Below are 64,750 nucleotides of genomic sequence, written 5' to 3'. Positions count from 1 at the left end.
AGTAAATTCAGTACATGTTATATCAGTTGGAAAATGTTAAAAAACTGAAGGAGAGCCAGGAGGTAATCTGGTGGAGTGCCTGTAGACATGCTAGAGATAAGATAAGATAGACATCAAGAGATTTGGCAACTGTCGACAAATATCTTTTTACCTTAAAACATCCTTTGAAATGTTTAACTTGCAGTGGGAAATTTGGGACCTAACATTAGCAGTGTCAATGTAAACATAAATATGACGATTATTACTGAGAAATCTTTGACTATTAAACAAAGGCACATTTCCAGCCAAGTTATTGCTAAGTGGAGGTGTGACTCCCCCAGAATATATCTCAGTGAGTATCAAGCTTCTTCATGTAATGAAGGGATGACAGACATCCTGGTAGTACTCCGTGGACAGGTGCTGCCTGGCTCTTGGTACTGCACAGAGTTGGTTATTTGTCAACTATGATGCTGAACATGTAACCTAACCTTTAACCTAAGAAGATGTTGAAATCCTGAAGCCTGTCTGTCAAACTTTTAAACTAAGAACAATGCATATTTTCAGATTATACAAGGCATGTGGCTTTGGGAAGGCGTTTGGCCCTAAGTGCCACGTGGGCGACCGCATTGGCTGTGGCATCAAGTACAGCATCAGCGACATAGAGTCAGGGAGTCCACTCACCGCCAAGGTGTTCTTCACACGCAATGGGAAGGAGGTGAGCCTGTGAGGTGTCAGCCTCCTTGTGATGTCATTGTTGGGATTGTCTTAGTGTCTATGTAGTGTTGCTGTTAGCATCAGCATGTATAGTTTTGTTGTGGGGTTAGTGCATTTGTAATTTTTGCATTTTGTAGCATTAGTGTCCTTGAAGTGTAAGCATCCTTGTAGTGTTAGTGTCCTTGTAGTGTTGGCATCTTTGTTGTGTTAGTGTTGTAGTGATAGTATCATTGTGGTGTTAGTGTCCGTGGAGTGTAAGCTTCCTTGTAGTGTTAGTGTCCTTGTAGTGTTGGCATCTTTGTTGTGTTAGTGTTGTAGTGATAGTATCATTGTGATGTTAGTGTCCTTGGAGTGTAAGCGTCCTTGTAGTGTTAGTGTCCTTTTAGTGTAAGCATCTTTGTTGTGTTAGTGTTGTAGTGATAGTATCATTGTGGTGTTAGTGTCCTTGTAGTGTAAGCATCTTTGTAGTGTTAAAATCTTTGTAGTGTTTGTGTTTTTGTTGTTACTGTCCTTGTAGTGTTAGAATCTTTATAGTATTAGTGTCCTTATGTGTTAGGATCTATGTAGTATTAGTGTCCTTGTAGTGTAAGTATCTTTGTAGTGTTAGCCTCTTTGTAGTGTTAGCCTCTTTGTAGTGTTAGTGTCACAGTGATTGTGCTTTGTAGTGTTAGCCTCTTTGTAGTGTTAGTGTCACAGTGATTGTGCTTTGTAGTGTTAGCCTCTTTGTAGTGTTAGTGTCACAGTGATTGTGCTTTGTAGTGTTAGCCTCTTTGTAGTGTTAGTGTCATAGTGATTGTGCTTTGTGGTGTTAGCCTCTGTAGTGTTAGTGTCACAGTGATTGTGCCTTGTAGTGTTAGCCTCTTTGTAGTATTAGTTTCCTTGTAGAGTTAGCATCTATGTAGTGTTAGCCTCTATGTATTGTTAGCCTCTTTGTAGTGTTAGTGTCACAGTGATTGTGCCTTGTAGTGTTATCATATTTGTGGTGTTAGTGTCCTTGTAGAGTTAGCATCTATGAAGTGTTAGCCTCTTTGTAGTGTTAGTGTCATAGTGATTGTGCCTTGTAGTGTTACACTAGTGCGCACTATACTCAAGAAAACATGGTAGCATCTTTGTAGTATAACTGTGTTTGTTATGTTATTGTCTTCATAGTGTATCTCTCTTTGTATTGTTAGCATCTTTCTAGAGTTAGTGTCCTTTTAATGTTAGCATCTTTGTAGTGTTAGTGTCCTTTTGATGTTAGTACCTCTGTAAATTTGGTGATGTTGTAGTGTTACTATCATCACTGTTACTGTTAGTGTCTTTGTGGTCTATTGGCATCTTTGTGGTTTATTGGCATGTTTGCAGTGTTAGTGTCTTTGTAGTGTTACTGTTAGTGTCTATGTTGTGTTGGATGCCTCCCTTGTGTATTACATATGTCTGTGTGTCCCTCTGCAGCTGGGCACAGTGTCGGTGCCCGTACCCCCAGGGGGCTTATACCCAGCCATAGGGCTGCACTCGGAGGGGGAGGAGGTCAAGCTGACACTGGACTCGGAGTGGACATCAGAGGAGTGCATGTTGATGGCAGTGGACAGTGGGGAGGAGGAGTGGACGCGCCTACACGACATCAAGTTGAATGGCACGGTCAGTCTTCCGCTGCAACATATTATTACCATGAATACTTCAAATGTTATCAAACCTCTGTTAGTGAGGACTAGTGGACTAAAAATGTTAGCTGTACAAAATCCTTGACATCGTTCTGCGCAATAATGCGAAACAAACCCTGACCATTCTGTATTATCAGCCAATCAGGATACAGTGCTCTGTTTGTGTAAGTGGCCTCATTTTTCAGTTTATGGAAACATTGGGCGGTCGGGTAGCCTAGTGGTTAAAGGGTTCGCCTTGTCACGCCGAAGACCCGGGTTCGATTCCCGACATGGGTACAATGTGTGAAGCCCATTTCTGGTGTCCCCCGCCGTGATATTGCTGGAATATTGCTAAAAGCGGCGTAAAATCAAACTCACTCACTCACTTATGGAAACATTAATACTGAAAAAGTAGGTTGTTTAATAAATCAAATGCCACAGAATTGCTTGAAATATATTTATTTGTTGATGGCTTCTCACTATCGTGCAGAGGGTGGGTTTGACTCAAGGAATAGGTGAAGTTTGGGAGAACCATTGTTGGCGTCATCTTCAGCAACCATGTTGTAGTTACCTTGACACGTTCACCAACTCACTGGCAGCATGGATCTGGAAGTTTATTCTCCTGTTGCAGATCCTGGAGTATGGTGGTCGGGGGAAGAGCATCCATGACGTTGGGCTGGCCCAGGCGAGATGTCCACTTGACACCACCTTCCACTACTTTGAGCTTGAGATCGTAGACCCAGGGGAGAACTGCTACATTGCTATTGGGGTGGCCAGGAGGGTAGGCAGCCTTTCACAACCACTCGAGTCACATAACCTCACAGTATCTAAGAGACTTCACTCTTTTAGTGAAGTATAGGGCACCACATTTGTATCTGTGGCAGTTTCATTACTGAAACTGACAAATTGCTGCTTCATTTATAGGTTCAGGGGTTAGATTTGCCTATGAGTTGTGTCACTGTAAAGACTGTAATGAAACACTTTGTCGTATTAAGAAACGTCCCTGGAAACGATATTTGAACCTGATAAACGTGACATTTGGGAGTTGTTCTCTATCATGATCAAGGGGAATAAGGGAATGCCTGTGGCCCTTCCAACTTTGGAATAATTTTGGAAACTTCAATTGTACTTTACTTATGTTTTGTACTTATATCCCTGTATCTTTTTTCTATCAGTACATCATCTAATTTTTTGCAGAATATCATATTGCCATAACTATATTTGAAAAGTAATGATGTGTCATTATGTTTCAGAACTATCCACGTCATCGACATCCAGGCTGGAACCGTGGGTCTATAGCATACCATGCAGGTGAGTAGCGGGAACCATAGGTCTATAGCATACCTGGCAGGTGAGTAGCTGGAACCATAGGTCTATAGCATACCTGGCAGGTGAGTAGCTGGAACCATAGGTCTATAGCATACCATGCAGGTGAGTAGCGGGAACCATAGGTCTGTAGCATACCTTGCAGATGATTAGCTGGAACCATAGGTCTGTAGCATACCTGGCAGGTGAGTAGCTGGAACCATAGGTCTGTAGCATACCTGGCAGGTGAGTAGCTGGAACCATAGGTCTATAGCATACCTGGCAGGTGAGTAGCTGGAACCATAGGTCTATAGCATACCTGGCAGGTGAGTAGCTGGAACCATAGGTCTATAGCATACCTTGCAGGTGAGTAGCTGGAACCATAGGTCTGTAGCATACCTGGCAGGTGAGTAGCTGGAACCATAGGTCTGTAGCATACCATGCAGGTGAGTAGCTAGAACCATAGGTCTGTAGCATACCTGGCAGGTGAGTAGCTGGAACCATAGGTCTGTAGCATACCATGCAGGTGAGTAGCTGGAACCATAGGTCTGTATCATACCTGGCAGGTGAGTAGCTGGAACCATAGGTCTGTAGCATACCTGGCAGGTGAGTAGCTGGAACCATAGGTCTGTAGCATACCTGGCAGGTGAGTAGCTGGAACCATAGGTCTGTAGCATACCTGGCAGGTGAGTAGCTGGAACCATAGGTCTGTAGCATACCTGGCAGGTGAGTAGCTGGAACCATAGGTCTGTAGCATACCTGGCAGGTAAGTAGCTGGAACCATAGGTCTGTAGCATACCTGGCAGGTGAGTAGCTGGAACCATAGGTCTGTAGCATACCTGGCAGGTGAGTAGCTGGAACCATAGGTCTGTATCATACCTGGCAGGCGAGTAGCTGGAACCATAGGTCTGTAGCATACCTGGCAGGTGAGTATGTGGGTCCTGGGTCTATAAAATACCATATAATATATGTGCTTGTTTGTAGCATCATATCTTTCAAACTGGACTGAAACTGGGATTAACTAACTTAATGTGTACTTTCAGATGATGGGAAAATCTTCGTTGGATCTGGAATTGGAGATCCATTTGGCCCAAGATGTCACAAAGGTATGTTGTATACCCCATTTGTCTCCCAGCCTGCATTGGGGTATTGCCCAAGTGTAACAAAGGTCCTATTGAATAATGGATAGAGTATGACTCTATGTTCAGGACAGCAAGGCTTTTCTGCTACAAACATTAGTCTGCGATGCATGTCTATCATGTCATGGTATCATTGTGCAGGTGACATTATGGGCTGTGGAATCTACTTCCCCAATGACTATGACAGTGAGGCAGACAGTGACCTATCACCAGAAGATCCAGAGGATGATGTGTCTCTTGAGAATGACGAGTTGTCCTCAGACTCGGAGGAAGAGGAGGAGGAGGGCTGGGCCCGCCACCCAGAGGATGTGGGGACTAAAGTTCAGGTAGATACATACCAGAGAGGACAGTATGGGTGGATACTTACCAGAGAGGACAATATGTGTAAATACTTTCCAGAGAGGACAATATTGGTAGATGGATACCAGAGAGTACAATATGGGTAGATGTATACCAGAGAGTACAATATGGGTAGATTTATACCAGAGAGGACAATATGGGTAGATGTATACCAGAGATTACAGTATGGGGGGTGCTTGTATACCAGAGAGGACAATATTGGTAGATGGATACCAGAGAGTACAATATTGGTAGATGTATACCAGAGAGTACAATATGGGTAGATGGATACCAGAGAGTACAATATGGGTACATGTATACCAGAGAGTACAATATGGGTAGATGTATACCAGAGAGGACAATATTGGTAGATGGATACCAGAGAGTACAATATGGGTAGATGTATACCAGAGAGTACAATATGGGTAGATGTATACCAGAGAGGACAATATTGGTAGATGTATACCAGAGAGTACAATATGGGTAGATGGATACCAGAGAGTACAATATGGGTACATGTATACCAGAGAGTACAATATGGGTAGATGTATACCAGAGAGGACAATATGGGTAGATGTATACCAAAGAGGACAATATGGGTAGATGTATACCAGAGATTACAGTATGGGTGCTTGTATACCAGAGAGGACAATATTGGTAGATGGATACCAGAGAGGACAATATGGGTACATGTATACCAGAGATTAAAATATGGGTAGATGTAAACCAGAGATTACAATATGGGTAGATGTATACCAGAGAATACAATATGGGTAGATGTATACCAGAGAGGACAATATGGGTAGATTTATACCAGAGAGGACAATATGGGTAGATGTATACCAGAGATTACAATATGGGTAGATGTAAACCAGAGATTACAATATGGTTAGATGTATACCAGAGATTACAGTATTGGTAGATGTATACCAGAGAGAACAATATGGGTAGATGTGTAACATGGATAACAGTATGGATAGAGGTGTAACATGGAGAACAGTATGGGTAGAGGTGTAACATGGAGAACAGTATGGGTAGAGGTGTAACATGGAGAACAGTATGGGTAGAGGTGTAACATGGAGAACAGTATGGGTAGAGGTGTAACATGGAGAACAGTATGGGTAGAGGTGTAACATGGAGAACAGTATGGGTAGATGTGTAACATGGAGAACAGTATGGGTAGATGTGTAACATGAAGAACAGTTTGGGTAGATGTGTAACATAGAGAACAGTATGGGTAGAGGTGTAACATGGAGAACAGTATGGGTAGATGTGTAACATGGAGAACAGTATGGGTAGAGGTGTAACATGAAGAACAGTTTGGGTAGATGTGTAACATAGAGAACAGTTTGGGTAGATGTGTAACATGAAGAACAGTTTGGGTAGATGTGTAACATGGAGAACAGTATGGGTAGAGGTGTAACATGGAGAACAGTATGGGTAGAGGTGTAACATGGATAACAGTATGGGTAGAGGTGTAACATGGAGAACAGTATGGGTAGAGGTGTAACATGGAGAACAGTATGGATAGATGTGTAACATGGAGAACAGTATTGGTAGATGTGTAACATAGAGAACAGTATTGGTAGATGTGTAACATAGAGAATAGTATGGGTAGAGGTGTAACATGGAGAACAGTATGGGTAGAGGTGTAACATGGAGAACAGTATGGGTAGAGGTGTAACATGGAGAACAGTATGGATAGATGTGTAACATGGAGAACAGTATTGGTAGATGTGTAACATAGAGAACAGTATGGGTAGAGGTGTAACATGGAGAACAGTATGGGTAGAGGTGTAACATGGAGAACAGTATGGGTAGAGGTGTAACATGGATAACAGTATGGGTAGAGGTGTAACATGGATAACAGTATGGGTAGATGTGTAACATGGTGAACAGTATGGGTAGATGTGTAACATAGAGAACAGTATGGGTAGAGGTGTAACATGAAGAACAGTTTTGGTAGATGTGTATCATGGATAACAGTATTGGTAGAAGTGTAACATGGAGAACAGTATGGGTAGATGTGTAACATGGAGAACAGTATGGGTAGAGGTGTAACATGGATAACAGTATGGGTAGAGGTGTAACATGGAGAACAGTATGGGTAGAGGTGTAACATGGATAACAGTATGGGTAGAGGTGTAACATGGATAACAGTATGGGTAGATGTGTAACATGGTGAACAGTATGGGTAGATGTGTAACATAGAGAACAGTATGGGTAGAGGTGTAACATGAAGAACAGTTTTGGTAGATGTGTAACATGGATAACAGTATTGGTAGATGTGTAACATGGAGAACAGTATGGGTAGATGTGTAACATGGAGAACAGTATGGGTAGATGTGTAACATGGAGAACAGTATGGGTAGATGTGTAACATGGAGAACAGTATGGGTAGATGTGTAACATGGTGAACAGTATGGGTAGATGTGTAACATGGAGAACAGTATGGGTAGATGTGTAACATGGTGAACAGTATGGGTAGAGGTGTAACATGGATAACAGTATGGGTAGAGGTGTAACATGGATAACAGTATGGGTAGATGTGTAACATGGTGAACAGTATGGGTAGATGTGTAACATAGAGAACAGTATGGGTAGAGGTGTAACATGAAGAACAGTTTTGGTAGATGTGTATCATGGATAACAGTATTGGTAGAAGTGTAACATGGAGAACAGTATGGGTAGATGTGTAACATGGAGAACAGTATGGGTAGAGGTGTAACATGGATAACAGTATGGGTAGAGGTGTAACATGGAGAACAGTATGGGTAGAGGTGTAACATGGATAACAGTATGGGTAGAGGTGTAACATGGATAACAGTATGGGTAGATGTGTAACATGGTGAACAGTATGGGTAGATGTGTAACATAGAGAACAGTATGGGTAGAGGTGTAACATGAAGAACAGTTTTGGTAGATGTGTAACATGGATAACAGTATTGGTAGATGTGTAACATGGAGAACAGTATGGGTAGATGTGTAACATGGAGAACAGTATGGGTAGATGTGTAACATGGTGAACAGTATGGGTAGATGTGTAACATGGAGAACAGTATGGGTAGATGTGTAACATGGTGAACAGTATGGGTAGAGGCCAGGAAGGTCGATGTGGGAAGATATTTCTATTTCTGCCATGAATTCGATTATTTCACAAGTTTATTCTATGATATATTATTAATGAATAACCCTCAATACATGTTAAAGTCTTTGTTGGCACAGAGATATAGAGTTATCTCCCTTGTATTCTTACCTGCAGGTTTTCTTCACAAGGAATGGCAAGATGGTTGGAAAGAGACAGGTGGCAATACCACGAGGGGGGTTCTACCCAACAATAGGAATGCTGAGTAGCTGTGAGAAAGTGCGGGTTGACCTTCGACCTCTCACCGGTTGACCTTCACCTAACATAGATGTACAAAGTATGCGAGATTTGATGGTTGTTTGAGAGCCAAAGTTGTGAAAAAATCTGGTTTTCCTGTGGTTTGTCTTTGGTTAACCAAGATAAAGTAATTTGCAGGGGTGATGCATATCAGTGTGAATGTCTTTCAGTCAAACCTAGATAGGGTCAGCACAAAGCTGATGTTGCCATTACATTGACCTGTGTCTGCTGCGATACTGATTGTGTCTGCTGCTACACTGACTGTGTCTGCTGCTACACTTACCTGTGTCTGCTACAATACTGATAGTGCCTGCTGCTACACTGACTGTGTCTGCTGCTACACTTACCTGTGTCTGCTGCAATACTGATATTGCCTGCTGCTACACTGACCTGTGTCTGCTGCAATACTGATGGTGTCTGCTGTTACACTTACCTGTGTCTGCTGCAATACTAACTGTGTCTGCTGCTACACTTACCTGTGTCTGCTGCAATACTGATAGTGTCTGCTGCTACACTGACTGTGTCTGCTGCTACACTGACTGTGTCTGCTGCTACACTGACTGCTACAATACTGAAAGTGTCTGCTGCTACGCTGACTGTGTCTGCTGCTACACTGATAGTGTTTGCTGCTACACTGACTGTCTGCTGCTACACTTACCTGTGTCTGCTGCAATACTGATAGTGCCTGCTGCTACACTGACTGTGTCTGCTGCTACACTGACTGTGTCTGCTACAATACTGACTGTGTCTGCTGCTACACTTACCTGTGTCTGCTGCTACACTGACTGTGTCTGCTACTACACTGACTGTGTCTGCTGCTACACTGACTGTGTCTGCTGCTACACTGACTGTGTCTGCTACAATACTGATAGTGTCTGCTGCTACACTGACTGTGTCTGCTGCTACACTTATAGTAGTGTATAGGCTACACTGACTGCTACAATATTGAAAGTGTCTGCTGCTACGCTGACTGTGTCTGCTGCTACAATGATAGTGTCTGCTGCTACACTGACTGTGTCTGCTGCTACACTTACTTGTGTCTGCTGCAATACTGATAGTGTTTGCTGCTACACTGACTGTGTCTTGCTGCTACACTGATAGTGTCTGCTGCTACAATGATAGTGTCTGCTGCTACACTGACTGTGTCTGCTGCTACACTGATAGTGTCTGCTGCTACACTGACTGTGTCTGCTGCTACACTGATAGTGTCTGCTGCTACACTGACTGTGTCTGCTGCTACACTAATAGTGTCTGCTGCTACACTGATAGTGTCTGCTGCTACACTGACTGTGTCTGCTGCTACACTGACTGTGTCTGCTGCTACACTGATAGTGTCTGCTGCTACACTGACTGTGTCTGCTGCTACACTGATAGTGTCTGCTGCTACACTGACTGTGTCTGCTGCTACACTGACTGTGTCTACTGCTACACTTACCTGTGTCCAGTAGGTGTCAGTATCAGTTACCCTTTTCTTCTACCCACTACCAAGTAAAAGATGTCTAATCACTGTTGTCAATTTTAACAGTGGAGAGCATGGTCAGTCTGTACAGGGATGTAGAATCTGGTTTTGTGGATCTGTTATCCATACAGGGACATAAGAATCTGTCCACATGGATCAGCCATGTACAGGGACAGAGTCTGTCCACATGGACAAGCCATGTACAGGGACAGAGTCTGTCCATATGGATCAGCCGTGTACAGTGACATTGGGTCTGCCCACATGGATCAGCCTTGTACGAGTCAGAATCTGTCCATATGGATCAGCCGTGTACAGTGACATTGAGTCTGTCCACATGGATCAGCCGTTTACAGTGACATTGAATCTGTCCACATGGATCAGCCATGTACAGGGACAGAGTCTGTCCATATGGATCAGCCTTGTACAGTGACATTGGGTCTGCCCACATGGATCAGCCTTGTACGAGTCAGAATCTGTCCATATGGATCAGCCGTGTACAGTGACATTGAGTCTGTCCACATGGATCAGTTAAGAGTCAGTTGATGGCCTGATGTATGCATCCTGAACAGGGTGAATCCTGGCTGTAGAAGTGATAACTAATTCTTGATTAAGTCCCAGCCACTCTGTTACATATTAGAAAGACATGTTCCTTACTACAGTGTTCCATCTATCTAATGGTAAAAGTAGCAGCACCAGGAAATGTCACTAGTCCTCCCTGAATGTTACCAGTGTCGGACTAGCAGACTTATGTTAGTCTCAGACCCTGTTCCAAGCTACATGTTGAAACGAGTTGTTATCAGTCTAGGTTTGACAAATGTCTTGTACAGTGATGTATGTATTCCCCCTACATTGGCCATTATGCTGCTCAAAATGTTTTGTGTTCTAATGATTTTGTTCTGTTAGTTTTTCGGTTCCAGTGGTGACGGTATTATTTGTGTTGCCGAGCGACAGGATGATGGCAATGTTTAAGTTTTCCCCTTAGTCCGGTGCTCATCTTCCCAATAACACTGCATAAACTGTTATATAACCTGCAGTTTCTGCCTCACCTTTCTGTGATTTATGTCTGTGTTACAATGGTTACTTATTTATTGTAGTGTATAAACATAGTTTAACATTACTAATACTTACTTAGTTTATTTGTGTGTTATGTATTCGTTTGAGATGAGTTATTATGTTTGAATAATGTTTTTGTTGTTTATGATTATTGTGTTTATTAAGGCATAGAAAACAATGTTGTTGTTCACAGTGAGTTGGGTTTAAGGCTGCTTTGAACAGCATTCCAGTTTTATCGCTGCGTGTCAGCTTAAAGTGGGAGGAAAGCCCGAAGTGATGCAGGTCTCAGACGTTTACCACGTCGGTGAAATCCATGAGCACAGGTATGGTGTTGGCAAACCCCAAAACGCAATCGGGCGAACCAGGATTGAAACCCACAATCATAGGTCCTGGCGTGCCCAGCGAATTGTGGCGCCTTAGACAACTGGGCCACCCATGCCCCCTTTTGTTCAGAACCGGACTTTAGTGTATTGGTTATGTACTTACGACCTGATCTTTCAACTATGAATAATGATCAGCTTCAGTGTTAAAAGCAAAATCTGCCAATGAACCCAAGACAATGACAGCAGATTTGGCCCAATCGTCTATCTTAGCGTACAGAATCACCAAGACCTTTTGATGTTTGTTTGAATCCCAGAAGTACCCTCTTCATCCACCTTGCCTGGGAGCATCTTACCCATGAGTGTGGGGTCACCCAGTTGGTAAACATCACTGACCTGCAGCATGACTGAAATATTCTTAAACTTTACGGTTGAGTCCTAGTCCCGAGTCCTATGACTTTGAGCCACAACATTCTGTTTTCATGCCTTTCTCACTGAATTATGGGTAGTCAGAATGATGGACATGTCTTTTATTATGATGTGTTTTTATGTAACAAATGGCTCGTAGCTGAAACAGCCATTGACCGAAACCCTTGACTTAAGATGAACAATGTTAGCATAAATATATTTGTTATGGTGCTTTGATACCCCAAATATTCCAGTTTTAGTGAAATATCTACATTTATCATTGTTCAGTTGCAGTGGCACAGATATTTTAATTTTTGTCAGGTGAATATTTTGAAAGACTTTCCAGTCAATGTCTTATTTCCCTTGAATAAGACAACATTTTTAACTATAATTCCTATACCTTTGAGATAACAGAACCTTTATTTACCTGGTAGATCATGGTATTTAGCCATGCTACATGCATTAATCATAGTCTTCAGTGTACGTTAGAGGCAAGGGCAAATACTTGTATATAAATATGTTCATTTTCTTGGTACACAACCAAGTGCTCCACAACTAAGGCCTGTTTTGTTTTTTAAGTCACTTGGTTTATGGACTCACTTACCCTAAGGTTCACAAGTGTGGACTACAGTTTGTAAACCAATCTTTTTTCCCCACTGAGTTTCATAATCAATTTCAGTCTTGAAGAATCAGATTAACAAAGGTAGCAAAGTAGACCTGTGACATTTATTTTTCACCCTCCCTTCAATGTCTTTTGGAGTTTGTTTTTCTTTTTCTTTCAACCATCGACCCTGTGGTTTGGTATGTTAGCCAAGTGATGAAGAAAGAAGAAAGGATGCAGGTGATTGATATTTCCTACACAAACGTAACCTAAATTACAGTACTATACTTGTCTCAGTGAGCTGCCCCCCTAGATGAAGCCTTTTGCTGACTGGCCCCTCTGTCTACATGCATTCCGTGTGGTACTAGGTAGGCTAGCACTGAAACAGTGGGTTTTCTCAGTATGCAACACAAACATATGCACTACTCCCGGGACCTTCACCTTCATGTGTGATGCATGAATGAGGCTTGCAGCTGTGTGTGGAATAACTGGGTGCATCTTCTGGTTGTGACATCTAATGTCATGTTTCTTTTGACTGGTCACATGATTGTTGACATGTGACTCATGTGGTCTGCACTTTCATGTGATTCTTTATATGTTACTTGTCATCTCATTTTTGTTTGTCATGTGATCGTTAATCCTTGATTGTCATTACGGCTATATAAAAGATGCTCTGATTGCTGTCATGTGACAATCACCTATATTTCAAGATGGCTTCCAGGGCAGCCATAGTGATTCTTGATTCTTTGGTCACTAAGTCATCAAGGGTAAGAAACGTCTGATATAGAAGAAAGACACTTCCTCTAACTCATCCTACTGAGGCAAGGGAGTTAACTGACTATAAAAGTCTAGTTTCCACCTTTGCCGAACTAAGCTGGAATTATGGAGTTACATGTTGGCTGGACTAACGAGTCTATGCATAGTCCAATCAAAATCGCGTAACGAAACTGACATCCGGTTAATAAACTGCCATACAGATTTCGGTTGATTGCAGGATGTTCAGTCAACTTAAGGTCAACAGATATTTTCCAAATGTTTTCATGTTTTTAATCAAGGTGCTCATGTGATTTGATGCTAGGTAAGACCCATTTATTACAATATAGTTCTTGATTATCGATCAGATTGCCTTCAATGGGTGCCGCCATTTTGTTTTGAAGCAAATGCAAGTGAAATGAGAGGTGCAATTGGATTGTCAATAGAAGAGACATAACTCGTAATAACCTCTGGCGGTGTTACGGTCGTGTCTGAAAATTCCAGCCTAGTTGAAAATTGGACTATTACAGTCAGTTAACTCCCTTGCCTCGGGAAGATGCCTCTAAGTAGCACACAGAGAAGCTTTCCGCCACATGTCTTCTGTTAATCACTCCTCGTTATTCCATCATGTGGAGTTTGGTTGTGGTCTGGTCAGCATTACCTTTCTGTGTGTATTTACAGTTATCCAAGGTGTGCAACACATAACTAGTTTGGCCATTTATTACTGAATATTTGTGTTGTGATCCCAAACCATTTATAAAGGAACTACAAATATGTCAAAGATCTCTCGTAAAGTAACAATCGTGAATTTTCATTAACTAAACCAAAATAACTAAAATTTCACAGAACTAACAATTAATATTTAAACATTATAGCCATTATGTTTGTTAAGAATCATCATTATTGTCATGGCGATCATGTATCATTCATTCTTTCATGAATATATATATGTATGTTAATACATAGGCGATGGAATGAAGGTAAAGACAGCATTGCCCGTTACAAGTTCATTGCGTTTGACTGAGCATAGTACTTCACTGTTATTAATGCACATAGAACCTGCTAATTTACAATGTGCAAATAAATTGTCTGGTTAAATCAACTCCTGGGCCTTGTATTAAAGCTACAGTGGTCTTAATGCTAAGATGGTGTTGTGGAAATAGGGACTAAGAACTACTTTACCATTCTTCCCGGTGAGTCCAAGTAAGGTTTTTCATATTTATTTTTTTTATCTGATGTTTTTCCTTTTTTATTAGTCGTATTGAAGTCCAGTTCAAATTGATACCTTCTTCTCTAGGCGACACCCAAAGGGCTTGTGTATGATCCCTTCTCAAGATGGTGGGTTGAGAAGCACATGTATCTGAGTGTATATAAATGCATGTGCTGTGTGACTGTTGTCTGTCTGGGAGGGGACAAGGAGATGTTGTTGTTCATTCACTGTTGTCATGCATGATTCACATCTCACAATAAGTATTATCATTGACTATGTTCATGTTGCCATTACCTGAGAATGATTGTAAACTACTTACTTTATAGGTGGAATCAGATAAAAACAATTTCAAAGAAAACGTAACATTTCTTCAAGATACTGACAATGTTGAAGTGGTGTTTGGCAATAGTCTGGCTGAATACAAGAATAAGTCTCTGATATCACTGTAAATTCATCTACATCTTGGACTTCAAATGTTTTTCATGTATCAGTTATTTTGTGGATCATGAATGAGAGAGACCAAAAGATTAGTGGTGATATGTTCGGTTCTGAATAATGTTGCATGTTCTACCAAATCATCATCTGTTAATACATGTTGTTACTGAGTTATGTATATATCTTGTACATATATGCTTATTTTGAGCTGAGTTGTGCATAATTACATTCTGTTGCTGATCTTGTGCTTGACATTGATATTGTTTGGGGAAAGGGGGATAACTGTTTGCAGTGGTTTTAAGGTGGGGATAACTCTTGTACTTCCTGCTATTCATGAAATGGTTATGTGTGCCTCGTGAGTCTTGAGCTACTGACTGACAGGCCTTCTCACACTTCCATCACAACCACAACAAACCCGTTCCCTGTCCTTTGTCTGGTCAACATCATGTACAATTTCGGTCTATTAAATCTGATCTAAGTTTCTTAAATTTGAGTAAAAAAGATGAAGTACAATTTTATCCACATATGTTTTTAAGTTCCAGCTTTGTTTGGAACAGTGAAAGGTTTTGATAATTTGTCCCGCTGTATGGCATTATGAGGACCTGTCAATTGTCTGCCTTCTCATTGTCCTGAACAATGGTAATCTTAATAGATGGAAACATTTCCGTGGCAGTGAATTATTTATTTAATATTTATATTAATATATTTGATAATCACAATATACAACGACATCCCAAGTCAACACCTCTCTTGCAATCAATATCTGTTAAAGTGATCATGCCAGTAACCAAGGAAACACAAGCACTTTTGTTTGGCGGCATCAATTTTTGTTCTTGTGGTTTCACTTGTGATCATTGTTTGAAAGCCTCTTTGACCACGAGCAGTATGGCCAGACTGTGTACATCAGTGTTTCCATATTAAGCATGGAAGTGAGGGCATCCTTGTCATGACCCTAATGTTGATTATTTGACATTTAGGGGCCGTTGGATTCAAGTGCACCAAGGGCTTCTTAGCTTCTTTACACTGTATGTTTACAGGCTTTTTTGTGGAATGATTAAGGAATTAACAGAGAAAACACCACCAAAACAAGTTGGTTCCAAAGAACATGAAATAAGTTTATTGTGGTCTGTGCTGATCATGTTGGAGGACTTTCTCAGCAGTGTCCTTGTATGTAAACATATCAAAATGAAGGCCTCTATGACATTGTTCAAGCCATGGCCATTTCTAGTTGGAGTTATTTTGACAAAATAGGGCTTGGTGTATGAGACAAGAGATGTTGGTTACAGGACTTATTAATGCCCTATATAGTGTTTCTCTTTAGGGTCTAATGTTACACTTACATCATCAAGATACAACAAATACTTATAGATAATGACCTACTGCTATATATTTTATGAGTCATTTAATAGCATTACTGATGGTAGAGTCATTGTTCTGATTTGACGTGTCTGTATGTCATGTGGCTCTCGACAACTCCTGCTGCTGTGGTACACCAACACGGGGGTCAGATGTTGTCATGGAGATGCTCTGCTACTCCTGCTGCTGTGGTACACCAACACAGGGGTCAGATGTTGTCATGGAGATGCTCTGCTACTCCTGCTGCTGTGGTACACCAACAAGGGGGTCAGATGTTGTCATGGAGATGCTCTGCTGCTCCTGCTGCTGTGGTACACCAACACAGGGGTCAGATGTTGTCATGGAGATGCTCTGCTGCTCCTGCTGCTGTGGTACACCAACACAGGGGTCAGATGTTGTCATGGAGATGCTCTGCTACTTCTGCTGCTGTGGTACACCAACCCAGGGGTCAGAAGTTGTCATGGAGATGCTCTGCTACTCCTGCTGCTGTGGTACACCAACAAGGGGGTCAGATGTTGTCATGGAGATGCTCTGCTACTCCTGCTGCTGTGGTACACCAACAAGGGGGTCAGATGTTGTCATGGAGATGCTCTGCTACTCCTGCTGCTGTGGTACACCAACACAGGGGTCAGATGTTGTCATGGAGATGCTCTGCTGCTCCTGCTGCTGTGGTACACCAACACAGGGGTCAGATGTTGTCATGGAGATGCTCTGCTACTCCTGCTGCTGTGGTACACCAACAAGGGGGTCAGATGTTGTCATGGAGATGCTCTGCTACTCCTGCGGCTGTGGTACACCAACAAGGGGGTCAGATGTTGTCGTGGAGATGCTCTGCTACTCCTGCTGCTGTGGTACACCAACACAGGGGTCAGATGTTGTCATGGAGATGCTCTGCTACTCCTGCTGCTGTGGTACACCAACACAGGGGTCAGATGTTGTTATGTCTGTCCTCCCTGAGTGTCAGGGCACGTTGTTATGAATTGGAATGCCAGCACATACTATATGAGTACAAGAGATTTAATAAAGCTGCTTTCTAAGAAAATAAATGTTTTGTGTGTGTTTTTTCAAGAGTAACCTAATAGTGAGAAGGAACCTGACAGAACGCATATTGGTCTGTGCAGCTAGTCACTGCACATAGTTGCATCTCCTAGTCAAGCCAGATTCCTACGGTTGTGGGTTTGAATAGTCTAAGACAAGCATCCCTTTGTACCCTTCGCCAACATGAAGCTCACATGCCCTGATTTATCTGAAGTACTGTTCACATCTGTGATAAGACTCAAGTCCCTCACTCATTCATTATCCCACACCTGCTCATGTCCTTGTACATGTGTCCCTCACATTCTGTTTCTAGATTATGATTTAGGAAGTCAAATGCATTTGTTGTGACACATTGTGGGTCCATCCAGAACTTTGGTAGGACCTATGTTGCGGAAATGTATGAATGATCCCTTTGTTGTGTCTCTAAGAAGTGTTAACAGATTTCAAATCCAATATTAAATATGGCTGCCATTTCTTCAAAACATAAGTGAGCTACAGAGCTTTGTGGCTATATTTGATATTCAAACATGCTCAAATACTATTTAGTTTTGCTTATTTCTTGAGCAAAACTCGTAGAACCCTTCAAGCTTCATCATCAAGCCAGGTACAGTTGTTACTAGATGATGCTTTTATTATCCCCTGCAATGCTTTTTTGTGGGGGTATTAAAATGGACACTGTCAGGCTATCTCTTCCATCCACAAAAATGTTTTTCGAGTTTCCATGGCAACTACTTTGGCTGAGACTGAAAATGGGGGTAGTGTTTGTTTCATGAACAGGACTTGAAAACCATACAATATTTCTTAACTAAACTTGGCACACAGATAGGTCTAGTGGTGAACTGGTTTGGGAATTTTAAAAATATATTTTTTCGAGTTTCCAAGGCAACAATATAAATACAACACAGTGTCGTAAACATAGTATGATATGAACATGAATATAATGTTCTATTTATTACCGAAGACGATTTTAGTGTTTACCTATAAGGACAGCAAGTTGCAACAGCAGCGGAACTACAATTTGTCGAATGACATCAACAATCTTCAGCTATGATGTCGTTTCTAGTGACGTCATTCCCACCTCACGCCACAATAAGATTCAAATGATGTTGGATGATGGAAATAATACACTCTTGTCTCGTGAAGTGATATGACCCTAGGGCACATATGATTTTTATGAACCCCGATATGTTTGCTCTTGTAGGTAATAAATAGAGGATATTATATGAGTGTTTATGTCATACTATGTTTATGATATGAATGTCTCAAAACAGGAATTTAGACATGACTTTAGACATGTTTATACTGTTCTATTTGTTACCCAAGATATCATGACAAGTATTTGCCATTTTGGAAAGCGATGACTTTGTCCTCTTGTTTATTTCACTTTGAACTACGTATTGACCTTTCATCCGTTGGAAGGAAATGGAGTGTCACCAGAGATAAGGATAAATAGTACCAGAAGGCTCTGTAGCTCACCTCAATGAATATTTTCAACATTGTAAAATCCAATTTTTTTAAAACTTATCATCATAAAGGGCCTCAACTAAAATATGCTGAAAACTGAAAGTGTTTTACACAGACATATGCATGGTTAAATTGCAGGTTGATAATGATTACCCAACTAATCAGACTGTATAACTTATTCAGCAGTAAGACCATGTTTAAATTTAATTTCTGATTAATTTTGTTAAGTTATGGCGTTGTGCATGTCCCTCATAAACTGTTACGTGTTCGTCATCTCTGAAGCCAGACATTTGAAGCTGAAACTTTGCATAGATGATCCCAGCAATGGTGTAACTAAATAATCAGCTTCATTGTGAAAAGCAAAAACTACCAACTAACTGCTAAAACATTCCCCAGTGGCAGCCATATTGAAAATGTCAGTTTATTCCAGTATTAATGCATGGATTTGATTTGCTGAATGTGGTATTAGGATTTACAGATACTACATTCAGCATATTTTGAATATATTATTTTTGGCCTATCATAATGAAACATTCATATTTTTTGTATCAAAGTGGTGGTTGGGTAGCCTTGTGGTTAAAGCATTCCCTCTCGATTCCTGATATGGGTACAATGTGTCAAGCCCATTTCTGGTGACCCCCATGGTTATATTGCTGTAATATTGCTAAAAGCAGAGTAAAACCATACTCACTCTCTCATTTTTGTATCAAAACTTATTTTTGTGTTATCTAGGTTTGCTTATTCTTGGGGTTTTTTTTGTTAAAGAGAAATATTCCCCCAAAATTTGTGTGCACTACAGTCATATTGCTCTTGTGGCATCATTGCCAGAACCATGCCTGTTTTAGTAATATTGTGCTTGTTACACTTGATACAAAGCCTACACAGATAGTTCATGCCATTTTTAGTGATAAAGTGCTTGTTACACTTGATACAAAGCCTACACAGATAGTTCATGCCAGTTTTAGTGATATTGTGCTTGTTACACTTGATACAAAGCCTACACAGATAGTTCATGCCAGTTTTAGTGATATTGTGCTTGTTACACTTGATACAAAGCCTACACAGATAGTTCATGCCAGAACCTTCCACACAGTAGACTTAATGAATGATGTAAAAGTTACATGATGTAAAAGTCTTTAGTGTCTAAAGACATGGCAACTAATATGTATTCTCAATTCTAGCCTATTAACCCGATTAATAAAAACCGAGTATGAACAAATATCTAGGATAAAAGGTCAAATGTAAAAGGTCAAATGTCAAATGTAACAGGGCCAATATTTAAACTAAGGGTGTGACCTAGGGTCCCGGTCTCTCTCATACTGCGTATGTACGTACTGACATTCTGATTGGACAATATAAACAAAGAATATTATACAATTTCATTTGAATGGACATGAATCAATGGACTTCTCCTGATTGACATTTATGCTTATCTATCTAAGATGAAGTTGGGACTTCACATGCATGAGGGGTGCCATGTCGCTTGGAGCGTCAGTCAGCAGTCCTTAATGACAATGACGGACAGGCCAAACTGTGACACTTAATTATCTTGTAGTACTTTTATTGTGTGACCTCAGTGCGCCCACTGTGCTAGACGATAAGGTTTTACTTTTATGATATAACTTCTAACTTGCATTGTGCTTATAAAGTATGTAAATCTGTAAGTACATTTTGTAAACGTTTCACGCTGCTTGTGGGATTTCTGAAGGAGGAAACTCTAAAGAGATGCTGGTCCGAAAGGTGTACCACGAGGGAGTAACCCACGAGCACGGGTATCCTAACGAAGGTTCATAAGATGAATTTACATTCGCACTGCGAATACCGGCGACCACGTTGCCCCGCAGGCTCATAAAGAGGGCGGAAAACATAGATCTTCCTACTTCTCACAACTGTTTCATTTCACTTACAGGGGGTGACACTTTGAATGTAAGATCCAGTCTAGGTCTTCATGTTGTTATTCTGGCCAGTAAGAGTGAGTTTTGTTTTACACCGCTTTTAGCAATATTCGAGGAATGTCAAAGCGGGGCACATCAAGAATGCCCTTCCCGAACTGTATACAGACATGTATAGGGGAATGAATACAATTCCCCTCCCCTCGCCCCTCCTCCGTGTCAGTGTGACCTTGACCCCTTAGGTGCGACGTGAAACCGAAACAAGACCAAACAAACACTATTAACTGAAGTCAGGGACAAGTTAACTGCAAGTATTGTACCATGAACCTGCCTTGACTGTGACCTTATTGGAGCCTTGTCGTGATTGTCAATATGCGTGCTCATTGCTTAAATTCAGTCGTTTTCTGGGAAGTGACCGCTCCTGTTGGTGCCGAATCCTGGAGATGATGTGAAGGTGTGACGGCACCATGAAACTGATGATGGCGACAAAGTAGTGTGATGGTTTGAGTCTGTGAACTGTAAAGTGAGGTCAAGGAGGGGTTTTATTTGACTTCTTGTTTGTTTCACGCAGCACTCAGCAATATTCTAGCAATATGACTGGGGCCTGTTGTACCTGGTCCATTGAGTTCCCTCACCAACCAGTTGCTGGGGACTCACCTGAATCCAGGCAGTCAATAAGTACTGGCATGTCGATTGTATTCACTCACAGTCCCACATAACAAGGCTATGATTTCACTTGTAGGCTTCCCTCTCTGACGTTGATGCACGCGACTGTCGTTTTATTGTTGTTTTAATACTCAGGAGATAGCCACTCCCCTCTCACTCGACAACGGGTTCCGACAACTGAGTGAATGATTGGGTGAGTGAGTGAGGGTTTTTGTGTCTTTGTTGTTTAACGTCGCACTCATCAACATTCCATTTATATAACGGCGGTCTGTAAATAATCAAGTCTGGACCCGACAATCAAGTGATTGACATCGTGTGAATCGTGGGATACGATGTCATCAACCAGATCAGCGAGCCTGACCGCCCAATCCCGGCAGTGCTAAGTTATATCACGGCGTGTCAGCTTAATAGGTAACAAAACCGAGAGTGACGTTGATGACATTGGTAAAATCCATTACCTGGGTCATATTACTGAGGTACCATAGAGCATTATCTGAACGAATTTGGGATTCGAACCCACTAACAATGGATCCTGGCATGAAAAAGGAATGCAACTCCACACAGCAAAGTGCAAAGCCTTCGACCATTGGCCACCCCACGCCCTCGCGCAGTTTGTGGGTTAATGAGTATGGTTTTACGCCATTTTTACCAATATTCCCGCAATATCACGGCGGGGGACTCCTAAAAATGGGCTGCACACATTGCCTTGCGTAGTTAAACAGGCTATACAGCGATCAGGTTCGAGTCTCCAACACATGAACAGTTTCAGAAGAAAGTGTCGTCATGGAAACAGTCAGATGAAACATTCATAACAAGGATTAAAATAATGTATTTTAATAACAAACATTCCTTATAATATTTCTCCGTCCGGATGAAACAATGTGTGGATAAAAGACTTACGATGGATCAAAATGATAATAATAATAATAATAATAATAATAATAATAATAATAATAATAATAATAATAATAATAATAATTAAATGGATAACCAATTAAATAAGCAGCCAGCCTCATCAAATATGTAGAGAATGGAAATCGCATGTAAATATATGACTGCATTTGAATACACGTTCACATAGGTCGCAATGTATCTAAACACAGTCGACTGTTTGCAGTACCTATATGTTAACAAGATAGTTTAAATTAGATAACCCCGTGGCATGAGTTAGACTGAGGGTGCGTGGCTAAGTGGCACATTATATACAAGTGAGTGACTTTGGTTTTACGCCGCTTTTAGCAATATCACGGCGGGGGACAAGAAATTGGCTTCACACATTGTACCCATGTCAGAAATCGAACCCGGGTCTTCGGTGTGACGAGCGAATGCTTTAACCACTAGGCTACCCGACCGCCCCACATTATATACAAAGCACAAAAGAGCATTAATAACAAAAATGGCTGAAATTTTCATTTTCCAATTATTTTCCATTTATTAAATTATGATAACGAATTTCAAACATCTGTGTGGTCTATTTTAACGCCCAGTGACTGAAAATGATAGGATTAAAAGGAAACGAAAGTCAATGCGTATTTGTATTTATTCTGGCTTCTAATCCCAGGATAATTGTGATCTTTTTAGGTCCCTTTGAACCTCATAATAACCTTTCGTCAATCTTGTTGGAAAATAGTTGTAAAAATCGATGACAATTGCGTGGTACGATGCTCATGATACCAATCACTGGATTGCCTGGAATGACAGGAACATTTTCTATATATAGTAAGTGTTTGTTTGTTGTTTAACGCCGCACTCAGCAATATTCCAGCTATATGACGGCGGTCTGTAAATAATCAAGTGCGGCGTTAAACAACTAATAAACACTTACTATATATACAGTATTCCTGTCAATTGTGTGGACACTTGAGCAGTAGAATCAAAGTTTATCCCTTTATAAGTAAACCTTGGAATTTTCTACCACACTGGACCTACCACATATACGAATAATATACATGTCAAATGTCGATCTGAATTTTGTTGTTTTTGTACGGTTATACAGCTATATAAACCTGGGCCCCGTTCCACAAAGCGACCTTAGCGAGCATGACCCCCCGATCCCGTTAGTCGCTTCTTACGACAATCATGGGTTGTTGAAGACCCATTATCACCCGGATCTTGACAAAGTAAGTGTGTGAGGCGATTTCAACAATATGTCAGTCATGTCTCAGCGTGGCAGTTTAATGTGGAAGGGTAGTCCGAAATTATATAGGTCTTAGATTGTTACGATTTGGGGGATACTAACGAGCACGGGTATGGGTCTGACAAAAGCAAGTCTCGTACATTCTGGAACAACTAAGGGAAGCAACTCTGCACAGCGGGTTACGGAGCCTTATACGGCTGGACAACCCCATGCGGTAGATATAATTATACTGACACTTAACACAGACAACCAAGGCTTGTAGAGATGACAAAGAGGTGTCACCAGACTGGTGTGGGAATTCAAGTGGCGACGTTTCCATTGGTACGGGTCCTAGATTGACTGAAATAGATCTTAGAAGACAGCAGGAGAGCATGTTGGGTAGACCTCGGCCGCAACACTGTCACCGCTTCTCCGACAGCCACTGTTTAAACGGTCACATCTTACAACCACTTCAGTCGTACTATAGCTCCTGTACGGGGCCGACATGTAATAGTCTTCGAGACACAACTTGTGTTCCTAACGGAGAAGCTGAACAACTGTTTAATACATGAATCAAATCAGAAATTTCAGTAAATTCTGTAAGTAAAACAACTTTACAAACAAATATCAGGTCCATCCACTCGGTTGTTCAATGGTTGTCCCTGTGTGACAGAGGTTCTACCCATGCATCTAGTATTAACATATGATAAATGAAGAGGAGGTGGATACATGTAAACAGACACTCAGTGTTCTGAACAGTCTCCTGGCAGCTTCTAGGAGTCATAGAATAGGGCCACACCTGAACTCAGGTTAACCTTTTCATGGCCGATGGTCACTAGGTTCCTGCAGGAACCGCCCCGACCATGTGCATCCAGTATGTTCGGTCTATGGGCGGCGGTTGCACACACAAACACACATCTAGATCACCGTTAACACCCACTCACTTGTCGGTTCTCCATGATGTCGCATCAGATCTGTCTGACTGATGACTGATGGTTTTCACGCGAGGTTGTTGATTACGCCGAGCAGACGACCGCGTGCACAGCAGACGACCACACGCGCGACGGAACTCCCGCTTCTGCCATGCGTAAATGAAGGGATTTACAATGCTGTGCGCTACTCCCACGAACACTAGACAGTTGCCCACGAAGGACACTGTGGGGTTAAAGTTGAGCGCCTGCATAAAGGTCGTGACACTGTATGGCAGCCAGCACGCCGTGAAGGCTACTGTGACAATCCCCATCATGACACTCGAGTGGACTTCGATTCGGTGAACCAATACTCTGTTCGTGGGTCGAATCCGCTTCTTTCTGTCCCAAGCCACCTTGAATATTATCCCATACATGATGAAACACGGTATCGTCTGTGACCACGTGGTGAGGGCAGATATGTACAGTTGAGCGGGTGTGACGACCAGTTCGTATATGCAGGCTGAACCGTCGGTCCAGTTGTTGACGCCGATAAAGGGGAGGGCGCCAATAATGACTCCGTACACCCACGGGACGCTGATCATGATGGCGGTGTTTCGGGGGGACATGATGGCATCGTGCTTGAAGGGGGTGGAGATTGCGATAAAGCGGTCGATGGTGCAGAAGGTGACGCTGAGTTGAGACGACAGCGTGAACACTGATATCGTCTGGAACTGTAGTAGACACGAGACAAGATGGCGGCTCATGGCGGGAACGTAGAAGGAAGTGATCTGGTACACCATGACGAGACCCGTGAGAAGATCGGATATTGCAAGGTTGATGATGAACTTGTTGGTGGCGCGCCGCAAGTCCATGTAACGCACAAAGGCGACGATCACCATGAGGTTGCCAAACGACGCGACCACCATCACAACAGCCTGCAATATTGTAAACACTATCACAACAGTTTGGTAGTCAATATGTGGACCGCTGGAGTCGATTCCAGTTGCAATCTCTCGTGTCGCCATTCTCGGACAAGGATATCCATTAACGGCACAAATATGAGGACGTCATATGAAGAAATAGTTAATCTTACAGTGTTCTATTGGTCCCTTTGCCGTCACTCACGTGTATCTATACAAAAGTTCACAGATGAAAAAAATATAATGTCGACTTGCCACAGTTTGTATTCAAATACACACACGGGTCAGAGATACTCGTCGGACAGTTCTCCCATCACATGGCCATCCTTGACCGAACAAAGAGCAAGTTATGACTGATGTGAATCTTCCCCTTATCACTGAGGCTTACTATCTTCTTGTTTGAACATTAAATGTCCATGAAGTATTCTCCATACGGTGAAGGGCGCATTCTGTTGGCGCGTGGTCGACAGAAGTATGGAAGTCCTCTGTGTGCATAAATGATGGACGTACTTATAATTAATCTTCGAAAACAGACATCTGTCAACATCTGAAACAAATATGAACCCCGTTAGACATGATACTGCAAAAATGGTATTGACACCACAGCGTTGCTACACACTATTACATTATTGATTAGACACGTAGGGATGCAAATGATCCTGTTATATGCATTACTCTCCATAGTGAAATCACAAGGACAATGGGCAAACATACTGCAATTCTATTAGTCCTTTGGGATACTTTAACTTTAGCCACACCCCACTCGGTCTAGTTCGATATTGCATCCCTATTTAACCTTTACTAATATCCATGTACGTGTCTGCGAGTTACTAGGGTCTTAGGTTGAAGTTGGTGTGTCTATATCACCAGTGTCTATACCTAATCTCCAGGACCTTACTGTAGGACCTTCATAGGGTGATGCTACCTATCTCTCTTCAACACGTGTCTCGTGACGTGTACCTAATCTCCAGGAACTTACTGTAGGACCTTCATAGGGTGATGCTACCTATCTTTCTTCATCACGTGTCTCGTGACGTGTACCTAATCTCCAGGATCTTACTGGAGGACCTTCATAGGGTGATGCTACCTATCTCTCTTCAACACGTGTCTCGTGACGTGTACCTAATCTCCAGGACCTTACTGTAGGACCTTCATAGGGTGATGGTACCTATCTTTCTTCATCACGTGTCTCGTGACGTGTACCTAATCTCCAGGATCTTACTGTAGGACCTTCATAGGGTGATGCTACCTATCTCTCTTCAACACGTGTCTCGTGACGTGTACCTAATCTCCAGGAACTTACTGTAGGACCTTCATAGGGTGATGCTACCTATCTCTCCTCAACACGTTTCTCGTGACGTGTACCTAATCTCCAGGACCTTACTGTAGGACCTTCATAGGGTGATGCTACCTATCTCTCTTCAACACGTGTCTCGTGACGTGTACCTAATCTCCAGGACCTTACTGTAGGACCTTCATAGGGTGATGGTACCTATCTTTCTTCATCACGTGTCTCGTGACGTGTACCTAATCTCCAGGATCTTACTGTAGGACCTTCATAGGGTGATGCTACCTATCTCTCTTCAACACGTGTCTCGTGACGTGTACCTAATCTCCAGGAACTTACTGTAGGACCTTCATAGGGTGATGCTACCTATCTCTCCTCAACACGTTTCTCGTGACGTGTACCTAATCTCCAGGACCTTACTGTAGGACCTTCATAGGGTGATGGTACCTATCTGTCTTCAACACGTGTCTCGTGACGTGTACCTAATCTCCAGGACCTTACTGTAGGACCTTCATAGGGTGATGCTACCTATCTCTCTTCAACACGTGTCTCGTGACGTGTACCTAATCTCCAGGACCTTACTGTAGGACCTTCATAGGGTGATGGTACCTATCTGTCTTCAACACGTGTCTCGTGACGTGTACCTAATCTCCAGGACCTTACTGTAGGACCTTCATAGGGTGATGCTACCTATCTCTCTTCAACACGTGTCTCGTGACGTGTACCTAATCTCCAGGACCTTACTGTAGGACCTTCATAGGGTGATGCTACCTATCTCTCTTCAACACGTGTCTCGTGACGTGTACCTAATCTCCAGGACCTTACTGTAGGACCTTCATAGGGTGATGCTACCTATCTGTCTTCAACACGTGTCTCGTGACGTGTACCTAATCTCCAGGATCTTACTGTAGGACCTTCATAGGGTGATGCTACCTATCTCTCTTCAACACGTGTCTCGTGACGTGTACCTAATCTCCAGGACCTTACTGTAGGACCTTCATAGGGTGATGCTACCTATCTGTCTTCAACACGTGTCTCGTGACGTGTACCTAATCTCCAGGAACTTACTGTAGGACCTTCATAGGGTGATGCTACCTATCTCTCTTCAACACGTGTCTCGTGACGTGTACCTAATCTCCAGGAACTTACTGTAGGACCTTCATAGGGTGATGCTACCTATCTGTCTTCAACACGTGTCTCGTGACGTGTACCTAATCTCCAGGAACTTACTGTAGGACCTTCATAGGGTGATGCTACCTATCTCTCTTCAACACGTTTCTCGTGTCGTGTACCTAATCTCCAGGAACTTACTGTAGGACCTTCATAGGGTGATGCTACCTATCTCTCTTCAACACGTTTCTCGTGTCGTGTACCTAATCTCCAGGAACTTACTGTAGGACCTTCATAGGGTGATGGTACCTATCTGTCTTCAACACGTGTCTCGTGACGTGTACCTAATCTCCAGGACCTTACTGTAGGACCTTCATAGGGTGATGGTACCTATCTGTCTTCAACACGTGTCTCGTGACGTGTACCTAATCTCCAGGACCTTACTGTAGGACCTTCATAGGGTGATGGTACCTATCTGTCTTCAACACGTGTCTCGTGACGTGTACCTAATCTCCAGGAACTTACTGTAGGACCTTCATAGGGTGATGGTACCTATCTGTCTTCAACACGTGTCTCGTGACGTGTACCTAATCTCCAGGACCTTACTGTAGGACCTTCATAGGGTGATGGTACCTATCTGTCTTCAACACGTGTCTCGTGACGTGTACCTCACCTCCAGGAACCTGCTCTTATAATCCCAGATCGGAAGCGACTTTGGAAATTACTTATCGTGAATAACTATGAAAGACAAGCCCAACCAGGGCTAGTGTCGATATTTTTTACGCACAGCGAATGTGGATTGATACACTTTACGCCTCCTTTAGACTCAGTAATATGCAGAATTAATATGTATATCCAAGGTGATATTTCACTTAAAATCCAATGTAAGATGCGCCTAAAGCTACGTTACCTGGAGTTGTCGGGGATGAACGTGATCATATAGGCTGTGTGACAGTGTAAGTGATAGGGAAGTCCCCTCACTGTCACCTGCTGTGTGATGCCAGACCTGTAACTGTAACACCCTATGGTGTTTGCATGGTTAGAGCTCCACTACAGGACGACAGGCTTGGGCCGCCCCGGTTCTGTCAACACGGCGCTCCCCCTTCTTTATTGCTAACTCCTTATAAAGTTATTCGTTTATCGTAATTTTATTACTTGTAAATACTGTATACAGGAACGGTGTTGACATCTTAGTTCCTAGTTACCACCGTGCCGCATGCCATGCTATATCCGGCCCCAGTTGACGGAATACATGTATATGTATATGATGTATATCTCGTCGGCGTTTGTCAGTTTGCTGAAACCAAACAGTTTAGGCGTCGCAGAGGATCATAATCAAGGTGAATGAACTACCCGACTCTCGAACTAATGAATAATAGCAGCTATTATGATGGGGAATTGTCTTGTGGGGAAAAGTCCATGAGGAGAAGCGTCTGGATCCCGTGATGTCAGTGTATATCTAGGAACCCACAGACAGAAGGCTGGTATTTGTTGTCAGTATATATCTAGGAACCCGCACAGACAGAAGGCAGGCATGTATCAGAGACTTATAGCTGTTACCTCCCAAATCATCACCATATCAGCCGAACTTAAAGTCAGCTCTTCCACGGCAATATCCACGTCTACAACGACTACTACAACGTCCTTCCCTGGCACAATGCATTTACCCTTGGGCCCTGCATCAGCTCAGAGCAAAATTAATCAACGAAGCATACTTCTCACAAATTGTATGGAACAGAAACAACAGTAAAGCACTGCCTTGATGGCTGTGCGGGGTATCCTCATCTGGGAGATTATAATACAGGATTTAAGTGCTAGGTATGTCATTTGTGTAATATAATCCGGCGCTACCCAGCAGCATCAAGAGAAGTCAGCGTTTTATTGAAACCATAGATCATCTCAGGGGAGCGTCTTTGTGTGACCTTTGAGTGCCGACGTCCGTCCCCAACACAATCAGCCCTTATTGGCAGTGGCAGTCAGATAACCAATATCGCGCTGACTGCATCACCCTTCACTGCACTGGTGCGGCAGCTGTTTAGAAGCCGTGTGTTTGCACATGTCATAAACGCATGGCGGACGCTGCGGTGTGTTTGCGGTGATTTACAGGTGTGACAATTAGTGTCATTGCTCAATTGAGGCGTTGGCAGTATTTCCATCAAGTTCCTACTTTAATAATGACTCAACATTCTACGCAAGAATACGATGTCCCAAGGTGCTTCTTGACAGCCATCTCAATCTACCCCCGCTGGTAAATACTTTACCCCATCAGAAAAGTCAGAATTAACTTGATACAGAAGACACTTCTTGATATGTCTTGTTTCAGTTTGACGCAGCCCTCACTTGTTCCTGTGTGTATTGCAGAGTAGAAATATGTTCGTGAATGAGCAGGCAAGACTAGTGATGGATAGTGGCAATGTGTGACATGGATGGTTGGTCTTTATGACAAGACTGGTGATGGATAGTGGCAATGTGTGACATGTATGGTTGGTCTTTATGACAAGACTAGTGATGGATAGTGGCAATTTGTGACATGTATGGTTGGTCTTTATGACAAGACTGGTGATGGATAGTGGCAATGTGTGACTTGTATGGTTGATCTTGGTGACAAGGCTGGTGATCAGATAGTGACAATGTGTGACATGTATGGTTGGTCTTTATGACAAGGCTGGTGATGGATAGTGACAATGTGTGACATGTATGGTTGATCTTTATGACAAGGCTGGTGATGGATAGTGACAATGTGTTACTTGGTGGCAAGGCCGGTGATGGATAGTGACAATGTGTTACTTGGAGGCAAGACCGGTGATGGATAGTGACAATGTGTTACTTGGTGGCAAGGCCGGTGATGGATAGTGACAATGTGTTACTTGGTGGCAAGGCATGGATAGTTTCAACCACTGGTTTGCACTGGTCAGATTCATATATATGTAGGCTGTAACCTGTATTATGGCTGTGACATCAGATATGCACGGTTCTGCTGATTCTCCGACATTTATTGATCACTGAGCATCGAATTCCCAACACAGCACCGTTTAATGTGATCAGAGCGGGATACGATACCTATGTGATTCTAATCAGCGTACATGCCTTGGTTTTGTTCACCAATTAATTTGATCAGGTCGACATAAAAATACAAGTGTGTAGCTCAATATCTTATTTGGATCGGCCAGCTTAGTGGGAACAAGTAACGAGCAGGTCTGTCGAAGACGTGTATGATGTTTAATGTGTTTAACGAGTACAGTGAAGGACTTGTCGTCTTTATAAGGATGAAACACGTTTCTCGGGTATCGGCGCCACACTTTAAATCTGCGAATGAGTCATATTTGTTGCCAATGAAAATAAATAAAATTAACGCATCATATGAAGCATACACTTTGAACCTGACAATGACATGCTTGACAACATACGTTGCATTAAAGAGCCGATTTCAATACGTACCTAGTTGTGTTTTTTATGTTTTGTGGAAAGAAAAACAAACAGTGTTCCGCCTTCATCCTGAGAAATAAAGTTTGTGATATAGACTATACCACCAGATACATTATGTACAATGCATTTTGATAACTTGTCAATAAAGAGGTTATAGGTTACTTGGGTGAGATGTTTACATTTGTATCTTGTTCTTATTGTTCTTATCCGCCAAACAGAGAGCGGCCTGGCACGACTGTTATTGTATTTTCTATCAGTGGATTTTGTGCCGGTTGAATCATTTAGAAGGAACTTATATTTCCTATGGCCAATGTAAACACGTGGTTTTGTTAACATTCCACCAAAGACTATAAACCCCATATGTCATAGATTGTTGTTCATATATTCATTTGAACAACAATTACATGTTACCCTTTTGATACAGTCACCCAGCTGTGAAGAAGGCCGGTGGGGTAGCCCCGTGGTTTAAGGCAGAGGATGTCTACACTAGGTTCAATTCCCCACATATTCCCAATTCCCCACATCCACTGTTGCTGTCCCGCCGGTATACACACGCCTACTCAGTATGAACCACAAGACGAACACACAACCACATCCACTGTTGCTGTCCCGCCGTTATACACACGCCTACTCAGTATGAACAACAAGACGAACACACAACCACATCCACTGTTGCTGTCCCGCCGTTATACACAGGCCTACAGAGTTTGAACAACAAGACGAACACACAACCACATCCACTGTTGCTGTCCCGCCGTTATACACACGCCTACAGAGTTTGAACAACAAGACGAACACACAACCACACCCACTGTTGCTGTCCCGCCGTTATACACACGCCTACTCAGTTTGAACAACAAGACGAACACACAACCACATCCACTGTTGTTGTCCCGCCGTTATACACACGCCTACAGAGTTTGAACAACAAGACGAACACACAACCACATCCACTGTTGCTGTCCCGCCGTTATACACACGCCTACAGAGTTTGAACAACAAGACGAACACACAACCACATCCACTGTTGCTGTCCCGCCGTTATACACACGCCTACAGAGTTTGAACAACAAGACGAACACACAACCACATCCACTGTTGTTGTCCCGCCGTTATACACACGCCTACTCAGTATGAACAACAAGACGAACACACAACCACATCCACTGTTGTTGTCCCGCCGGTATACACACGCCTACTCAGTTTGAACAACAAGTCGAACACACATCCACTGTTGCTGTCCCGCCGTTATACACACGCCTACAGAGTTTGAACAACAAGACGAACACACAACCACATCCACTGTTGCTGTCCCGCCGTTATACACACGCCTACTCAGTTTGAACAACAAGACGAACACACAACCACATCCACTGTTGCTGTCCCGCCGTTATACACACGCCTACTCAGTATGAACAACAAGACGAACACACAACCACATCCACTGTTGCTGTCCCGCCGTTATACACACGCCTACTCAGTTTGAACAACAAGTCGAACACACATCCACTGTTGCTGTCCCACCGTTATACACACGCCTACTCAGTATGAACAACAAGACGAACACACATCCACTGTTGCTGTCCCGCCGTTATACACACGCCTACTCAGTATGAACAACAAGACGAACACACAACCACATCCACTGTTGCTGTCCCGCCGTTATACACACGCCTACTCAGTTTGAACAACAAGACGAACACACAACCACACCCACTGTTGCTGTCCCGCCGTTATACACACGCCTACTCAGTTTGAACAACAAGACGAACACACAACCACACCCACTGTTGCTGTCCCGCCGTTATACACACGCCTACTCAGTATGAACAACAAGACGAACACACAACCACATCCACTGTTGCTGTCCCGCCGTTATACACACGCCTACTCAGTATGAACAACAAGACGAACACACAACCACATCCACTGTTGTTGTCCCGCCGTTATACACACGCCTACTCAGTTTGAACAACAAGTCGAACACACATCCACTGTTGCTGTCCCGCCGTTATACACACGCCTACTCAGTATGAACAACAAGACGAACACACATCCACTGTTGCTGTCCCGCCGTTATACACACGCCTACTCAGTATGAACAACAAGACGAACACACAACCACATCCACTGTTGCTGTCCCGCCGTTATACACACGCCTACTCAGTTTGAACAACAAGACGAACACACAACCACATCCACTGTTGCTGTCCCGCCGTTATACACACGCCTACTCAGTTTGAACAACAAGACGAACACACAACCACATCCACTGTTGCTGTCCCGCCGTTATACACATGCCTACTCAGTATGAACAACAAGACGAACACACAACCACATCCACTGTTGTTGTCCCGCCGTTATACACACGCCTACTCAGTTTGAACAACAAGTCGAACACACATCCACTGTTGCTGTCCCGCCGTTATACACACGCCTACTCAGTATGAACAACAAGACGAAAACACAACCACATCCACTGTTGCTGTCCCGCCGTTATACACACGCCTACTCAGTTTGAACAACAAGACGAACACACAACCACTGTTGCTGTCCCGCCGTTATACACACGCCTACTCAGTTTGAACAACAAGACGAACACACAACCACTGTTGCTGTCCCGCCGGTATACACACGCCTACTCAGTATGAACAACAAGACGAACACACAACCACTGTTGCTGTCCCGCCGTTATACACACGCCTACTCAGTTTGAACAACAAGACGAACACACAACCACTGTTGCTGTCCCGCCGTTATACACACGCCTACTCAGTTTGAACAACAAGACGAACACACAACCACATCCACTGTTGCTGTCCCGCCGTTATACACACGCCTACTCAGTTTGAACAACAAGACGAACACACATCCGCTGTTGCTGTCCCGCCGTTATACACACGCCTACTCAGTTTGAACAACAAGACGAACACACAACCACATTCACTGTTGCTGTCCCGCCGTTATACACACGCCTACTCAGTATGAACAACAAGACGAACACACAACCACACCCACTGTTGCTGTCCCGCCGTTATACACACGCCTACTCAGTTTGAACAACAAGACGAACACACAACCACACCCACTGTTGCTGTCCCGCCGTTATACACACGCCTTCTCAGTTTGAACAACAAGACGAACACACAACCACATCCACTGTTGCTGTCCCGCCGTTATACACACGCCTACTCAGTATGAACAACAAGACGAACACACAACCACACCCACTGTTGCTGTCCCGCCGTTATACACACGCCTACTCAGTTTGAACAACAAGACGAACACACAACCACATCCACTGTTGCTGTCCCGCCGTTATACACACGCCTACTCAGTATGAACAACAAGACGAACACACATCCACTGTTGCTGTCCCGCCGTTATACACACGCCTACTCAGTTTGAACAACAAGACGAACACACAACCACACCCACTGTTGCTGTCCCGCCGTTATACACACGCCTACTCAGTATGAACAACAAGACGAACACACAACCACACCCACTGTTGTTGTCCCGCCGTTATACACACGCCTACTCAGTTTAAACAACAAGACGAACACACAACCACATCTGCTGTTGCTGTCCCGCCGTTATACACACGCCTACTCAGTATGAACAACAAGACGAACACACAACCACATCCACTGTTGCTGTCCCGCCGTTATACACACGCCTACTCAGTATGAACAACAAGACGAACACACAACCACATCCACTGTTGTTGTCCCGCCGTTATACACACGCCTACTCAGTATGAACAACAAGACGAACACACAACCACATCCACTGTTGTTGTCCCGCCGTTATACACACGCCTACACAGTATGAACAACAAGACGAACACACAACCACATCCACTGTTGCTGTCCCGCCGTTATACACACGCCTTCTCAGTTTGAACAACAAGACGAACACACAACCACATTCAATTTGCTATGTTGCACAACTTTTTATATCATTGGGTTCATCTAGAAAAAATGAATTTCTGGAATACCACTTTTTGAAAGTAGCCACCAAACCACATTCGCCTACCTGGTGATGGAAGAGTCGCGAGGTACTGACGACAAACAGCTTCTCTCCTCGCAGTCACCTGTTGCACCGACAACTAGACAATGTCTGGATCATGACAAGTAAGCCACGGAGTGTTTGGGGACACTGTTAATAGTAGCTCTGTAGAACCATAATCTCAATCATCAAATAGGAAGCAACCCACTAGGCACTGACAGAAGTGCAGCCATTCACAGTGACATCATCGCGTGAACTGTCGTGCTCGATATCTAGCATCGTGTTCTCAAATCTGGTTCGGCGTTTTAATGAAGGATTAACACGTGACGGTATGATTGGCACATGGGTAGAATATATGAAGGCCAATCCAGGTGCATCCACTAGCCCTAGCCCCATCTCAGGACATGATTGAAGTATCATATACAGCTGTGTCTGTCAATGGGTACCTGTGAAACTAAACTAAACTTGTGAATTTTACCGACAAAGGATTACCACATACACAGCAATAGCGTAACGACTTTAACACCAATAGTTTAACATGGACTGCAGTTATACAATCTTCTTTTGCGAGTAGGAACACCATTACTTTTGACTCTATCCGAAAAGTAAACCCGTTATTTCATCGGACGATTTAATCATTTCCACCACAATGTCAAAAACGGGCTACATCACCTAAACTTAAAAGGGTCGTCAGTGCAACTAAATACTACTTGTATGAACTATAAAAACCCTTGCAAATATGAACTATTGCCTCACCCTGGTTTATGAACTAGAAAGTCCCTCTAGATATGTGTGAACTATAGCCTTACCCTGGAGGTTTTAACTAAAGCGTTCCTTAGAAGTATGAACTATAGCGTCATTTGGGGTGTATGAACTATAGGTCATTTTGTGTGTATGAACCGCAGCGTCATTTTGGGTGTATGAAGTATAGCGTCATTTTGGGTGGAAAAAAAACCCTGGTGTATGGACTATAGTGTCCTTTTTTGGTTTATGAACTATAGAATCCGCCTGGCTGTATGATGTATAGAGTCCCCCTGACATATGAAATAAATGTACTGAGGGACACCCTTTATTTCTGCTGGGACAGGCCCGTGAAATACGTGGACCCACGTTTAGAACGTCCCTTGTTGTATGCCACTCTGTGTCTGGTTGTTTAAAGACGAGGCCTGCTGACAGCAGCAATTCATTAAAACATCACAATATTGCTTCTCATTCGACTAGAAGCCTAACGGTGTATCGTATATGATGAAGGATTGGTTAAATAGCCCTCGTCAACATTGAGGTCGCATATTTGACTCTGATGAATAGGAAAACGTGCACGCATTGTAACATTACCACTGCCGGGACTGTTAAATCCTTTGGATGTCAATAATACTTCCGTCAAGGTAACAAGGGGGTCGTTTAAACAGTTTCCTGCAATATTTTCGTTTCATTCTTCGTTTTATCTATATTGTACATTGGCACACGGATCATAGTCTTCGTTCAAATGACCTTTCTTCTGCGTCAGTGCCATCGTGGTATTGTTAGAAGTTCTAAGCGTGCAGTATTATAATTATTAGTGCCGTGTAATCCACAGCTATATGACCGCTATCTCGTCCACACGGGCCAGGCAGCAGGTAGACAGTTGTCAGGCAGGCAGTCGGCCATGATAGTAGAAGTCAGCCGTTGTAAGAAAATGTATTTAAATGTTGAGGTGTCTATAGTTCTCATGACAAGCTGTTCTTGAGATATCTAGAGTTCAACACACAAGGTTCTCGTGACACATTGTTCTTGAGATATCTAGGTTTTAACACACAAGGTTCTCATGACACATTGTTCTTGAGATATCTAGAGTTCAACACACAAGGTTCTCATGACACATTGTTCTTGAGATATCTAGGTTTTAACACACAAGGTTCTCATGACACATTGTTCTTGAGATATCTAGATTTTTTAACACACGTAGTTCTCACTCATGACACATTGTTCTTGAGATATCTAGATTTTAACAGATGTAGTTCACATGACACATTGTTCTTGGGCTATCTAGGTGAGGTGAAATGGGATTTAACGTCACGTCCAAGATTATTGCACTTATATAGCGACGTGCATGTACGTGTGTGTGTGTGTGTGGCTGCTTGTACTAGTCCGGACTGATGCCGATTTATAGTGCTAGCTCACTGAGATACCATACCGCAGTTTAACATGAATACCCCATTCAGACACAGTATACTGACTCCGAGCCGACCAGTCTTTGTTTTAGCCCCCTAATGCCGAGGGCCAGACAGGGTAACAACAAGTACCATCTTTAAATGTCTTTTGGTATGACGCGGCCGTGGATCGAACCCCGGACCTACCGCTCTCCGGGAGGACGCTCTACCACTAGACCACGGAGGCGGTCGGGATATCTAGATTTCAACACACAGAGTCTCATAAAACACGACTGATAATGTTCCTGGTATGCAGTTATCATGCCTGGTAATACTCCTGGTACTCTACCTTTCCCTATGCTGTGATTCGAACCCGAAAACGCATGACATTTCGGTATTGATTATAAACTCACTACCAATCTGGCAACCGAGGGTTAATGTGTAGATGCAAAAGTTATGATTTGTGGATTTTTTAAAATATAAATAATCACGTTTTTCTCATGGTCTTCGATTTGTAGTTGTGTCAATGTCTCTGAATGTCAAAGGTGCATTATGTTGGGGAACCTCGGGCCTCCCTGTAGGAGTTAAGGTCACAGACGCCTGTAAAATGTTACCCTGCATTCACGACCATATATTCCTGAAACAAGGACAACTGTTTTCACAGGCATTGGTTGTTAAGCTGTGTATACTAGCCTATTGAGGCACCTGCAAAGCCTGCCAACGATTTTGAGTGGGGTGGCAGGCTGCGGCATCTGAAACATTCATCATTATTTATGTCTGTTCCTGTCAGCAAAGCAATACTAATGGTGCACGCCAGCTGCCTGTCAAGAGTCAATGTGATTTGTGGTGTTTGTTGTCAGCAGCTTGTGATTGAACCTTGTTTTCACGCAGAGGCCAGCTTGACCACCTTCGCCTTGTAAATAGTGAGGACCAGACAAACCTGTAACTGAAAACATGAGCAGTCTTGGGGCCTGATCGAGCTCCACCATCCCAGCACAGAGTCCCCAGCTGCTAGCAGGTGAATGAAACCAGCTCACAAGGACTCAGAAGCTGAGGGGAAGAGCTTCTCAGGGTCCAGCTCCAAAATGACAAATATAGGCAGACCATGAATGGTATTCGGAGATCACAAGCATCTGTCATCTCAACAGCTGAGTTAGCCACTTTATCCCTCTTGGATTGCCTGTAGGTCATATAACCAAATATAATTATGTAGGTAGTAAGATGTTTCTTCTGCAATAGCAACATTACAGCAGACACTGCAAATAACAGTTTGACAGTATAAGCCAATTCATGCCATATGACATATAGACACCTCCCGATCTGTGGCTGCGTTTGATTCTCCAGTCCCGTAAAGACCGGGTTTAGAATGTCTTCAGCAACCCATGCTTGCTGTAAAAGGTGACTAGGCTTGTCAGAAGAGGCGACTATTGGGATCGGTTGGTCACTTAGACCTGGGTTCGATTCCCCACATGGGTACAATGTGTGAAGCCCATTTCTGGTGTCCCCCACTGTGATATTGCTAAAATATTGCAAAAAGCTGCGTTAAAGTATACTTACTCACTCACTCATCCTAAATGTTGCACGATGTTTACTCAATCCTTATTAATATTATCTCTTTATCCCTACATTATTTTAAATATACAACCAGCATCAATCCAACATAGTGTGGCATGATCAGTCGGGTCAAAGCTCAAGTTGGTGGTCCTGGATGCTAAACCTTCCAAGCAGTGCTGCCACTGAGCGGCCATTGTGACCACCTGATCCACACCCAGCTTGTCTCCTGTGGCAAACATGGGCAACAGGAAAGCCACTCAGACAACCGGGACTCAGAAGACATATAAAGAAATAACAAAACACTTGGTGAAACATTCAAATTTGTACTCCACATGAAGTGCTTACAGGAAATGATGTTCTACACTTAAGACACGATACAATGAGACATGGGTATTGTGGAACATTATGTAGAGAGCAACCATTGTCAGTTGTAGACGATGTAACACAACAGCACAGACAACACAGTGCCTGACACCAAAACAACAGCATTCCACAGGAGGGTCACAGGTCAGTCATGTGACACGAGGATAAAATAACAAAGCAATGATAGTTTGACAATGCAATGACATGTCAATCACATGTCTTTACCAGATGCCATGTTGCTCTCCATGTCCTGACACTTTGACATGTGGAGTCTCGGGACATAATGTCACATGACATACCATGACGCCTCCTCATCCCTATAAACACCTTCTCGGCTCCATCCTAGGTTATGCTTAACATAGACCTATAACACATGATGGTTGTCCATGCTGGTGCTGCACTGTCATCTGATGTACCTGATGATGTCTTCAGATTGTGCTGCGTGGAAAATAGATAGTTACAAGAACATATGAACATCTCTTCAAATATATAACTGATATGATCCGTATGTATCTGCGGCGGGAGCACACAAGCTAGTGATGCAACGTAACAAACAGGAGATCATCAGATGCAATGTGTACAGCCAGTCCAATAATGTATGCTGTTTCCAAAAGAGTAGCAAGTTAAACAGAAACTGAAAGGTACACCCCTTGATTGTCCATTAAGTGTACAGCCATCCAAACCTTACTGCTATCATTATTTTGAGTCTACATGAGGGCATGGATCTCTGACAAAACCTCGTCGCTATATGGCTGAAATAATGCAGATGCAACGTAACATTTTAACTCACAGAAACAAAACAATTCCAGTATTACTCACCCACCCCGAGTTGAGGCAGATCCAGCTGATATTCTTAATGCTCATGAAGTTAGTAGATGCACAATTCCCTTATTACATTGGTTACACTATTTTGATAAAAATTTGAATGATGCTTTAACTTGTTCCTTTTCAACATATAACATTAATGTTATGATGGCCTACAAAACAGCAATAGAGATATGTTAGACAGCTTTCCATCTACAATTGTCACATGATAACATAAGAATATTTACACAAATTTCACATCAACTACTTCATTAAGTCTAAGAAAACAATAAACAAAGTCATCATCATAAAGTAATTCATTCAACTGCAACTTTTGATACCAATTTCATAAACAAAACATAATAAGAGTAACCACGCGCAGACTATCAACCTAAGTGTGACCCAGTGGTTCCAAACTAGCTTCCATCTCCATCGAAATTAGACAAGCATAGGAGCTGCTGCATTCTCTCTAGTCCTTACACCCGTTACTTCTCCAGGGCGAGCATTTCTGTAAACCTACACTCTTGCGATCTCCAATTACCTGCCCTTCATTTCCATTAGCCAATATGATTGGCTACGCTCCTTGGTCTATCAGACCAATTAGAAAACAAGTTTCAAACCGGTCTCATTGTAGAGTGGGCGATATCAACAACATGGCAGGTAATTTTAGATCAGGAGAACGTCAGGAATGGATCCTGAGGTCAGTGCAGGTTTACTGACATGCGAGCCCTGGAGATATATAGAGGTGTAGTTTATTGCTATCCTGAAGTGGGAGGAGTGTCCAGCACCACTGTCTGGCTGGTGGAGGCTACAAGCCTGGAAACGGTACCTTTCTTTCAGGCTGTATGTGTCTGCAGCCAAATGCATCAGTTTCATTGTGTTCATGTCAGGAAGCTGTTTGACCTCCTCCTAAGGCATGTACATGAGGTGTTCCCCTCGTGCGACTCAGACTGAGACAGCTGGGAGACAGTGGGGTCGCACATCACAGATTTACCGCAGTACAACAAGTGGTTTATGACATCAACTGATACTCTCTTACAATAACAATAATCAGTTTATGCAATTTTCATGCAGGTCTATATCCAATCCAAAAATCTGTAAAGTATTAGTGGAGTCGATCATGTATCCCTCTAGACCCCTCTACACCTACATCATTCCAAGATAAGCCACCAGTTAGCAGTGATTGTTACCAGGTGGTCCATGGCCCACCCATGTAACACCAACACATCAACCCTCCACCCACGTAACAACAGTGATATGACTGGACCCCTCACTGTGCTCCTGCAGCGATCTGCCCATGCTTATATTCTTACCTACAATACCATCTCACATATTCTAAACATGTGTTCATGGCATGAAGCAATCATGTTTGGGTCTACTACTAATAATCTGAAGTAATCACTTTCTAATTAACTTTTACAAAATACAAAGTTCAAGTCTAGAAACTCTAAAGCACTTCTATGAAGTTTCATAATTCATAACATACAAAAAACCAACACAGACAACTCATCCACCGTATCTAAAATACATCATGTTTTTAACAAATTTACCATACAAAATAAATCGGTAACAAAAAACGTTGCTCCAAAACATTGCTACTGGTAAAACCTGCAGTGGCCACAAGACTACATACAGCAGAGGAAGAATTGAGCCTCGGTAACAATGGAAACATATCTGGCCATGCATATACTCACAGAGCTAAGTGATCATAACAATACAAAATGGCCATCTGCATATCAGTTAAGCTGTCCTACATCGACAGCTAGAAAGTGTCTTTGAGGAGGGATTGACAAGTTTGTATTTGTTTTAGAATATCTAATGACCCTGCCCACAAAATGGGTTTCATTCAAACCTCAAAATATTTTTTTCTTCTTCAATTGACTTTTTCCCAACCAAATGTTTATCATTTCATTTATAAAATATATATTTTAGGAAAATGTTCAGGAGACATATAAATGTGGTCAGATTTTTTACTGATTCTTTACCATTTTTTTACCAGTGCAAGGTCCAAAAACACATACTGTGGTTGCTTGTCTCTGGCAAATCTTAACTTCTAACCTCATTACATACTTGAAGGTTTCGAAAACAGATCTTGTATCATTGCATTGATTCGTTACTAAAACCAGAACAGAACAAAGGATGTTATACAATTCAACCAACCCAGTGTGGTTTTTCTCACAAACACAATGCAAAATGACCTTGACTTACTTACTTCACTGGACAGAAATTCCAATTGCAATAAAATCTACAGCATTAAAATCTGCAAAATCAGTTTGTTGTACACACTACAGGAGTTATTCCCCTTTGTCCTAAACAAATGCAAAGTGCCTCAACGAAGAAAAAGGACAGTTCAACAGTTGCTTTCAGCAACAATTCACAAGAAAAACAAGTAACATGAGTGGCACTGATTGAGAGCCCAGGTGCTTGTGAACACAAATACAATCTGTATGACAAATGATTCGAAGGTCAAATCATCTACAGGCTGCAGAAACAACACTCAAGAAGAAAACATAGCATGAAAATTAATGTGGGCAAAAGGAAAAAAAAAAAATATTTCTATACATATGTTGATTTGAAGTCCAATACATCAGCTTAGTGAAAACAGCAGTTGTCAGCAGGTAGTACATTCTTACAGAGCCCTGGCTAGGGCATATTACCATAACACAACATAGCTTCATCACAATGCCCTTGTTATCAGTGGACAGTGGACAGATCCAAATAAAATCAAGTATTTTTCCAACTCATTTTCAAAGAAAAAGTCAGTTATTTTGATCAACATCTATCATTTAAAAAAGAAATAATTTCTGTCAATGTGATTGTTTACAGTGTGCAATGAAGACATATGCAAACCCTAGGGTTAGCATCTATGTGATTAGGACTGTAACCATGGTTACCCGATATAGGAGTTAAATATCTACACGAAACACAATAAAAAAAATATGGTGAAATGATAGCATGTTTGATGAGACTTGAAACATAAAACTAATACAGGTATTTACATAGTTGAAAACAATGCCATTTGACACACCTTAACCGGAATTATTTGAGAAATGTCTTGAAAGTAGACAGAGTTAATTCCCCTTGTTTCTATGACCTGTTGAATGTTTACAATTAGGCAGATTAATGTCAATACCAACCATAAAATGAAATATGTCGTTTTGCAAACTACTTTTCTCCATACAGAAATACCACTCGAACATTGCTGCTTCAAGAGACGAGTTCTGTACAGATATGATATAACTTACAGATGCTATAAAATCAAAGGGAGATAACCCTACTTTCCCAACATAACCATTGATCGTGAACAAAATGCACAGTTGAAATGTAACATGTCTTAAGCAATCAGTTGTCTTGCTTCTGCTTACAAAAGTGGAACCAGTGACAGCATGTCACAGCACTGAAACACAAAATATAGCCTTGGAGGGTTGGTGAACTATGAACAGCTGTTATATCATTTCCTTCAGACTATTATCGGATAAGAAACTAATTACCTTTTCTTTAACAATTTGGTAACTGTGAACATGACAAATAGCACTCGTTCCTTGTTAACATTTCAAATGCTTGGTCGAAGTGGTCTTGTCTCTCTGCTGGCCCTGAACAAGCTCATGGAGAACAGGGATAAGACTAGAACAGACATAGATTTCATGTTTCCTGCATTAAGGGTTTGAGAATGTTTAATGTTCTCATTTGTTTCAAAGTGATTTTATCTAAAACAAATTTAATAATGACAAACAGCTAACAGTACACTTTAGTTTGAGAAGGACTAGGTTAGTGTGCAGTGGTACATAAGATAATAGTAGGACTGATTGAAAGAAGTTACCTGTTTCATATTGAAAACATTGAAATATGCTTAAAGTGTGTACTGAAATTAGTGTATTGTGATTAAGTAGTCAAGTGTGGACCAGTGAACTTACTCTGAACACAGCCGCTATCATCCACAGAACATTCAACATCCACAATATAACAAGCATGTCCTTGACCTTCAGCCACAGCAGACTCAAGGTTAACAACATGGCTGACCTTGACCTAGATCAATCCGACCCATGGTCACGGTTCAATCCTGTGACGGAAAGTCATAACATCACAAATCTATCTCTTTCTACATTCAACTAGAACAGTCTGAGCTTAAAATTAAAATATAGAATAATTTGATCATTGATATATATCGGAGGGAGGGAGGGAGGGAGGAAGGGAGGGAGGGAGTGATGAGTTGTTGTATCATCCTAGAAAGCAGGCTGGCATCTGTTCAACAGTTTTTTTCAACAGTTTGTTCAACAGTTACTTAACTACCCTGCTCATAGATCATCTGTGACACAGTACAGCAGCAGGTTGAGTTAATGGTTGTTATTCTGAATTGGTCCTTGGTTTGCTAAAGTAGAGGCCGGGGGGACTTTTAACATCCAGGGAGCAGAGACCACGAGACCTTCGGCAGTCATCTCAACTCTAAGACACTTGTGGGACTAAAGCTTTCTTAGTTGGTTGTTCACTTCTTGCTGTGTGCAGCCAGGAAACTTTCTTTACTATTATTAGACATTAAGCATTTCCTGCCAACTAGGAACAGTTGTATATTCCTCCCTACCTGGAACAAGAGACCTGGTATAAACTGTCAACATGTTCAAGTTCCACATGCTTCAGGAAGAGACTGACTACACTACATCGTCCAGCAAAACAAGGCTTTGTTAGTTGTCAGTACTACATCATTACAAGGACCTGCACTGTCAAATACACTTTTCTTAAGTCATAAATTTGGGGATAACCTGAACTTCATGACTAAGGTTTCAGAGACTCCTAATTTTACAGAACCTAGTGTCTCTTCCACTCCAAGGGTCTCACTTGAAGTAACATTTGTTGACCATTAAGAGCACTTTCCAGAATGTAACATGGTAGTTTGTCTTCGGCTGTGGACTTTGGTAGTATTCTTGAGGCCCGGGACGATGGCCTTCGGATGAATTGTTGAGGTGATGTGTTCCTTTGGCTGATAACTTGGACACTTTCACACCTGTCTGGCAGACACTCACACAGCTCTTGTTCTCTATAGTATACTGGGAATAGTCTAACAGGTGAATACATTCTGTAGTGTAATACCATCACGCACTGCTGTAATTGAGGCATACGACTCACGAAAAAACTTTTAACGATGCACATCTAAATAATCTCATCTTTGGTTGTGGAGAAAGGATTTAAGCATGGAACAAAAGAATTCCCCTTGTTTCGGTAGATAAACTGGTTTCAATAAACCCAGTCAATGGAAATATATTAGTTTGGAAGTTCAAGTGAGACAGTGACAACTACCAACAGTGCTATGAGGAATTAACAATACGGAATCACCGAGCTGCCTACAACAGGAATGTACTCACTGTATCTGGAAATATATTGCTGGTTAGCTTCCTGGCAAATGAATACTGTAAATCTGGAAATTCTTGCGCCATAAAATTATTGCTAGTGGCCAACAAAAGCCTTAACTGTGTTTGAAATGTTTCGCGACACCCTGTTGATGAGACCAAAGATCAAATATACATTTACACGTGTTATTTTTTACGTGTAGGAAACCGTGTGATGAAAGTGTACCTCAGTGTTTTTATAAACTATAGATGCATGGGTAAGAGTTGACAGGCAGGTTGGAGGAGCATGTTCATCTAACAGTAGGCTTGCGTATCTCTGGACTACTCGGCGATATCTGAGCTAATTGAGATGTGGCAGGTTGGAGAACTCTCCTGACTCTTGACACTGGTGACAATGCGTAACTAAGGAAACAGGATGAGGGAGTATTTATTTAGTAATGTACTGGCTGGTTGACGATGTGAATGAAATGGACCTCCATGTTTTTTGTTTGGTTACCCTGCATTATGAAACTATCATGAGTGTGTGTCAATCGCAGTTTTGAAGTACTTTTCAGATTTACAGTAGTTGCGAAAAAAACTAACCATAATTGTTTTAAGGACAAATGTGTAAAGGAGAGCTGCTTCAAGCATGTAAAACACTGTACTGTTAACACTAGGGGTAATTTAGTGGCAATTAAACAGGAGCATTGTCTATATCCACCGATGGATTCCTTTATTTAGTATAAGACATGTGAGAAGAAGAACTTTTGGTGAACTCTATTCACTAAAACATATCAGATCTGTGAAATCAAACACACCAACATCCAATAGCTTTCAGAGAAACAATTCTCACTTGTACAAAAACTATTGATGTAGAAATTCAATCAGGACAATTACATTCAAAAAACACTAAACTTTGTCAGACAGTGACATTTTCAACACAGCAACAATAGTCATATCTGGGTATTGATAGCAAAATGACAGAGTCAACAAGTGGTGGTGGTATCGCCTAGGATGTAACGACACGAAGGTATCTTTGATATGACACATTGATGTACAAGGGCTTACCTCTTCTCCAGCTGCCTGCTCAAATGCCAAGAGGAATTCATTATGTGACGTGATCACTGTGTATTCAAATTTGTTATGCAGCAGAGATGAAGTGAACAAGCACCTTGTGCGGCAAAGATGTCGTATCGACCCCAGTGTTGTTACCCCAGAAGACGCAGTAAGATGGCTGTGCTGAAGCCGAGGGTCACCGGTGGCAGAGGGTGTAGTTCCTGCCATGTTGTCACAATGGAAGCAGCAGCAGCAGCAGCAGCACAAACACCCACGATGATGCATACAAGATTGGCTTTGGTTTCTGCTGTAGTTGTCTGTCTCTTCGCCAAACCTACCTTACACATTCTGTCTAGATACACCCCTGACAAGTCACATGAAGGCTGCTGGGATGATAATGGGTTAATAATCACCTCAATATGAAATGTAGGACGTGAACTTGTCAGTGGAAAAGAAATACAAGTATGCCTGACAAAAGTGGTTCCATCCCCTCCCACTGCAGCTGGTGTCTGCAGTGGCCTCCCTCGATGTATTTATCCTATGTGTGCTTCCTGACCCTCATTCAAACTGTGCAAGATAGGCGCGATATCCCGCCTCTTGGTACTGCCGTGCAGCCTCTGCTGGGTCCGTTGCCTTGGTGATGCCACGCCCTACAATGATGATGTCCGACTGGCGGTTGGTGATCACCTCTGTGGGGGTGATGTAGTTCTGGCCCAGACTGTCCTGGCCTTCCGTTAACTGCACACCTGCAGAACATCACATCAACATTACATGGTGCTTCTTTAGTTTAACATCACACTCCAAACATTAAGCAACATGATGGCAGCATATCAATAGCGATTACTCTTGCACTGTTATAGTTACTATAATTTCAGTAAATAGGAAATGTTCCATTACCTGGCGTCATGTGTAGAAGGCTTGGGTCGGATGTGAGACGAGACTGACAAATAAACCCAATGACAAAATCACTGTGCTCCTCCGCCATCTTCACAGTCGCTGTAAGCAAAGAAACAACATGAGACATGTACACACCAGAGCATGACACTCAGGTGCATCCTGCATTCTGCATCCTTGAGGGTTACTTCAGTATCTAAGGAACCCTAAATCTTTTACATTAGGGTAATGACCAGGACCCCGTGACTTACATGCTTAGGTCCCACACTGCACACAATCCATGGGCGACAATGGACTAACTTGTACTCAGTCAAACATGTACAACTGCTAGGCAATGTTACCTGCCCGCACCGAACCAACTAGCTGACACATTGTAAGAGTTATCTGCAGCTGGTACCTGAAGAGTAGTCTCCCTTTGCTAGATTTCCTGTTGAGCTCATCTCTGCAATTAAGACACAAGCTCTGTTCTTGCTAAGTCCAGCCTGAAACATCAATTAGTCAGTATGTGAGGACATTGACCTACAGCGGTACATGGTTCATACACTATTAGCCTCACAAATGTCCATGAGTTTTTCTGGGTATTATGCCAGTTTTCCATGATACTACATCAATAAAAATCACAACAATAATCACGAACAAAGTCACAAACTGTTAACATCACCAATTAACATCACTTCACATTGGTCAACAATGGTCAAAGCGTTCATTTGCCAAAAATTACTTGATTAAACAGAGCAATGATTTGTCTATGACTTCATAACAATTTACCATCTTCCAAAGCTATTCAAGGCCTGGGCAACTCAAAATGAGATCTATGCCCATCCAAGACTCCATGACCAGTATGAGCCCTGGAGGTAGAATGATGTGTATCCCGATGAACACTGCTTTGTATGCCACTTTAATCTCATCTTTCAAAAGTAAAATCATTTGGAAGACCGTGAAGCTCATCACAAAGAATGCTGCAACAGCTACAACCACGACTTCCAAGACTGATGAAGATACACTGAGGGTGCAACAAGGGAAGTGTTGAGATGCTGACCTGTTTGAGTCCCTGTATGACCCCCTCCCCTGGCACCGAGTGGGCGTTAGTGATGTTGGCCCAGTCGGCAATGCGGTACATGCCTCCGGTGTACTGGCTCAATACTGTGCTGCCAATGTCAGCAAACTTCCTGCAAACACAACAGAAACTGCTGCTCAAGCATACTGGTTATGTAAGACATTAAGAACTACCTGAAAGGAAGGTCTGAAAACATGGGGAAAGTGGAATCATCTGTTGAGTTCAGCATTGGGGGGAGGGGGGGGATTGGGTTTAACGTTGCGTCCCAAGATTATTGCACTTATATAGCGACATGCATGCAAATGTGTGTGTGTGGCTGATTGTACTAGTCACGACTGATGCCGATTTATAGTGCTAGCCCACTGAGATACCATGCCGCAGTTTAACATGAATACCCCACACAGACACAGTATACTGACTCCGAGCCGACCAGTCCTTGTTTTAGACCCTTAATGCTAAATCTTTTGGTATGACGCGGCCGGGGATCGAACCCCGGACTTTCCGCGCTCCGGGCTCTACCACAAGACCACGGAGGTGGTCTACAAACTCCTTAGTAAATGTATGGTGCCTTTAGTGATAAGATTAGTGGGAACTTTAACATTGACCAGTGACGGTTGTAGCGCTAAGATGATGGTAACTCCCATATATTATCACTGACCAATGACAGCAGTAGTGCCAAGATGATGGTTACTCCCATATATTATCACTGACCAATGACAGCAGTAGTGCCAAGATGATGGTTACTCCCATATATTATCACTGACCAATGACAGCAGTAGTGCCAAGATGATGGTTACCCCCATGTATTAACACTGACCCATGTTGATCCTCACTATGTCACAATCATCTTCCCGAGGCAAGGGAGTTAACTGACTATAAAAGACAAGTTTCCACCCTTGCCGAAAAAGGCTGGAATTCCGGAGTGTCATTTTGGCTGGACTAACAAGTCTATACATATTACAATCAAAATCACTTATTAATCTAGACATTTCTACATGCAGATTTTGGTCGACTGCAGGAATTGCAACGTATGTGTACAATCAACTGGGCATCGACAGAAATTTCCTAAATCTTTTCATGTTCTTAATCCAGGTGCTCGAGTAATTTGAATGCACTTCTCAAGGTAAGACCCGTTTTATTACAATATAGATCTTGATTATCCCAATGGCTGTAGATGTTGACAACAGGAAACAGTCCCTACCTGTCCTCAAAGATGAGGAAGTTGTGTTTCTGTGCTAGCTCTGTCAGTCTCTTGGTAAACTCAGGGGTGAAGTCCTCCAGAATGTCTACATGGGTCTTGACAAGGCACACGTGCGGCCCCACACGGTTCACCAGCTGGAGGCAACAAGCAACATTCTCAACCTTACTCACACAAAAATATCTTGGTTCTCTGACCAGTGGGTGAAGAACAGCTACTGACTGCAAACTGCTGTACAGATCAGATGATGCTAACTTCATCATTCATGAGAATTGGGGTAATGGCCATTGCCAGTTGTGGTAATGTTGAGGTAAGTTATTCAATGCTGCAAATACTTCTGCTCATAAAAGATTATGTCACATGTGTGATAGGTTACCCAATTCATAATGTTCATCAAATGGTCGTATTATTATTTTACAAATGCCACCTGTCATGTGCCTATTTCAACAAATGTTCCCATGTCACCTGTCACATGACCTATTTAAACATATCTTCACATGTCACCTGTCATGTGACCCATTTCAACACGTCACGGCCACACATGACCCCAGGACTCACCTCCAGAACTTCGCCACAGCTGGTGAGGTCGGCGGACACAGCCAGGTTGCTTTTCTTAGCCTCCATGATCTGGAGCAGCTGCTTGCTGATGGGGTTGGTGCACAGCGATGCCCTGTCTGCGTAGTTGTGAACCTGCAATACACATCAGTGTCAGCCACTAGACAGACAACACAGACTGGGGCTGCCTTAAACAATACCTCACTGATAGCTTGGAAGAAGACGTTAAAACAGATCATACACAATGCAGCCATAACTAGTCATGTTGTGATTCACCTGTACACTGTCGGCAAACTTTGCACGATGACACCCAATACACTTAATTTGGCTTCGATTCACATTTAACCCTATATCAATTGTCCACGTTGATCTCACATCGACATGAATAACCAAATACAAACTATTTCAATTCGTCATACTCTTCTTGGTCGTCATTCGGATATGACACCGGCCTGATAACAAGAGTGACCAGCTTTTCCTTGCTGCCTGACATAATACCCTATGTAAACTTTGTTTCTTATTTTCTCATACCAAATAATTGACTTGACTCAGTGCCATGTCGATGGGTATTAGTCAGTTGTCCTTCTTTACCATTATAAGCGAGTCTATCAACTCTATTCTTCAATTGTGTGACACCTGTATCGTGACATCCCTATCCATAAACAGTCCAGGGCCTCCAACATATTTCACAATGTTTAGTTGAAGAAAGCATCAGTGAGAGTCTTTACAACGTGTGGCCTGGTGTCTGTGAGTCAGAGTACCACTCTGGTGCTCATGCTGTCAACCACTGTCAACCACTGTCTGTCTTGCTCTGACACTAGCACTTAATTCAGCCCATGGTGATATAGACGTATTATTGAGGAGCATCACAATACAATACCTACTGATCATACACACACAAACCACATGGCAACTTAACAGACCTGACAAGTTAGAGATTTCTTTCTGAAACTTATACCCCTCATACTGTGAATATTATCAGTAACAGTCCAACAGACTAGTGATGGATTTAAGGGCGTTAAATGCTGCAGTCACCACTATTCCAACTATATGACAGCTGCCTGTAAATAGTCTAGACTAGCCACACCGACAGGATTCGATGACAATCAATCGAGTGCTGAGGACCTGTTCCAACCCAGGGTACTCATGGGCATCTAATATTCCTCATCCAAACTACAGGCATCAACCTTACTTTTCAATGTCTACAAAATCTCTCTATTGGATTCACGATAGAAAAGCTGAAAGCAGACCTTCTTTGCCTTCTTGTGCGAACAGTGTGTGTCGCCAGATCCATTCCTCTTAATGCCACTCATTGCATTGAACTTGTTCTCAGCAATGAATTCCCGGACTCTCTCAATATCAGGCCCTGAGAGTCTCTCCGAGGTCTGCAGCACATCCAACATCTTCGACAACGTGCACACGCTGGAAACACAGACAGCACCGTCTTACATCTTGAGCCACTTGTATGTATATTATGACATTATCGGATGTAATATGACTATTTTCATATCAAATCCTGTAATCATTTTTAAATAAACTGCACCTAGGAGGCTAACATCCAAGTACGACATGTTGGGACTTTTCCAAAATGTAAATTTATATAATTGCACATAAAGACTAAGTTGAGCTTTATACTCATGCTACCACAAGGTTGAAGTGTAGTTTACAAGACCATGCATGCGAGGGGAGGTGAAATTGGGTTTAATGTCGCGTCCAAGATTATTGCAGTTATATAGCGCTGTGCATGCACGTGTGTGTGGCTGCTTGTACTAGTCATGACTGCTGCCGATTTATAGTGCTAGCACACTGAGATACCATGCCGCAGTTTAACATGAATACCCCACTCAGACACAGTATACTGACTCCGAGCCGACCAGTCTTTGTTTTAGCCCCTTAATGCTAAATCTTTTGGTAAGACGCGCCCGGGATCGAACCCGGAACTTTCCGCGCTCCGGGCTCTACCACAAGACCACGGATGTCGTCTACAAACTCCTTAGTAAATATATGGTGCCTTGTTTTAGCCCTTAAATGCTGAGTGCCAGACAGGGAAACAATAAGTACCATCTTTTCACGTCTTTTGGTATGATGCGGCCGGGGATCGAACCAATCAGTGAAGGACTCCTACCTGTGCAGGTGTATTCCCTCGCTCTTCAACATCTGGGCCCCACCCTGCTCTCTGTCCAGCAACACCACGGCATCACGCACATCAATGTCAGCTGTCTTCAAGGCCTGGAAGCAAGTCATTCACAGGTTACTATGGTTACACACATTACGACAAGCAGTAGAGCACAGGGCCTATTCTCGTGACTTCAAACAAAATGGAAAAGACAAATTCAAGAAGATACATTCTTCAGTGAGGACACCAGGTCAGAAATTACATATCCTATGAAAACTGGAGGAGTTTCACAGTTTAGAGAACCATGCATGGCTTTTAGCCATTAAGATATTGCTAGGAAATACTGCAACATGTTCAACCAGGAAAGGTACTTCAGCCATATCCTTGAAGAGTTAGAAATACAAGAGCATGGTCACCACCACAAACATTCTGTCGACTGGAACACATCATAATGTGAGCATATTGGCTTTGCTCCTGCTTTGAAAAGTATTACAGTCATATGATCAGTGTTCCCGTTTACCGGAAATTACCAGATTTTTACCGGTAAAATTAGGCCAGGACTGGTAATTCATGTGACTGCCAGTCCATGTGGACCGACAAATAAAGTACCAGTACCTTATGAATCTTTGTTGTTGAAAAAAACTGAGATATTCATATAAGTTATGTTTTAAAATAAGGTTAGGTTTTGTACAAGGAAATACCATTTCGCGGTTAAATATTTATTTATAGCGACTTAGGCTCAAAATATTCAAAAATAGAGAGAGAAAACTGTGACTGAACTTCGTGTGAATGACTTGCAGATCTAACTAAGTTACTTCAGAGATGATGTCATTGCATTGAACATGATGTTGAAAAAATTAAAACCAGTTTTTTATTTGTTGAAAGTTGGAACTGACATAAATTAGGGGGCACTGGTAAATTTTAGAGTTTCAAAAGCAAGTGGGAACACTGATGATGGCAGAAAGAAAGCCTGAAGTAATGCATGTCTAAGATGTTTACCCCTTGTTACGTAAAATATCACTCATTGTAAAATATAATGTTTTAGATGAAAATGACACTAAACATGCAGGACTTTTGAGTCACGTGACCCCCTGCCATGAGTTCCTGACTTGCCCAGTAACATCTGAATGAAGATCAAGGTCAGAACAAGCTGGGCATTAAATTTGTTCTTGTGTTGATTCATCCCAAACCAATTTTACCCTACCTGTGCTGTTTCCAGAACACTGGATCCACTGGTGACAACATCCTCGACAACCAGACAGCGCTCGCCTGGCTCATAATGACCTTCTATCATACGCTTGGTCCCATAATCCTTTGCTTCCTTTCTGCGTATCAGCATGGGCATGTGATGCTTTGTTGCAATACACTGAAAAGATATGCTAGTGTAATGCTTCTTAAACTACGTGGCTCTTTCAAGAACCAGAGTAAAAAAGAAGTGTCAACCAGTCCTGTAAACAGTCAGATATTCCTGGAAACAGATAATCCTAGAAACAGTCAGCCAGTCCTAGAAACAGTCAGTTAATCCTAGGAACAGTCGGGTAATCCTAGAAACAGTCAGGTAATCCTAGAAACAGTCAGGTAATCCTAGAAACAGTCAGCCAGTCCTAGAAACAGTCAGCAAGTCCTAGAAACAGTCAGCCAGTCCTAGAAACAGTCAGATAATTCTAGAAACAGTCAGCAAGTCCTAGAAACTGTCAGCAAGTCCTAGAAACATTCAGCAAGTCCTAGAGACAGTCAGCAAGTCCTGGAAACAGTAAGCAAGTCCTGGAAACAGTCAACCAGTCTTAGAAACAGTCAGCCAGTCCTAGAAACAGTCTGATAATTCTAGAAACAGTCAGCCAGTCCTGGAAACAGTCAGCAAGTCCTGGAAACAGTCAGATAATCCTAGAAACAGTCAGCTAGTCCTGGAAACAGTCAGCAAGTCCTAGAAACGGTCAGGTAGCCCTGGAAACAGTCAGCCAGTCCTAGAAACAGTCAGCAAGTCCTGGAAACAGTCAGGTAGTCCTGGAAACAGTCAGATATTTCCAGAAACAGTCAGCCAGTCCTAGAAACAGTCAGGTAGTCCTAGAAACAGTCAGATATTCCTGGAAACAGTCAGCCAGTCCTTGAAACAGTCAGCAAGTCCTGGAAACAGTCAGCAAGTCCTGGAAACAGTCAGCATGTCCTAGAAACAGTCAGGTAGCCCTGGAAACAGTCAGATATTCCTGCAAACAGTCAGCAAGTCCTAGAAACAGTCAGGTAGTCCTGGAAACAGTCAGATATTCTTAGAAACAGTCAGCCAGTCCTAGAAACAGTCAGGTAGTCCTAGAAACAGTCAGATATTCCTGGAAACAGTCAGCCAGTCCTAGAAACAGTCAGCAAGTCCTGGAAACAGTCAGGTAGTCCTGGAAACAGTCAGCCAGTCCTGGAAACAGTCAGCCAGTCAGGTACTCATCGAAAGTCAGTGCGCAAGGTTCAGTTCCCCTGTTTCCACTGCACAAAACACACAATTTTAGTAGCCATATGAGGACCCTGGCACAGATAGGAGATGCAACTTTGTACAGAACAATTATGGTGTCTTAGATGACCTAGAACCCCCGTTCCTTTGTCTGATAAATGGAATGTGTCATTTTATTTGATTTGAATAACATGAACCATGGCTGGATAATAAGAATTAGGCCTTAAGGCTCAACACTGGTTGACACTCTCCATAAGAAAAACACACAAGTCCTCTCTGTACAAGACCAGATTATTTTTCAGCATCAGGAGTATGTACTCCTTATTATTTTAATATAGGAGTACTGGCAAAACTAAAAAGTACACTTAGAGTACTGAATGCAATTAAATGTATTTAGATTGCTACTCTCGTGTAAATAGGCGGGGTAAAGTATTATGAGCAGAATTGTTTCACATGGTATCCCTTCAGTAAAGTCAGGTAAACAAACAGGTAATAACAAACTTGGTCAATACAAATTTGAACTTTGAGATAAAACACAAGCATATCTAGACATGATGATTAACCGATTAAAATGTATTTTACTAGGCATTGTTTTTTATGCAGAGATTAAGATTACTGTGTGTATTTTCTCGCAAACTGAGCGAGAAACAGCAATCAGACAATACTTTTAATAATAACCATAAGCATAACTTCGGTACAGCTGATCGTTATTGCCGGATACTTTTTAGGCATGGAACAATATAACCAGTTAGCGCCGAGGCTCCCCAATTGACTCGATATTAACATATAACAGTCAAACTACAATGAACATGACTTTTAATCAGTCAAAGTTTGGCATTTATGACATATGTATCCATGTATCCATAGTTCAAATTTTTGAAAAAAGTAGTAAATTTTGAGCAAAAGTAGTAAAAAAGTCCAGATATGCAATGAATACTTTTTGTAACCAGACTGTGTAATAAATGATTAATGTGCAGACTTCACTATGGATTTGTTGACATGGTATTTCCGGTGATACGTGCTCACGGTAAGATCTTTGCGTTGGGGGAAAAAACATCAAAACTCATTATCGTGTGAATAATATGCAATCCCTTTACACAGATGTGTTTTTTGGAAAAAAGTGTTAACCATACTCAAGAAAATACGCTGCTTGAATTCAGAAGATAAATTTTGAAAAACGTCTATAAATGAATGTTAGACCGCACATGTACATGATGTATGTTGTGATGCATATTTGATACGTTTTCAAAATTATCCCCCACCATATCGTGCATTTTCATCTGTACATACAGTGATAAAGCATTTCCCCGGAGCCATGCAAGACTTACTGTTGCGAGCGGCAAAGCTGTGTATGGCACTCCGCACAGGGACTTGAAGTTGTTCTGACAGTTCTGACTGGCATCCCACAGGTATTCCGACACTCGTACCTGTAGCATAAACAATCATGTCCCAGGGCTTCATATAGCTAAATACAACATGCACCATTGCAACCTATTGTTGAAAAATGCAACCTTATATTTATGTCTGCATGCACCAAGTGCATGTCAAAAATATTCAAATTTGTGTCTAACCTAACATGTCCACACACCATCGATCTTTGAACACATTCAATACAAATTAGCTTACTAGCGCCATAAGTGGCTATTACGAGTTATGTAAGACCAATATCTACAGACCAATCAGATTCCACCTCATATCACTTACATTTGCTAAAAACAAAATGATGGCACCCAGTCAATACGATCTGATCGATAATCAAAATCAATATTGTGATAAAACGGGTCTTACTTCGCAAATCATGTGACCACCTTGATAAAAACATGTAAAATTTAGAAAATATCTGTTGACTGGATGTCAATTTTGTTAAGCAAGTTTGATTTGACAATGCACAGACTTGTTAGTCCAGCCAACATTTAACTCCTTAATTCCAGTCTAGTCGGCAAGCGTGGAAACTGGACTTTTATGGTCAGTTAACTCCCTTGCCTCAGGAAGATGTACCATGTGTACGTTTCAACTTTGATAAATTTATGGCCACAGCGTGCAACCTGGTTTTGTCTGGTGCAACTAGGTTTTACATGTAAACATTCACTTTGTGCAAGTTAAATCAAGTTCCTGAAATTAAGCCCTGAAATCTAGATAACATTCTACTCATCACAGAACACAGACAACATTCTGCAGGAAGACTAAGAGATAATCGTCTACTCATTTGAGTGAGTGAGTGAGTCGGGTATAACGCTGCTTGTAAAAGTATTCTAGTCATGTCACAGCGTGTCAGCTTCATCTGGGAGGAAAGGCTGAACCCAGTGTTCATGGTGGTAAAGTTGGCTTATGTGCAGGGGGAAATGTCATAGTTTTTATATTCAGTCCCTTTTTATCATCATTTAGACAAATGCTGAGGAAAACAAATGATTGTATCTGTTCCATGAGTACAGTCAGTGATTTTCCTCCAGACAAATAGCATAGGACATTTTCTTACATTTTTAACTTTTGATAAGCTGTTCTTCTATATTACTACCTAATTCTAAAATAATCTTTAAGATATTTCGGATAACAATCATTCAAGAATTAGTCACTGTATAAAAATTCAACCACTCTGAATGCCCCGGATTTATCACTGATGAACTGGTGTGGTAGGGGTCTAATCTGACAACCACATATAACACAGCTACCTGTCAGGAGTTGTCATGTGTATACTCACACCATAAACTCACTCAACTGTCAGGAAAACATATATCAAAGTGAGTACATATTCACGGCCATATCATCATCATTCTCGTTGGTCAGATATGAAAAAGATATTAGTTCCCATAGAAACTAAAACCTGCACATTAAGAAATATTTCCCTAATCTGACAAGATCCAATTACTTTCTGGCCTTGAAAAGGTTAAAAACAGAAAGAAAGAGAATATTTACGCTTTCACTTATAAGATGTTTAGAAAACTCTAGTGTCATTGTTAATTGTACATTTTCATGTCATTTAAAGAGATTTTTGTACCTTCCTGTTAATAAACTCAGATTTTAACCAAACGAACAAACCCAGAACCATTCTTATACACTAAACAGTGAATACTTTTAACAAAATAACAAATTACTATTAAAACATGAAATTTCATCAGAAAAATATCTCAGAAATCTAGAGACATGATATAATCTGTTTGAAAACTGATTTTCTGGCAATCATTACCAGTAAGTCTTCAGGGAATTACATGTTGAGTGAATTACAAGTGTAATACCACTGAAACTGTTTCTATTGTTAGGGGAATGGTAAAGATTGGCCTCAGTGAGTACAGAGTTCTCTGAAGCATGCGGTTTTGTGTTTAACTTTCTATCAGAATCCCCAAATGACCCAAAACCATTCCAACACTTGTTAAGTATTGTTTTAATACTTGCAACATGGGATGTCAACATGTCTGGAATTTGTTTTACTGATAGGTTCTGTAAGCTAAATAAAGTCATCATTCCATCTAGGGAGCACAGGTGGCCCAGTCATTTAAGGCGCCGCGATTCGCTGTGCAGAGTAGTGTCCCTTGGGCATGCCAGAAACCTATGACTGTGGGTTCGATTCCCATTTGGCCCGATTATGTTTCTAGGTTTGTCAGCACCATACCCGTGCACATGGGTTTCACCGAAGTTGTCAACGTCTGAGACCTGCATCACTTCGGGCTTTCCTCCCACATTAAGCTGACACGCCGTGATATGACTGAAATACTGTTAAAAGCGGCGTTAAACCCAACTCACTCACTCATTCTATCTAGTACATGAAAGAAGAAACATCAGTATCATATACCAAAAGAGCACATCAGTGATGTCATGTCATGTTGGCATAGTGTGGGAAGAAAGAGGAAGGTGATACTGTTCTATCAAAGAAGTCTTATATAACTCCTGAGCATGGTAAGGTGCCAACAAACCAGTTCTCACCATGCTCATAGCCAGGGAAAATCGGGGATTAGAACCCACTATTAAAGTAAATCCTGGTATTGGTAAAGGACGCAACTCTGCACAGAGAATTGTGGCATCTTAGACCACTGGCCACCCTGCACCTGGTTGTAAGATTAACTTTTAAAGTGGCCTGTTTCTACAGAGTACAGAAGTGCAAAATCAAGGGTAATGAATGTTCTGGGATGATCTGTTCAAGTTTCAGCTACTAGTCTTGAGCATGAGTCTAGTAAGATTATGTTTGGGTTAGTATTAGTAACATCAGCTCATCAAATACCAAAACACTAAACTAAAGTATACTTAGAGCCAAATTTGGGCAGGTAGACTCAAATGTTTTCAGCACCGACTGGAACACTATCAGCATGATCATATCACACTCAGACATAAACTGGCCATGGCAAGTAGAGGAAATGGGCACATGGCACATGTTGGTAAATCTGCTGATGTTACTTTCACACTATTTGTTCTCTGATCATACCAACACAGATACTAAATAATACATTTCACCTTAGTGCAAGTATGAAAATAGTAACACATTTTTCTTACATCATTTTGTAGCTATGATGTACAATATGATGACCGAGGAGAAAAGTGTGAAAACGTAAAGTTAGTACTGTTGCCCTTCTTTAAAAGTACAAAGTTTGTTGTCTATTTGTCACAACCAAAAGAATTTTAAAAGCGCTAACGGGAGGCGTGGCTTCATTAGCACGACCGGCTAGGCCTGCAAGCTGATTGGATATTACCACCACCCGGGCACAGGATATATGCGATTGTTTCATTAGTTGTGGGGAGACCTGTGTTGTACATATAATACCAGTATGGATTCCTTGTATGTCAAGAGCTTTATAAAGTTCCACCCACACCCTCAATCTGTGCCATTATAAAGATAGACATTGATTGATCTTTGTAGCCAATCAATTAGTGATAATGAACCAGAATGGTATTTTTCTCACCTAGTCACTCATCTCACAACATGTAACTGCAGTAGATTAATATAAATGTATGCCAGCTGTCTGTATCATAAACACTCAGCCATGTGCATACTGTAATGTAACGTGGCAGCAAATGACACGGATTCCCAGAGTCTATGACATGTCGCTTCATCTTTGTAGTGCTATTTCATGACTACAACGGGATATTGTCTTTTGGAGAAAATATACTAAACAAACAAACTAATCTGTGTTTTGCAATCACTTGTAATCCATGTGTCCAAGATGGGGATCATCCTGTTTATTTTCGTCACTATTGTCGGTCACAGGTTGGGGTTCACTTGTACCGAAATCACCAATTCATCTTCAAAGAACTTTTCACAGAATATCGCAAAAAGGAACGAAGGAAGTTCAAAGTAAACACAAAAAAGTCTCATAACAAAATGAATTAAAGTACAGAAACGCGAACAATGAATGCCTTTGTTATTTGTTTGTTTAACGTCGCACTCAGCAATATTCCAGTTATATGACGGCGGTCTGTAAAATAATCGAGTCTGGACCAGACAATTCAGTGATTGACATCGTGAGCATCGATCCACGTATCAACCAAGTCAGCGAGCCTGACCCCCCAATCTTGTTAGTAACCCTTTACACCAAGCATAGTCGCCAATTACGGTAAGTATGGGTTGCTGAAGACCTTATCTACCCCGGAATCTTCACGGGTCAAATGCATTTGTGGAATTAGTATGTTTCGCACATTGTTTTCTCACCAGTAGTGAATAGTGAACTAAATTTGTGATGTAAATGGCCATTGTCACATTTCATTGTTGGAAGAAAAGAGTATATAGAGTGCAAATGGGGGTGCAGTCTGGTTGTGCAATAAAGCGTGTCATTTTGGAGTTAGCTTGTGCGATCAAGCATGTAATTTTGGAGATTTTCTCCAACAAGATCATGTATGGAGTTTCTGTGTATGAAGGCTTTGCATATTTTCATTTCAGCCTTTGAAATTGATGGATGACATTAGGGTACAATGACACGAGCCTGACCATTCAATCAACATAAGTCACAACTAATTCTACCCCAGAACACCCTCAGGGTTGACGAACATCAAAATGTAATATGGAAGGACATCTAGATATGGTCTTGGGCAACTGTCATTTAAATGGTACTACGCTGTCTATAGAGTGACCCCACATATAAGGTAACTCCCCTGTACAAGCCTTCAAAATCAAAGCTAGGTATATGAGCATGTGTGTCATTCTGATTTTACAAAACGATTGTCAGAATTATTGTATTCCACGAGTTAGAGCGGGGGTAATACATGCATTCTTACATGAGTGTCGTAAATTTCATAGACTAAATCATTTTGATTTAAATATGAGTAATTACCCATCCTATAAAAAATAAAACATCCTTAAAACAGACCATAGAATATTGTAACGTCTGTTGATAACATTGTGTGTAACTATCGCACAAACATGCTACATCACTACGGACACTGGTATTACTGTAGGATGACATTTACATGATTTAGTCCCAGAAATAAAGTTATCTTATTTAAAAATATATATCTACAAAATAGAAAATAAAAATTCCAAATGGAGCACAGAAGAATCCTTAATATGAGGCCAAGAGCTGAGGCAATCTAGACTTGTCAAATCCTTTTAAACCTGAGTTGGTTCTTTAAAACTTATGCTGTAGGGTCAAGGAGACATACTAGTATTACTGTTACTTTATCATCTCATCTTCTTGACCAATGATTAGTTATTTGGAATTTGAGCATTGTTTTGATTGAAAAATGGTTGCTTGGCTAATTGATTCTGATCTTATGATTACCATGATTACTGTTAGAGGTACTAGCACCTTACTACGTTTAATGAAATGTTGCATTGAAAGATTAAAGAAGCTCAATTTCATCATAAGTCAGTGATATCTTCACTGATATCTAGTTTCAGCCAAGGAAATAAAAATGAAAAGAATAGAAATGTTCAGCAAACGTAACTAGGAAAACTGAAAGAAATCCTATCACTTGGGCATACAAAAACAAAACAGTGATACATTCCCACTGAAGTCAAGCCAATGTATGTACTCAAAAAACAAAAATAATCAGACCTAAATATCATTAAAAGGACGTTTTTTTCTAATGAGATGTTATTTCAGATAAGTACTTTGTATAAACAAACATGTGAATTGAAATGAGGTAAAAAGCATTGCATAGAAATTTAAATAATTGAAATGGCTGCACAAAAACAAAACTATAAGGAAGTATTCAAAGTATTCACGAAACACAAATCAGAAAAAATCGCTCATCATACGTGTCACTGGTAAAAACGTTATTAGTGACAACAGTCTTTGCCTCCGAGGTCCCAACTGTGTTTGTTTGACATGTTTGAGGCTAAAGCAAAATGGAGACTGGCTTTACACAAGTGTTTACACAAGCGATGGCACTGAAAATGAACAAATCGTTTTACAATTTTCTCTGACCGTCACTAACACTTGTCGTAAAATACAAATCAAACACAAAAGACTCCGCTAAAAACATAATTCCCTGGTGTTAAAACAGGAAAAAGACATGTTCTAGATGATTGCGCTCAGCATTTGCACCCGGTGCCCCCAGTCTCATTCTGAGAACAACCAACTCGGACTTCTTTGTTTGGTTAGGCATGAAACAGAGCTTAAACAAATCAGTTGTCAAACAGGAAACTATTAAGCAATGCATTAACAATTGTAGATGTAAGAAAAATAAATATTATTTGAAAATGCAACTTAATGCACCCCTGCAATGGAAACGAATCGCAAACATTCGATTGACCCGAAGGCGAGACAAGCTCGGATAGGGGTCCAATTCAAAACCTTACCAGGATTTCTGGATAGGACACAATCACCCGCAAATCGATGTAAACGGGAGATTCGATACCGCTCTTCAATTTGAACGTTCCAAATTTTACAGCTTGTACATCGTAAAGGCGTATAATCAAATCTTCGAGGCTCATCCGCATGTTGTTCATGGGCGCAGCCATAGTTGATTTTCTCGCCACCTGCAGGAAATTGCTCTGAGGGGAGACAACTCGGAATATAACCGCTCCCGCAAAGCACTGCGTGACACGAGTTGCTCAGTCAGTCAAGTGCGAACCATGACGATCAGACATCTGCCTTCCAACAACCTTACTCGCACAATAGCGGACCTTTGTAATAGCTCATATGTAGCAAGAAGACTAATAGATGCATAGAGCAGCCTACAATTACAGATAAAAACGCATAAATTAAAGTTTAAACCGCTCCACCGGCCAGAGATAAGGACCGGGCTACCAGAAAAGGACCAATCATATTATATGATCGTTTATCTTTAGTTTGATGTTTTACATGCAAATTTATCGGTAATAGCTATGTATAAGTTTGTTTTGCAGTGTTATGGATGTCGCGCATCTAGTAATTGCTGAATAATTGCCGTCGAGTCTGTATCATCAGCGGTGCAGTGTGTGTTAAATATACTGGTGTCAGCTTAAGTGCGTTGTGTGTCGAGCAGGGTTACTGCGGTGCAGAGAGCAGAGGTTACCATACACTACATGCGCGCGTCTCATCCCCCCACCCCCTCACCCCTCCCACCTCCTCCTTCTTTTCTTAAGGTACATAAAAGGCCATCAACCCTCGAAGGATCAATTTCGGCCCCAGGAAAATATAATCTTCTAACAAAATCAAGCAGTTTATTTGCACGTATAGCGGTGCTCGTTGCACCGGGGCATTGATCACGGCCGTAGAACTTCTATCAGCATTAATAACAGAAACGATGGAGATTAAAGAATCATACCAACAAACGCCCACAGGAGCAAAACAAATAGAACATTTGGATATATTTTAAATGAGTCTGTCATCATGTACTGTCCTTGTAATATCCTTTTGTTTCTCTTCACGGTTTCTCGACTACAATGGCGTAGCGCTCCCGTGCACTCCGACAAAAGCCGAATGCATGCCCGACAAATATTCATAATTGATAAGCTCATTACTATGACGTCATCTGGTCGAGAAATAATTGAACGGCTTATATCATGAAACGCAATAGATATGTCAAACTCGCTTTTAGGATACCATCCGCGATCTAAAAAAATAATAATTTGGAAAAACTATTTCAACTGCAACGAGGCATTTTTTAAAAGTCTACCTCCCTCGACGTAGGAAAAAGTGTTATCAGCGGATGTGAATTTATATATAGATAAATAAACAACCGTCCTTTTGTTGTGTCTGCATTCAACATATTATTATACATAGATCCGAACCATATGTTAGAATTGATATTAAATCTCAACAATAGTGCAAAACGTGCCGTCCGCCAAACAAACACTTGATGTAGACTTCCAAGGAATTATTTCTCATACTATACAGGTTAAGCGAAGATATTGCAGCGCAAACACCTACTTCAGTGACGTGGAAGTCAACCCACGCATGCTATACAAGCTGAATCACTAGTGCACATTCACGACTCGGCTCGTGGTTATCAGTCCTCATCGATGTGTACACTGTCTGTTTAAATCAATACCTGACAGCATGCAATGTGACAACAGGAAATCTTGTATCAATGTCATCCCACACAGAAACACCAAGTTTAAACTCTATAGATATTATTTTCATGTACATATTTCGTTAAACTCCTTCTTAACCAGAAAAGAAAGAAAGACATCTACACATAAAAAGAAAACAAATACACTTTCACAAACAAGGAAAACAAATACAGTAAAGTATGGTAATAACGAACACGCTCATAACGAACTGTCGGATATAACGAACGGTTCTTTTGGCCCCGGCCATTTGCTGTATATTTTATCATTTAAAATTGATGGATATAAAGAACACACATGGGAACAAATGCACCTACACACAAAGTGAAAACAAATACACTTACATACAAAAGGAAACAAATACACCTAAACACAAAAGGAAAGCAAATGCACCTACAAACAAAAGGAAAGCAAATACACCTACAAACAAAATGAAACAAATACATCTTCACACAAAATGAAAACAAATAGACTTACATACAAAAGGAAAACAAATACGCCTGCACACACAATGAAAACAAATACACTTACAAACAAAATGAAACAAATACACCAAAACACAAAAGGGAAACAAATGCACCTACAAACAAAATGAAAACAAATACATCTTCACACACAATGAAAACAAATACACCTAGATGAGTTTAGAATGTAAACGCATGCAAGACATGTTTAGGAATGTTTTTGAATCCTAAACGGAATACACATGTGGTGTCTTCTATTTAAACACGTTTCGTCTAAACACATGTTTAGAATTCTCAACATAATTTCCACAAAGTGCACATCAGTGTGTATTAGCCTAATAATCTAAACATGTTTAGAATATAGACAATTTTGGATGAAGTGCATACCATTAGATGAAGTGCATACCATTATGCATGAAGTCAAATATGGATAACATGCACAATGCATATGGAAATTAGATGCAAAT

General features: G+C 41.7%; 4 protein-coding genes across 5 annotated transcripts in view; 1 reads left to right on the top strand and 3 right to left on the bottom strand.

Moving 5' to 3' along the window:
* The window catches only part of LOC139462108 (SPRY domain-containing protein 3-like), a 13,074-nt gene extending 4,017 nt beyond the window's left edge, over nt 1-9,057 (top strand). For both annotated transcript variants that reach the window (XM_071243611.1, XM_071243613.1), the window contains exons 5-11: nt 544-694; nt 2,128-2,313; nt 2,947-3,096; nt 3,569-3,626; nt 4,664-4,726; nt 4,901-5,085; nt 8,361-9,057. In XM_071243611.1, coding sequence (XP_071099712.1) covers nt 544-694; nt 2,128-2,313; nt 2,947-3,096; nt 3,569-3,626; nt 4,664-4,726; nt 4,901-5,085; nt 8,361-8,495 — 928 coding nt within the window. In that variant the 3' untranslated portion in view covers nt 8,496-9,057. The remainder of the gene's footprint in view (nt 1-543; nt 695-2,127; nt 2,314-2,946; nt 3,097-3,568; nt 3,627-4,663; nt 4,727-4,900; nt 5,086-8,360) is intronic.
* Nucleotides 9,058-9,510: 453 nt separating this feature from the next.
* Nucleotides 9,511-10,372, bottom strand: LOC139461676 (uncharacterized protein C11orf24 homolog). The gene is made up of 2 exons (XM_071243133.1): nt 10,253-10,372; nt 9,511-9,915 (listed from the first exon to the last, which is right to left on the bottom strand). Exons 1-2 carry the CDS (start codon nt 10,370-10,372, stop codon nt 9,511-9,513), a joined length of 525 nt encoding a protein of 174 aa, XP_071099234.1.
* A 13,819-nt stretch (nt 10,373-24,191) lies between these two features.
* On the bottom strand, nt 24,192-25,187 carry LOC139461674 (histamine H2 receptor-like). Its single transcript, XM_071243132.1, has one exon. The coding sequence runs from the start codon at nt 25,185-25,187 to the stop codon at nt 24,192-24,194; it is 996 nt and encodes a 331-aa protein (XP_071099233.1).
* A 13,720-nt stretch (nt 25,188-38,907) lies between these two features.
* Nucleotides 38,908-62,323, bottom strand: LOC139462570 (uridine 5'-monophosphate synthase-like). The gene is made up of 11 exons (XM_071244400.1): nt 62,125-62,323; nt 55,730-55,828; nt 53,169-53,330; nt 51,974-52,077; nt 51,099-51,270; nt 49,852-49,983; nt 49,297-49,430; nt 48,078-48,207; nt 47,436-47,520; nt 47,042-47,140; nt 38,908-46,890 (listed from the first exon to the last, which is right to left on the bottom strand). Exons 1-11 carry the CDS (start codon nt 62,284-62,286, stop codon nt 46,703-46,705), a joined length of 1,467 nt encoding a protein of 488 aa, XP_071100501.1. The 5' UTR covers nt 62,287-62,323; the 3' UTR covers nt 38,908-46,702.
* Nucleotides 62,324-64,750: the final 2,427 nt, after the last annotated feature.

This window comes from Haliotis cracherodii, unplaced genomic scaffold (assembly GCF_022045235.1).
Source record: "Haliotis cracherodii isolate W230 unplaced genomic scaffold, xgHalCrac1.p SCAF_15, whole genome shotgun sequence".
NCBI lineage: Eukaryota > Metazoa > Mollusca > Gastropoda > Lepetellida > Haliotidae > Haliotis > Haliotis cracherodii.
Note: the sequence above shows the minus strand (reverse complement) of the source record. Positions and strands in the feature narration are given on the sequence as shown.

What these genes read in the sequence shown, in the direction of transcription:
- LOC139461674 (XM_071243132.1), bottom strand. Translation starts at nt 25,187, where the DNA reads ATGGCGACACGAGAGATTGCAACTGGAATCGACTCCAGCGGTCCACAT.
- LOC139462570 (XM_071244400.1), bottom strand. Translation starts at nt 62,286, where the DNA reads ATGGCTGCGCCCATGAACAACATGCGGATGAGCCTCGAAGATTTGATT. An exon ending in TCATACAGGGACTCAAACAG is followed by an intron (nt 47,521 to 48,077) that starts GTCAGCATCTCA and finishes TTGATGTTTCAG; the next exon opens with GCTGGACTTAGCAAGAACAG. An exon ending in AAAGGGAGACTACTCTTCAG is followed by an intron (nt 47,141 to 47,435) that starts GTACCAGCTGCA and finishes CTTTGCTTACAG; the next exon opens with CGACTGTGAAGATGGCGGAG.
- LOC139461676 (XM_071243133.1), bottom strand. Translation starts at nt 10,372, where the DNA reads ATGTCACTGTACAAGGCTGATCCATATGGACAGACTCTGTCCCTGTAC. An exon ending in TGGACAGACTCAATGTCACT is followed by an intron (nt 9,916 to 10,252) that starts GTACACGGCTGA and finishes TACTGGACACAG; the next exon opens with GTAAGTGTAGCAGTAGACAC.